The 71664-nt window shown below is 49.1% G+C and overlaps 1 protein-coding gene across 1 annotated transcript; it reads right to left on the bottom strand.

Moving 5' to 3' along the window:
* Positions 1 to 23132: 23132 nt before the first annotated feature.
* LOC134429525 (olfactory receptor 14J1-like) lies at positions 23133 to 50975 on the bottom strand (the record flags this gene model as incomplete). Its single annotated transcript, XM_063176724.1, has 4 exons — positions 50902 to 50975; positions 50083 to 50146; positions 23619 to 23765; positions 23133 to 23510 (listed from the first exon to the last, which is right to left on the bottom strand). Coding segments are annotated over exons 1-4 (663 nt in total), but the record flags the coding sequence as incomplete, so codon positions are not given.
* Between the last annotated feature and the right edge of the window lie 20689 nt (positions 50976 to 71664).

Below are 71664 nucleotides of genomic sequence, written 5' to 3'. Positions count from 1 at the left end.
TTATGGAAAAGAACCGGCCTTCATGTCCAGGGAACATGGCCAAAATTAGAATTTGGCTTCCCAAATTCTGTATATTCAAGGATTGCTCCCAGACAAAAGTAGCCAGGACAGAATGGTCAGGCTGGCCCTGTCCTCTGGTGATTATCTTAGAATATGAGATGAATGTTTTCAAATGAAACCACTTTGGAGAGGGCCCAGAGGTCTCCCAATGTGGTGTTTTGAGGCCTCAGGCACATGACCACTACATATGGACAAAGGATTTCTGTGCTCTGTGCTGTTGTGGAAGTGATGTTCTAAGAGAAGCTGCTAGCAGTTTCCTCCATTTCTGACAATAAACACAACAAGTAATTAGCTTTGAGAATTGACAATCTGTTAAAACACTAAGGAAACTGTACACACCTCTCTGAAGATATATGTTAAAGATGAGAAAGCCTGGGAGGGTCTCTTTCCCTTCTGGCTGGCAAAGAGGTTAACAAGGCTGACCCAGCCCCCATCTCAGCCAGGCTGGGCCAGGCGGCTCCTGCTGTGAGCCCGGGCCCCTTCCCAGGGACCCTGCCAGGCCCCATCGGCTGCCGGGCAAGGCAGGGGGAGGAGAAGCCATTGGCCCCTGACCGTGCTGCTGCTGTGTTCTGGCTGAGATCCTGGCCCTGCCCCAGCGCGGCCCATCCTGACACAGCTCCAGTGCAGCTGCTGCAGAAACCTCCATTGTAAAACAGCTCCGACTGCAAGCGCCGAGCCCGGCCGGGGTCACGGAACCATCTGCAGGCCCCGGGTGAGATATGAACTCTTTCAGTGCTTCCATCCTCCATGGAGTGAGAGAAAAGGACAAAGTGCAGGCACACAGAGGAGCAACAGGAAGACACTGAGGTGAAGAGGAAGTTGAGTCCCTGATGGGGGAGATGAGAAGATGCCTTGATCTTGGGGCTGAAATCCTCTTGTAAAGCTATGGAGAAGGATAGAATTGATAGATCAGACTCTCTTTTTCCTATAATGCAATGGAAAGTATGTGGAGATGACTTGTTCAGCAAAGGCCTCCATGCTAAAGTAAGCAAATATTGAAGTAGCTGTGATCCCATGAGAGGTTTGAATATTGAAAGAGAGTGATGAGACCCTGTGCCCTCAGGGAAAGAAGAAGAAGATTGCTGTTCCCAATGCTGAAGATGATTTCAGAAATAGGTGAAGAGCACATTTGCTCTTAAACAGCTCACCTTTAAACAACATGGCCCATAAACACAGCTGTGGGAAAAGCTGTGACCAAATGGGAAGGACTTCACAATTGCAGATTTTTCCAGGCGGCTGCTATTCATAGAAATTGAGAGCCATGAGAGAACTCTTTTCTTATGGAGAAATCTCCATATCATGGAAGAGAGACTTCTCTCCCTGAATGAACTGAAAAAAGACTATTCTAGAGGTGGTAAAATGACTGAAATTTTAGGTTTTCTCTCTTTATATTGTCAGTAAGACAGAAAAGGTTATAGAGAGAGGAGAAGTGTTCTGAAAGTTTTGTTCTGATTCTTATTACTCTTTCTTCTAGTTACTATTAATAAACTTTTCTTTATATCCTCTAAAAGTTTTGAGCCTATGTTGCCTTACTCCTAATCCTACCTCATGGCAGGAAATGAGTAAGTATATTCTAGTGAGTGCAGTGGTAATTAGCCAACACTGAACCCACCACAGTATTTGATGCATTGGCCGAGAAATCTCAAAGTGATGAACCAAAAGCACTACAGAAAACTTCCTGATAAAATGCATTAGACCAGATCAAAATCAAGGCAGAGCCATGGTTTGTCAGGACTTTCTTGATCCTCATGAACTCCGTGGTGCATTTGGAGCTGAGCCCTGGAACCTCAGGGAGTGAGAGGAGATGGCACAAACCGTTCCAGGAGTCAAAGTCAGAGGAAACACCCAAAGTGTCTCAAAGCATGAATGGGTCTCACTGAGGTCCATCCCCAACACAGACTCCTCAAGGGCTACTTGGAGGAGAGAATTGGAGGCCATAATTGGACAAAAAACTTCTAAGAGATTCAGAGTAGAAAGGAACATCAAAAGTACCTTGAAAATCTTGAGTAACTCAAAGTAATAATGAGCCCCACTGAGTGTCAGTACAAAGATCTGAAGGGACTCGTTAAAGCAGATAATTGGTGCCATGATTGAACAAACCACTCACAGAGTCTGTATCAAAAAGGAAACACCAAGTACCTTAAAAAAATGGAAGTACCTCGAAGCATTAATGAGCCCCACTGAGCTTTGTTAATGACAAAGCCTCTCCAGGGACTAATTACAGCAGATAATTGGAGGCGATGATTGCACAAACCTCTCAGAGACTCGAAGGCAAAAGCTAAACCAAAAGTCCTTTGAAAAACCTGCAGTCCCTGGGAGCAGGAAGGAGCCCCCAGGGCCATACCCAACCAAGGCTCCCCAGGGACTCCTTCCAGCAGATCCTTGAGGCCACTGGGATGTGGACTGGGGGGGATGCTGAGGGCAGGACAATGGGGTGACAGTGCCCAGCCTGGCTGGGGCTTTGCCAGGAGACCCCAGTGCCTCAGGACAAGGTGTCTCCTCCCAGCCCTTGGTGGCACAGACCCTGCTGTGACCCAGGGCACCAAGACTTGGCTTCTCTTTGTCCTCATCTGTATCACTGCCTGCAGTTCTCTGCTCTGCCTGGGGCCTGGGGACACTTTCTCAGTCGTGTCCCTCAGTGGGACCCATTAAAAGTCCAAGAAAGTTTGGAGTTGGATTCTGACTTGGAGTTCTGGAGAGGTTTCTTCTGCTCCCTCTCAGGGACTGATGTTCAGGGCCTGAGCACAAAGCCCCAGAGGCTCATTAAAGTCCTTGTGCTGTGTCTGTGCTGCTGAGCTGGGCTGGGCTCCTGGCAACCAAGCAAAGCTTCAAAAGCACATTTCTCTTGATGAGCAGCTCTTCTGCCAGCCCAGCAGGGCTGAGGCACTGCCTGCAGCCACCCCGGGCACAGCACAGAGGCACAGAGAGCTTCAATCAGTCAGGGCTGGGAAGGTGCTGAGAAGTGCCTGGGGCAGAATCACTGCCAGCCCTTGGCACAGGAACCTCTGGCTGCAGGACAATGCAGCTGCAGCTCCTGGAGCCTTCTCCTAAAGCTGGAACATCCCAATGCCTTCAGACTCTCTGAGTACATTGTCTGATTTTCTCTTGTGCAGAGCAGCCAGGGGTTCCCAGGGCTGTCCTGTAGAGCAGGGTCCTGCAGCCCAGGGTGCTGTGCAGGGGCAGGGACTCTGCTGCCTGCCAGGGACAGCTCTCAGACATCCCTGGCAGCTGCTCCCAGCACTGTGGGACAAGATCTGGGTGGAAGAAGACAGCTGGTAAGGCTTGGAAGTGTTCTCCTTGTGTGGGGAGGATGCTGCATTGTTCAGGACTGCTCCCAGCATGGCATTTAACTGCAGAACATTTCAAAGTATACTATACAGGGAGCACAGCAAGGCAGGGGCTGCATGAAAGGGAAAATCCTGCTTTTTCAATCTACTGATCTGGGCTGCCAGGATGGGAAATTGCACATCAATATCTATCTCTCAGTTCAGGTTGGGAAAATTCAAAACATTTTCTCTCAGATTTTAATAAACCAGGCAGTAACAAAATCAGCACAGGGCCCCTTAGAGGCATCATCAGTGTCACTTTTCAAGCCTCCTCAGGGTTCCTCTGACATCGCCATCAGAGCCTGCAGAGCCAGAGCTGCCCCTGGGCAGTGCCTGATCTGGGAGCGGTCTGCAGGTCAGAACTGGGCCCCCAGGGCTGGGCTGGGCTCTGGCAGCACTGGCAGGGCCCAGCCCTGGGCACAGAGAAGCAGCTACTGGCAGGGACAGCTCCAGGCAGCAGAGCCCTGGGCAGGCAGTGGGGGGAATGTGCCCCCACGCTATGCTGGGATATTAAAAGTCCTCTCCAAGTACAACTATTCAATGATTACTTTTTTTACAGATCCCCATGCCAAGACACCGCAAATGTCCAACAGCAGCTCCATCACAGGCACTTCCTCCTGCGGTCATTGGCAGACACGCGGCAGCTGCAGCTCCTGCACTTCTGCCTCTTGCTGGGCATCTCCCTGGCTGTCCTCCTGGACAATGGCCTCATCATCAGTGCCGTAACCTGAAGCCACCACCTGCACACGCCCATGTTCTTCTTCCTGCTCAACCTGGCCCTCAGCGACCTGGGCTCCATCTGCACCACTGTCCCCAAAGCCATGCACAATTCCCTCTGGGACACCAGGAACATCTCCTACTCAGGATGTGCAACACAGCTCTTTTTTTTTGCCTTTTTCATGTCACCAGAGCTTTCCCTCCTGACCATCATGTGCTACCACTGCTACGTGTCCATCTGCAAACCCCTGCACTACGGGACCCTCCTGGGCAGCAGAGCTTGTGCCCATATGGCAGCAGCTGCCTGGGCCAGTGCCTTTCTCTATTCACTGCTGCACTCAGCCAATACGTTTTCTCTGCTCCTGTGCCACGGCAATGTCCTGGGCCAGTTCTTCTGTGAAATCCCACACATCCTCAAGCTCTCCTGCTACAAATCCTATTGCAGGGAATTTGGGCTCATTGCAGTTACTTTTTTGGTTTTGACTGTTTTGTGTTCATTGTTTTCTCCTATGTGCAGATCTTCAGGGCTGTGCTGAGGATCCCCTCTGAGCAGGGACGCCACAAAGCCTTCTCCACGTGCCTCCCTCACCTGGCCGTCATCTCTCTGTTCATCAGCATCTCATTTTTTACCTACCTGAAGCCCCCCTCCATGTCCTCCGCATCCCTGGATCTCGCCCTGTCAGTTTTGTACTCGGTGTTGCCTCCAGCCCTGAACCCCCTCATCTACAGCCTGAGGAACCAGGAGCTCAAGGCTGCAGTGTGGACACTGATGACTGGATTGTTTCAAAAACATTAAACAGCTGGCCAATTTTTGCAAATCACTTGTAATAAAAGTAATCTTTGACACTTCTTTTTGGTTTCATTTTGGAGGTTCTTTCTCTTTTTTATTTTATTTTTTTCACCTTGTCCACTAATAAATATGATTGTTTGCACCATTTCTAATTTTCTTTCTCTTCACCCTCCCTTGGGCCACAGACTGTGTCAATGAGGGACTGCACTCTTGGTTGCTTTAAAGGAACTAAAGGATCTCCCAGCAGAGTTTTCTGCCGAGATGCCCTTTTGTTGCCTTCTCTGGAGCTGCAGCGGCAATGTCGGTGTGCAGAGCTGGGGACAGATCCATGCTAGCCCATCAGCTGTGCCCAGCAGCAGTAGCACTTGGTGTTGCCAGTGCTGCTGCCGTGGCCCTGCCCCACTGCCCTGGTGGCCCTGGTGTTGCTGTAGGGCCTGAGTGCGCTCGGGGCCGGGCACAGCCCTGGGGGTGGCAGTGCTAGGACTGCAGCAGGGACAGGCCATGGGCACCGGGGGGAGCGCTGAGGCCTCAGGCCAGGGCCTGGGGACTCCAGGCTCCTTGCCCAGGCTCTCTCAAGAACATGGCCAGGTCAATGCTCAGCACAGAAAACCCCCGTAAGCAGCCCCAGGGTGCTCATGCACGTGTTCACCCACTCTGCCCCCAGCCTGTAGTGCTGCAAGGTTTGTTGTGGCCAAAATACAGGACCTGGCACTTGGGCTTGTTAAACCTCACCTGGTTGGATTTGGGCCCTGGATCCAGCCTGTCCAGAGCCGTGTGCAGAGCCCTCCTACCCTCCAGCAGATCAACACTCACACCCAGCTTGGTGTCACCATGGTTCCATCAGGCCCCAGAGTGTCACAATGGTCTCCATGATTCCATGAGGCCTCCCAGTGTCACAATGTCCCCTTGGTTCCATGGGACCCCTTGGCGTCACAGAGTCACATGGATCCTTGGGCCCTGGAGTGTCGCAATGGCCCCATCATGACACCAGGTCCTGCTCTTTCACAATGCTCTGCATGGTTCCACTAGGCCCCGCAGTGTCACAGTGGCCTCTGTGGTTCCAGCAGGACCCAGATAGACTCCTTGCTTCCATCCAGCCCCACAGTGTCACAATCGCCCCTTGGCTCTGTGCTGCCATGTCAAACACACTGTCACCATGGTCCTCTTGGTGCCACCAGGCCCCACAGTTTATCAATGGCCCCTTGCTTCTGTAGGTGGGTCACTAGGGAGGTCACTCTGCCCCGGACCCCTCACAGTTCCCCCCAGAGCAGTCCAACCCTGCTCGTGCACTGCTGGGTCCCCCGTACCCCTGGGTCCCCCTGCCCCTGGCGCCGCAGCCTCCCCCAGAGGATGTTCCATGAGATCGACCCCAGAGCCTGACACAGGGCCGGGGGGCCGGGGCTCTGGGGGTGGCACAGGGGGACAGGGACCCCCCGGCAGTGTCCCTGTGTCCCTCAGAGCCAGAGCCTGGGCCAGGGCTCCTTCACCCTGTTATAAACGAGGCCTTGAGAGTGCTGAAAAGATCCCCAGCAAGAGATCAGCAAAAACCAGATTTAATATTAAGGGACAGCAGCACAAAGTTCCTTGGCAAGAGTCACTCTGCTCCTGACTGGACACTTCAGGCACACCAAGGAAACAAAGCAAAAACAAAATCAAAACAAATCCAGGCAATCAAACCAGAAATGAACTGAGAACTGTCCCTGTGTGTGTGTGACACAAGGCAGTGAGGACAAGGATAAAAGAAATAAAGAGGTAAAAGCTGAACAGAGCACAAACTTAACAGGACTTAACTGATACCTTAAATTCACAATTTAGTCAAAACCAGCAGCTAACAGTATTTCATCTAACTTATAACCTATGACTTGGCAATTTAACAGAGGAATAACAGTATTTAACTTAGCCTAATAACTTACATTAAAATAACAACAAAAGAACAACTCTCAGAAGCATTTAACTTAGCTCATACCTCATTACTGAACATTTCTTACAGGCCTGACTGACTCAGCTATCCAAGGCACTCAAGCCCCTCAGAGAGCAGCATTTCTGCCACATTTCCCCAGGACAGGCACACAGACACCAAGAGTCAGTGCAAGGCACCTGGGAGAAATTCCCCTGAGGGCAGGCAATGCTCCCTGTGGATCCTTTAGCATTCCCCCAGCACGTGAAGGGTTGAGCCTGGAGGAGTGGGGGAATCAGCCCAGGCTCCGTTGTTGTTCAGGATCCCCGAGTGCAGCAAACGGGAGACTTCCCGGCTGGGAGAGGCCCCACTCAGAGGGAGTCGATGGCCACGGAGAGCTCCAAGGGCTCCTTTTGGAGCTCTGTTTGCAGGGCCCCAAGAGAGGGGCTTCAGTCCCAGCAATGGTGCATCCTGGCTGCACTTGGCACCAACAGCTTTCTTTGGCAGGGTGAGACCAGGGATGTTGTGCCACAGAGGGAACAAAAACAATTCCCAGGGCTGCTCCTACAGAAACCAGGAGCTGGTTGGGCAGCAGCAGTACCTGGAGCAGACAGTGTTTGTGATGACCTGCAGAGGAGCTGAGCCCAGGGGCTGTTGGCCAAGGGTGGGCCCAAGGAGCATTTCTCAGCTGGCCGGGTGGCCTGAGAAGGGGAGGGGGAATGCAGCAGCACAGAGCCATGGAACCAAGGGATCATTGTGACACTGTGGGGCCTCATGGAATCATGGAGACCACTGTGACATTGCTGAGACTTATGGAACCAAGGGGACTGTACTGACTGTGTGGCTCCATGTATTACAGCATAATGAGTGGGTCGCTGGGGGTGAGAGTAAAGAGAGAAGTTGCAGAGGCTTGCTAGCTAAGCTAAGAATAGAAAGAAAGACTCTATAACAAAGTTATGTCCAGGGACTCTGTCCCCAGCTTGCTCCTGTGATTGGCCCTTAATTATAAACATGGGAACATGAACCAATCACAGGTGCATCCTATTGCATTCCACAGCAGCTGATAACAATTGTTTACATTCTTCTTCTGGGGGCCCTTGCTTCCCAGAAGCTACAGAAATCTGAAAGAAAGGATTTCTGTGAAAAATGTCTGCGACACTCCATGGAATGTAAGGATCCTTGTGACACTGAGAGGCCCCCTCAAACCAAGGGTCCATTGTGACACCGTGGGGCCTCGTGGAACTGTGGAGACCATTATGACACTTTGCGGTGTCATGGAACCAAGGGGCCATTGTCACACTGCGAGACTCCATGGAGCCAAAGGTCCATTGTGACATTGCAAGGCCTCATGGAACCATGGAGGGACCCTTAGAACACTTCACAGCCTCATGGAACCAAGGCACCCTTGTCACACTGAGGAGACTCATAGGATCATGGAGAACATTGTGACACTGTGAGGCCCCATGGAATAGGCAAAGCATTGTGACACTGTGAGGCCTTATGGAACCAGTGAGACCACTGTTACCCTGGAGGTCCCCACAGAACCAAGAGGACCATTGTGATCCTGTGGGGCCTCGTGAAACCAAGAGGCCTTTGTGACACTGCAGGGCTGCATGGAATCAAAGGGCCATTGCGACATTGCAGGGCCTCGTATCATCAATGCTCCATTGTGACACTGTGGAGCCAAAGGAGACCATTGTGACACTGCAAACCTCCAGGGTCCAAAGGTGCATTGTGACATTGCAGGGCTCATGAAACAGAGGAGTCCTGTGACATAGTGAGGCCTGGGGAACCACGGAGACCACTGTGACCCTGCAAGGCCTCATGGAATCATTAGTACCACTTTTACACTTGGGGCCTTTTGGAACCTTGGGGGCCACTGTGACATTTTGGGACCCCATTGAACCAAGTGTCCATTGTGACACTATGGGACCCCATGGAAACAAGTGATCATTATGGCACTGTGGGGCCCCGTGGATCCAAGGCACCATTGTGACACTATGGGGCTCCACAAAACTAAGGGAACGTGAAACAGGTCTGGCTGGTTTGGCCTCCCAGGGGCTGCCTGACAAATCACCTTGGCATGTTGAGAGTCTCTTCTCATCTCCTATTCAAACAATGGGGCTCCATGCTTTCCTTCCCAATTGAGAAGACCTTTCCTTCTCCTCCAGGAACCCATGGACAGAACTGGGATTTGAAGCAAAGTGAAAATTTTCCAGGATAGAAATCCATTTTAATTTAGGTGAAATGTACATTTTTGAGTTGAGTCTGTGGTCAGAAACCATAGGTTTTTAGCCAGATTGCAAGGCCTAAGCTCAGTGAACTTACTTCAGCGAAGGACAGAGATAAAGAGGGGGAGACAGAAGATGATAGAGACAGGGACTGCTGCAAGGGCAAATCAGCCTGACCTCGGAATTCTTTCTGATAAAAAGGAACTAGTGGTAAAAGTCACAGGAAACCCATAAAAATGAATATGTATGAATGTATTGTGAAACTGTATACATATGTATTTGAGAGAGAGATAAAAAGAGACATGAAGTTCTCAGAGGTATGCATGCCTTTTTTGAGGAGACCACTCTCCTCATGCGTCCAGCGCTGTAATAAACATACGAGCTTTACAACTTTTACAAAGTTGTGAGGTTTCTTCTTTTCTCTGCAAACCAGATTTCACCTCCAAATTTCCTTATATCCAGGGATTGCTCCTATAGGAATATTGCCAGGACAAGGCTGGCTGGCAATGGCTTCATGCAGTTCATCTCCCATCTATCCCCAAAACACTGGGGAAGGCTCCATGCTTTCCTTCCCATGGGGAAGAACTGTCCTGCTTCTCCAGGTGCCCATGGCTGAGATTGTGTTTCCACCTCCAAAATTCCCTATATCCAAAGACTGCTCCCAGAAAAAATCTGCCATTCCTGACAAGTCTGGCTGGCCTTGGCACAGTGAGGCTCTCACCTGCATTCTAAACACAGGGGCTCTGGGTTTCCCTTCTTATGGAAAAGATATTTCCTTCTCATCCAGATGCCCATGGCCTGACTTGGGATTTCCACTCCAACATTGCCATACTCTGAGAGACTGGAGGAGATTCTTGGCCTGAAACATTTCACGTTGCGGGGAGGAAGGGGCAGGTCCAGCCCAGCTCTGCCCTGTAAGCCCAGCCCTGCCCTGCCCTGGAACCCCAATCCCCCCTGAGCCTCTATCCCAGCCCAGCAGTGGCTGCCAGTCCCTGGCACAGCACAGGCAATGCTCCACAGCCTCCTCTGCAGCCCCCAGCCCAGCTCCTGAGGGACCAAATGACCCCAAGTCCCACCTGGGGAAGGGTGTGGGAGACCCTGGGGGAGGGCCCAGGGAGACCAAGGATTATTGAAGGCTGACCACAAGGCAAGCACACATCTTGGCCCTATTCTGCTTGGAATTTCTATCTGTTCGGTGCTGGAATCCAGGAGTTGGTATCTGTGTTTGCGCTTCTCTGGATCTTTTTTTTTCTCTCTCCTTCTGCGTCTTCTTCTTCTGTTTCTGTACACCTGCAATTTTTGATTAACATTACATTGAACAGGCTTAGAGTGTGTGAAGCTGAATGGGCCAAGTCAATGCTTTGAGAAGTGGTTTTTGTTGATTGAATGTCTGTTGTAGTTTGACATGAGAAGAATTTAAAAAAGTAATATAAAACTTTTTGTGTAACTGAGAATCTGTTAAACCACTAAGATACTGAACAGGCCTCTGTGAAACACATATGTTAAAGACTATGTTAAAGCATATGTAAAGACATATGTTAAAGCATTGTGAGTCAGAGAGGAGCAGAGGGTGGAGCTTCCTGAGTTGCTGCTGAGTGACTGATTATAGGAGGTGTCTGGGGAGCGCGGCGACCCGGAGCATGGCGGACAGGGGTGTGGTGAGTCTCTGGGGAGTATACAAGGCAGTTCGTGCAGGCAGGCCAAGCAGGCAGGGTTGCCAGCTTTCTTGCTAGTAAGGAGTGCTCTGTGTTGTTTGAGGTCTTTCTGCTGCCTGGTTATTTTTGAGGTGTTTGTCAGTAATGGTTTCTACACGGTCAAAAGCTGTGGCTGGAATAAGTGACCAAGCCGGGCCCTCCAAAAAGGATGTGCCTGTACAGACCCATCCATGTCCAGAGTGTTTGAGCTTATTGGTGGCTTCAGGGAGTGTTGTGGAGGAGACCTGCCTGCGGTGTGAACAAGTGAATGACCTTCTTTCACTGGTGACTGAGCTTAGGGAGGAAGTCGAAAGGTTAAGGAGTATCAGGGAAAGTGAAAGGGAAATAGACTGGTGGAGTTCAGCCCTACCATCTTTAAGAGAGGCTTCTGACCAAGAGACTGAGGACTTATATGCCTCCCGCTCTCAGGCAACAGAAGGGCACCTGGTAGATGAAGAGGAGTGGAAACGGGTCCCCATTTGGGGAGGTAATAATAAAAAGTCCTCCCCCTCCCCATCATCCAGCGAAGTACCACTTCAGAATAAGTATGAGTTCCTGGATAGAGAGACCCAACTAGATGATTTAGGAGAGAATTTCCTGCCCAGTGAACCCCCCAGTTATGATTCATCTGCAAGACGGATCACTACCTCTAGCATCAAGAAGAAAAGAAGGGTAATTGTAGTAGGTGATTCCCTCCTGAAGGGAACTGAGGGCCCCATATGTTGACCAGACCCATCCCACAGGGAAGTCTGTTGCCTCCCTGGGGCCCGGGTACAAAATATCACTGAGAGACTTCCTGGGCTGATTCAGCCCTCTGATTATTACCCACTGCTGATACTCCAGGCTTGCAGTGATGAGATTGAGAAGAGGAGTGTCAAGGCAATTAGAAAGGATTTCAGGGTACTGGGTCAGGTAGTTGGTAGGGCAGGAGCACAGGTAGTGTTCTGCTCAGTCCCTTTGGTGGCGGAGGAAAATGATGAAAGAAACAGAAGAATCCGCATCATCAACAAGTGGCTTAAGGGTTGGTGTCATCGGGAAAATTTTGGATTCTTTGATCATGGGGAAACTTTTACAGCATCTTCTCTGCTCGAACCAGATGGGGTACACCTCTCTGTTAAGGGCAAAAGGTTTTTAGCTCATCAACTAGCAGACCTCATTGAGAGAGCTTTAAACTAGGTTTGAAGGGGGAAGGGGAACCAGCTGAGCTATCTGGAAACAGGCCCAGGAACTGCAAGTCTGAGTTAGGGGTGAAGTCAGTAGCCCAGATGAGGTGCATGTATACCAATGCACGCAGCTTGGGCAACAAACAAGAAGAGCTGGAGGCCATGGTGCAACTGCAGAGCTATGATGTAGTTGCCATCATGGAAACATGGTGGCACGACTCACACAACTGGAGTACTGCACTGGATGGATACAAGCTCTTCAGGAGAGACAGGAAAGGAAGAAGAGGAGGAGGGGTGGTCCTTTATGTTAAGCAAACTTTTGATGCCATCGAATTTGAAACTAAGGAAGATGGAGTTTAATGTCTATGGGTAAGAATAAAGGGGAAGGCCAACAAGGCTGACACCATACTGGGAGTCTGTTATCGTCCACCCAACCAGGAAGAAGAGGTAGATCACTTATTCTGTAAGCAGCTAAGTAATGTTTCAAGATCATCAGCCCTTGTTCTTGTGGGTGACTTCAACCTACCAGACATCTGCTGGGAACTTAATACAGCAATAAAGAGGCACTCCAGGAAATTCTTAGAATGTATGGAGGACAACTTTTTGTTGCAGCTGGTGGGTGAACCCACCAGGGGAGGGACTATGTTAGATCTGCTGTTTGCAAGTAGAGATGGGCTGGTGGGAGATGTGGTGGTTGGAGGTCGCTTGGGGCAGAGTGATCACGAAATCATAGAGTTCTCAACATTTGGTGAAGTCAGGAAGAGCACCAGTAAAACTCTTGCACTGGACTTCTGGAAGGCAGACTTTGGCCTGTTTAGGAGACTTATTCAGAGCGTCCTTTGGAAAGCAGTCCTAAAAAACAAAGGAGTTCAGGAAGGGTGGGCATACCTCAAAACAGAGATCTTGAGGGCACAGGAACAGACCATCCCTGTGTGCCGAAAGATCAGTCAAGGGGGTAAACGTCCAGCCTGGCTGGGCAAGGAGGTTTTGGAGGAACTTAAGAATAAAAAGAGGATGTATCAGGGATGACAGGGAGCAGAATGGTCCCCCCATTATCCAAGAGGAGGCAGTCATAGAACTACTGAAATGCTTGGATATTCATAAATCTATGGGACCAGACAGGATCCACCCCAGGGTAATGAGAGAGCTGGCAAATGAGTTTTCAAAGCCACTCTCCATCATTTACCAACAGTCATGACTCACTGGTGAGGTTCCGGATAACTGGAAGCTGGCCAATGTGATACCCATTCACAAAAAAGGTGCAAAGGAAGATGCTGGTAATTATAGACCAGTCAGCCTGACCTCAGTACCTGGCAAAATAATGGAACAGTTTATATTAAGTGCCATCACGCAAAATTTACAAGATGGTCAGGGTATCAGACCCAGTCAACATGGATTTAGGAGGGGTAGGTCATGTTTGACCAACCTGGTCACCTTTTATGACCAGGTAACCCGCCTTGTGGATGCAGGGATGGCTGTAGATGTTGTTTACTTGGATTTCAGCAAGGCCTTTGACACTGTCTCCCACAGCATTCTCCTAGACAAACTGGCAGGCTGTGGCTTAGACAGGAGCACTCTTTGCTGGGTTCAGAACTGGCTGCATGTGGTGGTGGTGATGCTGCATCCAGCTGGTGGGCAGTCACCAGTGGTGTCCCTCAGGGGTCTGTGCTGGGGCCAGTTCTGTTTAATATTTTTATTGATGACATGGATGAGGGTTTAGAGTCCTTTATTAGCAAATTTGCAGATGACACTAAGTTGGGAATGTGTGTTGATCTGTTAGAGGGACAGAGGGCTTTGCAGAGGGACTTGGAACAGTTGGATGGATGGGCAGAATCTAGTGGGATGAAGTTCAATAAGTCCAAGTGCCAAGTCCTGGACTTTGGCCACAATAACGCCCTGCAACGATATAAGCTAGGAACGGTGCGGCTGGACAGTGTTCAGGTGGAAAGGGACCTGGGGGTGCTGGTTGACAGTCGGCTGAACATGAGCCAGCAGTGTGCCCAGATGGCCAAGAAGGCCAATGGCATCCTGGCCAGTATCAGGAACGGTGTGGCCAGCAGGAGCAAAGAGGTCATTCTTCCCCTGTACTCAGCACTGGTGAGGCCTCACCTGGAGTATTGCGTCCAGTTCTGGGCCCCTCACTTTAAGAGGGACGTTGAGATGCTTGAGCGTGTCCAAAGGAGAGCAACGAGGCTGGTGAGGGGCTTGGAGCACAAGCAGTATGAAGAACGACTGAGGGAGCTGGGGTTGTTCAGCCTGGAGAAAAGGAGACTTAGGGGTGACCTTATCACTCTCTTCAATTTCCTGAAGGGTGGCTGTGATGAGCTGGGGGTCAATCTCTTTCTCCGGGCAACAACAGACAGAACAAGAGGACACAGTCTCAAGCTGCGCCAAGGGAGATGCAAGCTAGAATTAAGGAGGAAGTATTTTACAGAAAGAGTGGTCAAATACTGGAATCATCTACCCAGGGACGTGGTAGAGTCACCATCCCTCGAAGAGTTTAAAAAAAGACTGGATGTGGCACTTGGTGCCATGATCTAGTTGAGGTGTTAGAACATGGGTTGGACTCGATGATCTTAAAGGTCTCTTCCAACCTAGAATTTCTGTAATTCTGTGATTCTGTGACTAAAAAAACCCAGGAACCTCCTCTTTCTTTTCCAATCAATAAAGAAGTAGCAGGCCCTAGCCCAGGCCCCCATCTCAACCAAACCAAACCAAACCAAACCAAACCAAACCAAACCAAACCAAACCAAACCAAACCAAACCAAACCAAACCAAACCAAGCAACCCTGCTGTGGCCTGAGCCCCTTCCCCCCTCCCCAGGCTGCCCCTCCCCCGCCCCATTGGCCCCATTCTAACCAAACTAAACCCCAACAACTACCAAAAAGGAAAACAAAAGAGGATCCAAAACGCTAACCAGAACAAAGCTAGCCACAGCTATTAAAATCTTACCATCATGTCCCCTTCCCCCAAGACAATTAAGATCAAAAACCCCCAGAACCTACAACCCACACAAAATAACCCTACAAGTAAAATTAAAAACAAAACCCCACAAAAACCAACCATAACCATAAAACAAACCCAATCACAACCCAACCACAACTTCAATCACAAGCTACTGACAGGTCAGGTGTTAATCCCTTTAATACTTTAATCCTACCTTGAGTAAAAGAAAAACAAACTACAAGCATATAAAAAACAATTTAAAACCATCAAAGTCAGTAAAGAAGAAATTAAATCCGAAATAATAAAAAAAAGAAAAAATACTTTATCATTAAAACTAAAATCCTCTTATAAACTATAAGGAAAAACTCTTTTTCATTAAAACAAATAAAACTATTAAAAAATCAAATTCATATCAAAGAAAAACTCCATGCTAAAATAAAACAACTGTTTAAAACCCAGTAATTTCATAAAAATTTAAACAGGGGGGGAAAAATGTAATCCAGTACCCCCAAGAGAAGATCTCTATTCCCAGAGATAAAAATATGTTTGAAAAGTATACAATAAAAACATTTATCTTTAAACAACTCATCTTTAAAACTATACCTCATAAGTCAACATGGCCCATTAACAAGTTGTAAAAAAGCTTATAGCAAAAAAGCAACTTCACCGTAGCAAAGTTCCCCAGAAAACTGTTATCCATGACAAAATTAGGAAACACAAAAAAAAAAAAAAATTCATCATGTAAAAAAACTCCATTAGCCTAACAAGAAAAACTTCTCTCCCTAAAACTAAAAAAAGACAAATCTAGAAATAAAAAAATAACCAGAAATTTTAAGTTTAATTTCTTTACATTTCCAGGTATAAAAAAAAATGTTGTAAAGAAAAAAATGTGTTCTAAAGAATTAATTTTAATTCTTACCACCATTTTTCTTTTATTTTCTTTTAATAAAATTTTCTTTATACCCTTTTAAAATTTTAAGCTTACTTTACTTTTCTCACAATCCTATCTCACAACAAAAAAAAAAAATAAATACATCATGACCCGATACTAAAACCCACCACACTCATCAATACAATAATTAAGAAATCTCAAGATTAGAAAAATCTTAAATAAAAAAACCACAACCCCTACAATGTCATAATAAACATTTTGCCAAAGTTCCTCTGATTTTCTGAAGATGCCAGTAAAGGCTATTTAGTTCTTTTGAGCTCCTGAGAATCTCTTGTTGGTATTTCTCCAGGGAGTCCAACTCAGTGGATACAAACAATTGTAATTCCTTTTAAATGTCTCCTTGAGAGTTGTTTGGGGGATGGGAGTCAGGGCTTGTCTGTCCTACTTGGCACAGCCCAGGCAGGGCTTTCCCAGCCACATTCCACACTCCATTTCCCAGCTGGAGCCCCTGGTGCCTCTGAGTTGTGCTGCCCCAGCCCCAGGGACACTCTCCTTGTCTGCCCATTCCCCCATGGTCTCTGGGCAGGGATGGCCTCAGTGGGGGCTGCTGACATCCTCAGCACCTTGGAGGCTGCTGCTGAATTTTCCTGCCCCAGAGGCTTGTTCAGCCTTCAGCTCTTCAGTGCAGGAATTCAGTGTCCCAGGGCTCATTAACATTCAGAACACCTTAACAAGCCAAGCCTCTGGGGATAATTTGATTTCCCTTTCCAAATCTTGTGTGATTAATAAAAGAGATTCAGAAGTGCATTAAACTGAATATGTTCTATTTTAAAAGACAGTGAGAAAACATTTTTAGGTCCTGTTTAGGGTTCATCTATTTATTTTATTAACAGGGGAATGTTAATAGCAATCTCCAATTGACATGAAGTTTGAATGGATATGAAAATCAAGACCCTTCATGGCTTACAATCAATCAGACTCTGTCCCTACCCCCACCCCACCATTTCCCCCATCCAAGCCCTGGCACTCAGAGCAGCCTTGTGCAAATCTGAGCTCCCTCCAGCTCAGGCTGCGCCTGCAGCTTTCAGCTCCTTGGCTCCAACTCCCACCTGCTTTCCTTGGAGAAGGGGCTGCCCAAGACCCAGAGGGATGTTCATTTCTTGTCAGCCAAAAAAGACAAAGGAAGGCAGGGCTCCATCAAATGCAAAAGTCATTCCTCTGCTGGATCTTAAATCCACTTTGCACAGCAGACAGCCTCAGAGCAATAGAAAACACCTTCTGTGCCCAGGACTGGTCCCAAGGTCTCCGGAAACCCTCCCTGCCCTGATTCTGCCCAGATTTGCTCTTTGCACACGCGAATCACACGCTGAAGTCAGAAGCTCCCTCCATGCCCAGTAGGAAGAAAACAGGGAAAGGGGCTGAAGAGCTCTTTTGTGCAGAGCCAAGGCCCAAGTGCCTCTGACATGGGAACCACAACTCCTCAGGTTTGTGTCCTTTGGGCTCAGGGACTGGTGATAATCAGAGGCACAGAAAGGTTTCTTGCCAACAAGCACAAGTTGTACATGATACAGTTTAATAACCATCACAGCTCTTTCCTCAGCTCTCTTTGATGTCCCAGCAGCATCTGACATGTCCGACATCCTAGAGGAATTTCTAGACAGGAACAGTTTTAAGCAAAGACATACGATTGTCAATTCTGTGATAAACACAATAAAGATGTTGACTAATGTTGTGTTAATTTGAACATCAGAAAGATTGCGACACTCCCTGCAGCTCAAAGGATGAAAACAGTCAGTTGAGAGGCACTTGAATGACCAGAGATATTCTAGAGGAAAAACTCTGAGAGCAATGGGAAAGACACAGATCCCTCTGGTCTAGAGAAGAGATGTCCTTAGACATGGGCATTTCAACAGGAGAGAAGGAAACACATGAAGGAAGAGGGAGAGGAAAAAATAGATTGAATATTGGTGACACAAAGAGAGAGGAAGATCAGTATTTCTTCTCGGTTTGCTATCAGTAAACTTCCAGTGAATTCTTATTCCTGGTGAGAAAACTTTGCCATTTCTTAAAAGTACTCAAATGACCCAGATAATAAAAACTTCTACATTATGAAATGTACAAGTATTGTAAACATATCTACCTGTGCTCCTTTCTAGGCAGACATCAGTTTTGTGCCCATGAGCAGGCAGTGCCACTTGTGTCCTGAGGTGCCCAGCTGGGATTGGATCTCTCCAGGAGCACCTGAGGGAGAGCAGAGCACATTGCAAGCTGCAGGTCGCTGACAGCCCTGCAGGGCTCCTGTCCCATCAACATCTGCTCTGCTCCAGTCTGAAACAGGGCCCAGCATGGTGCCAGGATCATCAGAGAGCTGAGGTGTGTGCTGGAATTCAATGCCCTCCCCATCCCACAGCAGCCCTGCATTTCCCTCCTGCAGCCTTGGTCTCCAGCACAGCCATGGAGGCTCTTTCGGCTCTGGACTGTTGCTGCAGCCCCCAAGGTCAGCTGAGCTCTGCCTTTGGCACAGTCAGGCCTGGCCAGCGCAGGCCATGCTCAGCAATTGCTTGTGTGTGCCTGGCCTTGCTGTCAGCCCCGGCAGCGGCTGCGTGGCCCCTTTGTGGCCCTGTGCTGGCCCAGCCATGGTGCCCCAGCCCCTGTGCAGGCACAGGCCAGGCCAGGAGCATTGCGGCTGGGAACGGCCCCTGTGCCGTGGTGCCCACAGCAGCCTTGGGGCTCTGTGCCCCATGGCGTCCCTGCTGGGCAGCCTCTGCCAGCTCCTGCAGAGCCCGTGGCACCTGTGGGGCTGCACAGACAGCCCTGCCCCGGGCTCTGCCGGTCTCTGGGCCGGCAGAGATGCTGACCAGGGCTGGCCATGGCTGGGAACAGGCCCTGAGGCCCGCAGGAGGATGGAGCCGGGCCACAGCCAAACTCAGCCCAGGCCAAAGCTGGGCTCAGCATCCAGGGCTGCCAACACATGGGCACAGAGGCTGGTGCTGACAAATGTCCTGGGCCCCGTCCCTGTTCTGTCCATGCCTCCAAGGGCACAGAGCAGCCTCCTCTCTGGGCCACTTGCCTGTTTGCAATGCCTTGCACAGGCGCTGGCCCTGCCCCACAAGGCCTGGCCTGAGTCCTGCCCCTGCATGCCCAGCCAGGCTGAGATGGACACTGATGGTTTCTGGGCCAGGCTCTCTGAGCTCAGCCCAGCTCCCTGCAAGCTCTGCCAGCTGCCCTGTGCTCTGGGCAGCACCAAGAGCGTCTACCCAGCCCAGCCCAGCCGGCTCTGGCTCCACAGCTCTGCACAGGCCAGGCTGATCTGGTCACTGGTCCCACAGCCTCAGCCCCTGGCAAGGGCACAGCAGCAGCTGCAGCTGCCACAGGACTCAGCCCCAACATGGGGGAAGGTGCTTGGCCAAGGCCAAAGGAGGCTCCCTGGCTCCCCTGCTTCCCTCTGCCTGAGGTGCTGAGAGCTCTGCAGCCCCTGCTGCCATCCCATCTGCCCAGGGCAGCACAAGAGCCCCGGCCTTGGGGTCCTCAAGAGCTGCTCCTGCTCCAGGCCCAGGGCCCCTCCCAGAGCTGGGGCAGCCACAAAGCTGTGCCCATTTCTGTTCATTGCTGCTCTGATGGGGATGGATCCTCAGCCACTTGGAGGCTGCTGATGAATTTTACTCCTCCAGAGGCCTCTTCTTTCTTGAGGTCTTCAGTTCAGGAATTCACTGAAAAAGGCTGGTACACATTTGTTCAAATCACCCGAACAAGACAAGCCCCTGGGAATAATCTAAGTTTTCAATTCTTCTGTGATTAATTACAAACACTTGAGAAATGTATTCAAAGTGAATATAATGTATTGGAAAAAATGCAGAGAGAACTGTTTTGTCCTGTGTTCTTTTCCTGTATATAGATTGATATCAGCAATGCAATGTCCAGTTGATATTGATCCCCATCCTAAAGCAGCATGAATACATACCAAAATCAAGACCCTTCATGGCTGACAATCAATTACACTTTGTCCCTACCCCCTCCCCACCATTTCCCTCATCCAACCCCTGGCACTCCTATGGATCAGGAACAGTGTGCCCAGCAGGAACAGGGCAGTTATTCTTCTGCTGTGCTCAGTACTGGTTGGGCAGCACACTGTTAGGTCACAGGAACTGGCTGCCCAGGGCGGTGGGTGAGTCACTGTCCCTGGAAGTGTTTATGGAAAGACAGGATGTGGCACTCATTGCGATGGCCTGGGTGACAAGGTGTTGTTGTGTCCCAGGTTGGACTTGATGCTCTCCAAGGTCCTTTGCAGCCTGGCTGATTCTCTGATGATTGTGACACTGCAGGGCCCCGGGGAAGGAAGGGGCCATTGTGACACTGTGGGGCCATTGTGGCACTAAGAGGACCATGATGACAGTGTGTACGACATGGCAGCGCAGAGCCAAGGGGCCATTGTGACACTGTGGGGCTGAATGGAAGCAAGGAGTCCATTGTGACAGTATGGGTCCTGGTGGAATCACAGAGGCCACTGTGACACTGCGAGGCCTTGTGGAACCAAGGGGCCATCGTGCCACTGAAGAACCAAGGAGACCCTGGGGAGAGTGTGGGGATGAGGAAATCAAGGGGCCATGGCTCCGTTGCAAAGACTCTGGGAATTGAGTGAACAATTCTGACTCTGTGTTGCCCCATGGAACCAAGGGTCCCTGGTGACACTGCAGGATCTTGTATCACCAGGGCTCCATTGTGACACTGCAGCACCAAGGAATTCATTGTGGCCCTCTGAGGCCTCATGGAACCAAGAGGCCACTGTGACCCTGCAGGGCCTTGTGGAACCATGCAGAGCGTTGTGACAGAGCAGGACCTGGCGTCATGATGGCGCCATTGTGACACTGCAGGGCCGCATGGAACCAAGGGGCCAGTGCTGATCCTCAGGGACTCACGGAATGAAGGAAACATGTTTGACACCGTGGCGGCCCTTGGGACCAAGAGGCCATTGTGACACTACGGAACAAAGGAGAGCACTGCTCCACTGCCAGACCTCATGGAACCAAGCATACAATGTCACACTGCAGGGCCTTGGAGAATCAAGGATCCACTGTGACACTGTGGGGCCCAAGGATCCAAAGGACTTTGTCACACCAAGGGGGCCCCTGGAACCAAATGGACGTTGTGACACAGGGAGGCCTCTAGGAATCATGGAGACCACTGGGACACTCTGGGGCCTCATGGAACCATGGTGACACCAAGTTGTCTGGGAGTGTTGATCTACTGGAGGGTAGGAGGGCTCTGCACAGGGCCCTGGACAGGCTGGATCCAGGGCCCAAATCCAACAAGGTGAGGTTTAACAAGTCCAAGTGCCGGGTCCTGCACTTTGGCCACAACAACCCCTGCAGCACTACAGGCTGGGGACAGAGGGGCTGGACAGCAGCCAGGCAGAAAGGGACCTGCAGGGACTGATGGACAGCAGCCTGGACATGAGCCAGCAGTGTGCCCAGGTGGCCAAGAAGGCCAATGGCTCCTGGCCTGGATCAGTAATGGTGTGGCCAGCAGGAGCAGGGCAGGGATTTATCCCCTGTGCTCAGCACTGGTGGGGCAGCACCTCAAGACCTGTTTCCAGTTCTGGGCCCCAAATTTATGAAGGCCATGGAGGGGCTGAAGCATGTTCAGAGAAGGACAACAAGGCTAGTGAGGGGTCTGGAGGACAAGTCCTGAGAGGAGAGACTGAGGGAGCTGGGGTTGTTTATCCTGCATAGGAAGAGGCCCAGGGAGACAAGGTGGTTTCAGGGCACAGGTTGGACTTCACGATCTCCAAGGTCTTTTCTGACCTTGCTGATTCTAGGATTCTCTGAAACCACCCTTGGAGCAGTTGCACGATGAGCCCTGGGCCTCCTCTTCAGCAGCTCCAGCAGCCCAGGTCCCTCAGCTTCTCCTGCCAGCCCCAAAGCCCATCCTGTCAGTCCTGCAGAGCCTCTGCAGCTTCTCCTCATTGCCTAGAACAGGGAGCCCCAGAGCCAGACACAGCAGCCCAGATGTGCCCCCCTGGCCTGGGGTGCCTCTGGCAAGGGAGCAGCACCAGGCATTGCAGGAGCCTGCAGACAATTCCTGCAGCACTTGTAGGATGATCCTGCTCTCCAAGGGACATTCCCATCAGGGGCCAAATCAGGAACTGCAATGGGCTGTGGGGCCAGAGAGGAAAGGGCAAACAGGGATGGGCTGTTTGCAGGGGAGGAAACAGGGATGGGCAATAGGAAGAAATTTGCAGCAGGAAGAGTAAAGAAAGCAAAGGTGAAGCCAAGGAAATGCTGAGGGCAGTTTAGGGGTGGCTGCCAGGCAGTTCTGGCTCTGAGCAACAGCATCTGGAAGGGGACAGGAAACTCCCAGCTGATGGGAACAAATTTCTGGCTGACTGCAGAGGCCACGACAAAGCTGAGTGCTTTCCCTGGTGTCCCCCAGCCCTTGCTGGCCCCAGGGGCTGATGGCATTTGTGCTCCCTCAGGTTCATGTCCCCACAGCAACAGCATGGGGGTGCTCCTGCCTGCTGTGTGCAATGCAAACAGGGGCTGCTGAGCCAGTGCTGCCGTGTCTGTGCCTGCAAGGATGGGGCACCTGTGTGAGCTGGGGGCTACAGAGGGCGGATGTTGTTGACAGCTCCATCAGGACGCTCTGGAATGCTGCCCTGGGCTGTGCAGCGCACTGGGCATGGATCAGCCCCTGCTCTGCTGCTCCTTCCCGTCTGCCCCAGGGCCCTTGCAAAGCACCAGCCATGCTGTTTACCCCCAGCCTGCCCATGGCCAGCCTGGGCCTGCTTATGGGGGTTTTCTGTGCTGAGCATTGGCCTGGGCGTGTTCTTGAGAGAGCCTGGGCAAGGAGCCTGGAGCCCCCAGGTCCTGGGTTGAGGCGTCAGTGCTGCCCCAGCAGTGCCCATGGCCTGTCCATGCTGCAGCCCCGGCATTGCCACCCCCAGGACTGTGCCCAGCCCTGAGAGCACTCAGGCCCCACAGCAACACCAAGGCCACCAGGGCAGCGGGGCAGGGCCACGGCAGCAGCACTGGCAACACCAAGCACTGCTGCTGCTGGGCACAGCTGCTGGGCCAGCACTGATCTGTCCCCAGCTCTGCACACAGACTTTGCTGCTGCAGCTCCAGAGAAGGCAACAAAAAGGCATCTCTGCAGAAAACTTTGCTGGGAGATTCTTTAGTTTGTTATAAGCCATTGACAGAACAGTTCTTTGTTTGACACCATCTGGAGAAACAGTAGAGGCGGAAAGAAACAAAATGAGTAATGGTACAAACAATGACATCTTTTTGTAGACAGTGTTAAAAATGGAAGTCATAGGAAAAAGTACCGCAGTCACACCGAAGAAACCCATCAAAGATGACTTTTCCTCCAAGTGATTTGCAGAAATTGGTCAGTTTAATGTCCCTGAAAACATCCAGTCATCAGTCTCCACACTGCAGCCTTGAGTTCCTGGTTCCTTAGGCTATACATGAGGGGGTTCAGGGCTGGAGTCACCACCGAGTACAGAACTGACAGGGCGAGATCCAGGGATGGGGAGGACATGGAGGGGGGCTTCAGGTAGGCAAACGTGCCGGTGCTAAGGAACAAAGAGATCACAACAAGGTGAGGGAGGCAAGTCGAAAAGGCTTTTTGTCGTCCCTGCTCAGAGGGGATCCTCAGTACAACCCTGAAGATCTGCACATAGGAGAAAACAATGAACACAAAACAAACAAATACCAAACAGGCACCAAGAGCAAGAAGCCAAACTTCTCTGAGATTGGAGTGTGAGCAGGAGAGCTTGAGGATCTGGGGGATTTCACAGAAGAACTGGCCCAGGACATTGCCATGGCACAGGGGCAGGGAAAGTGTATTGGCTGTGTGCAGCAGTGAATAGAAAAAGGCACTGGCCCAGGCAGCTGCTGCCATGTGGGCACAAGCTCTGCTGCCCAGGAGGGTCCCGTAGTGCAGGGGTTTGCAGATGGACACGTAGCGGTCGTAGCACATGATGGTCAGCAGGGCAAGCTCTGCTCCCATGAAGAGAAAAAAGAAAAAGAGCTGTGTTGCACATCCTGAGTAGGAGATGTTCCTGGTGTCCCAGAGGGAATTGTGCATGGCTTTGGGGACAGTGGTGAAGATAGAGCCCAGGTCGCTGAGGGCCAGGTTGAGCAGGAAGAAGAACATGGGCCTATGCAGGTGGTTGCCACAGGCTACGGCGCTGATGATGAGGCCGTTGCCCAGGAGGGCAGCCAGGGAGATGCCCAGCAAGAGGCAGAAGTGCAGGAGCTGCAGCTGCCGCGTGTCTGCCAATGCCAGCAGGAGGAAGTGCCTGATGGAGCTGTTGTTGGACATTTCCTGTGGTGCCTTGGCACAGGGATCTGTAAAAACATTAATCATGGAATAGTTGGGTTCGGAGAGGACTTTAAATATCCCAGCACAGCCTGGGGGCACATTCCCCCCACTGCCTGCCCAGGGCTCTGCTGCCTGGAGCTGTCCCTGCCAGCAGCTGCTTCCCTGTGCCCAGGGCTGGGCCCTGCCAGTGCTGCCAGAGCCCAGCCCAGCCCTGGGGGCTCAGCTCTGCCCTGAAGACTGCTCCCAGCTCAGGCACTGCCCAGGGGCAGCTCTGGCTCTGCAGGCTCTGATGGCGATGTCAGAGCAACACTGAGGAGGCTGGAAAAGTGACACTGATTCTTCCTGGGAGGGGCCTTGTGCTGAGTTCTGTCACTGCCTGGTCTCATAAGATTTTAAGAAAAAAAAAATTCTCGCCCTGAACTGAGAGATAGATATTGATGTGCAATTTCCCATCCTGGCAGCCCAGAGCAGTAGCTTGAAAAATCAGGATTTTCCCTTTCATGCAGCCCCTGCCTTGCTGTGCTCCCTGTATAATCTACTTTGAAAAGTTCTGCAGTTAAATGCCATGCTGGGAGCAGTCCTGAACAATGCAGCATTCTCACCACACAAGGAGAACTCTTCCAAGCCTTACCAGCTGTCTTCTTCCACCCAGATCTTGTCCCACAGCGCTGGGAGCAGCTGCCAGGGATGTCTGAGAGCTGTCCCTGGCAGGCAGAAGAATCCCTGCCCCTGCACAGCACCCTGGGCTGCAGGACCCTGCTCTGCAGGACAGCCCTGGGAACCCCTTGCTGCTCTGCACAAGAGACAATCAGAGAATGTACTCACAGAGTCTGAAGGCATTGGGATGTTCCAGCTTTAGGAGAAGGCTCCAGGAGCTGCAGCTGCATTGTCCTGCAGCCAGAGGTTCCTGTGCCAAGGGCTGGCAGTGATTCTGCCCCAGGCACTTCTCAGCACCTTCCCAGCACTGACTGACTGAAACTCTCTGAGCCTCTGTGCTGTGCCTGGGGTGGCTGCAGGCAGTGCCTCAGCCCTGCTGGGCTGGCAGAAGAGCTGCTCATCAAGAGAAATGTGCTTTTGAAGCTTTGCTTGGTTACCAGGAGCTGCCTCTGTGCCAGGAGCCCAGCCCAGCTCAGCAGCACAGACACAGCACAAGGACTTTAATGAGCCTCTGGGCCTTTGTGCTCAGGCCCTGAACATCAGTCCCTGAGAGGGAGCTGAAGAAACCTCTCCAGAACTCCAAGTCAGAATCCAACTCCAAACTTTCTTGGACTTTTAATGGGTCCCACTGAGGGACACGACTGAGAAAGTGTCCCCAGGCCTCAGGCAGAGCAGAGAACTGAAGGCAGTGATGACAGGTGGGGACAAAGAGAAGCCAAGTCTTGGTGCCCTGGGTCACAGCAGGGTCTGTGCCACCAAGGGCTGGGAGGAGACACCTTGTCCTGAGGCACTGACGCCTCCTGGCACAGCCCCAGCCAGGCTGGGCACTGTCAGCCCCTTGTCCTGCCCTCAGCATCCCACCCTAGCCCACATCCCAGTGGCCTCAAGGATCTGCTGGAAGGAGTCCCTGGGGAGCCTTGGTCAGGTATGGCCCTGGGGGCTCCTTAATGCTCCCTGCAGAGACTGCAGGTTTTTCAAAGGAATTTGGGTTTGGCTTTTGCCTTGGAGTCTCTGAGAGGTTTCTGCAATCATAGCCTCCAATTATCTGCTTTAATTAGTCCCTGGAGATTCTTTGTCAGTAGCAACATTTAGTGGGCTCATTAATGCTTCAAGCTTCTTCAGTAATTTTAAGGTATTTGGTGTTTCCCTTTTGGTACAGGCTCTGTGAGAGGTTTGTGCAATCATGGCCCCAAGTATCTGCTTTAATGAGTCCCTTAAGAGCTTTGTACTGACACTCAGTGGGGCTCATTAATACTTTGAGATACTCTAGTTTTTCAAGGTACTTTGGATTTTTCTTTCCACACTGAGTATTTTTTGCCAACCTGGTCTCAAATTCTCTCCTCCAAGTAGCCCATGAGGAGCCTGTGTTTGGGATGGACCTCAGTGTGACCCATTTATGCCTTGAGACACGTTGCGGCTTTTCTTCTGACTTTGACTCCTGGAAAGGTTTGTGCAATCTCCTCTCAGGCCCTGAGGTTCCAGGGCTCAGCTCCAAATGCACAGTGAGGCTCATTAGGATCAGGCAACTCCTGATAAACCATGGCTCTACCTTCATTTCCCTCTGCTCTACTGCTCTTGTCTAGGAAGCTTTCCATTTACAGTTGTGGAGAAATCTTTCAATGAGCATTGAAGAAATAAGTAATCCTGTTTTAAAGAGTGTACTTTATTACTGTTCTCTTTAGAGAAGAGGTGATTGCAGCATTCTGTGATTGATATTGATGTTGTACCACTCCCAAGGAAGTCTGGCTAGGTCAGAGAAGTTTCACCTTGAGAGCTGACCCGCTGTGGACAACCTTGCCCCACATTCCCCAACCTAATGTGAGAAACAATTTTCTCTTTCAAATATTTAAATTGTTTTTTAAGATCTTTTCAAAATACAACAGAAGACTGAATAAAGAAAAGGATACAGTATCGGGAGCAATGGATTCTGTCACTGCATGCTCATCTACAAAATGGATGTTCTGTCTTTTATACCTCTAGCCCCTCCCAAAGTCTTGTCAATCGACTCCTTCTTCACTGTCCAGTGGTGGAGATCACTGTCTTACAGCTTGATTGGAGGTCAGGTGCTGCCAGAGTAACAAGCCAATCCCCCCATAGTCCCTGACTACTGAGGCCATCCTGCGATAACAATGCAAGGGAGAGGGGAAGGATAACTACACATCCACAAAACTTCTCCTAACATATATTTAATATTCACACCTTAATTGAGATAGTCAGCCATAGGACTACTCATCTATAACAAGCCCCCCTTTTCTTTTTCTATAAGTCTTTTTTCTGAATTAAGTAAAAAATTTTCTCTCACTCTTGAATGAGTCATACCAGTATCTGTTGATGTGGGTAAGGACAGTGGGAACAGAACAAAATAATCTGCGTTTTTCCTTAGACACACTCATTTTGAATGCACGAAAGGGCATCGCAAATGTCCTGTATGGCTTTGACTCCCATCTACCGTGCCTATGTAGTTGCTACCCATAGTCAGTGTATCTTAGGAGTGAGTGCAGAGGTCAACTTGTTCCTGTCCTCCCGTCCCTGTTTAATTAAAAGACAACTGAGGAATGATAGAGGTATGGTAAAGGTATAGGTCTGGTAAAGTCCATAAAGGTATGGCCTTTTGTCCCTACCTTACCATGCCTATGGGGTTGTTACCCGCAGCAGCGCTATGGAGCCTTCTTGGTAGCAAACAAAGGGGGCAACCTGGTCTTGCCCTCCTCCTTTTTCTTATTTTCTTAAAGAAGCTGTCCCACTACCTCTTTCATTTCCTTGTGTACTTCTCCTCAACAGATGCTGGTAATTCTCACCCATGAAAACAGGAAGACAGTTCTCGAGCTGGATGGTGGAAGCTTGACTCTACTTTTTGAGTGTCTTGGTGTTTTTCTGCTTGTCTTTCAGTCTCTGCTTGAGAGTCAGTCTTGTTTCACCCAGCCTGGATATTATAGTCCACTCTTTGGGTTCTTCTACTGGGCCTTTGTCTCTGTTGGAATGAGTCCATTCCCACTCTGCAGTTCGCACAGCCGATTTGGTGGTGAGCAGTACCTGAAAGGGACCTTCCCACTGAGGAGTTAGAGGCTGATCTCTCCATGACTTAATTATCATCGAATTCTTGGGAATAGTACTATGGATTCTGAAATCCAGGGTGGTAGTTTGAGGAATTGTCCCTTTATGTCTTAGCCCTTCTAAGGTTTCTGCTATAAACATAACTTATTTCTTGGCATCAGCTTCCCCTTCCTCATAGGTGGCAACCTTCTGGGGTGAGGTCAGGAAGGGTAACCCAAACATCATTTCATAAGGTGACACCCCCAGATCTGACTGGGGTTTGGTTTAATTCTTAATAAGGCCAAAGGGACACATTTTATCCATGACATTTGGGTTTCAGTCATTAGCTTAACTAGAGCTCTTTTAAGAGTTTAATTCATTCTCTCAACCTGAAAGAACTCTGTGGATGCCATGGAGTGTGTAATTCCCATTTCCCTCCCAGGGCCTGAACAACTTTCTGCAATATCTTTGATGTGAAATGGGTTCCCCAGTCTGAATCAATCCTGTTTGCCATCCCATATCAGGGAATGATTGATTTTAGAAGTGTTTTACTCACAACATTGGCATTGGCTTTTACAGTGGGTACCACCTCTACCCAACGAATCACGTGATCTACTATCACTGGCAAAAACTTCCACCATTGTACCTGGGGAAGCTCGGTAAAGCCTACTTGGATGTTTTGGAAGGGCCCTAATGCTAGTGGTCACCCTCCTCTGGGTGTTTTCCTGATTTTCTTATTCACTTGTTAACCTATCACACACCATTCAGTTATTTGCTTAGCTATTTTGAAAATTCCTATGCAACCCCAATCCCTCAGAAATTGATCACTTAGCACTTGTGTACCCCAATGTTTTGTTCCATGTATGCCTTCCAGCATTTTCTTGGCAAGGGGCTTGCCTCAACATTTGCCTCCCATCTGCTAATATCCATTTCCCTTTGTTGTCTTTCTTGGCTCCTATTTTAAGGAGTTCTTCCTCTTCTGTCCCGCTGAACACGGGGATTTTTTGCATTTCACTCATAGGTGTTAATACCATCATTAGTTTTCTGTCTCTGATTCAGTTGTATTTTTAGCTTCTAAATCACTAAATTTTTCCCTTGCGCCTCCTGAGTTGCCCCTTTTTGATGTCCTTTAACATACACCACTGCTTCCTACTCTGGTAATTGTAAGGTTTCTAACTCTTCTAAGACAATTTTTTTGTGAATCAGTCCCTTTCCCTTTGAATTTAATAGCACCCTCTCTTCCCTAATTTTTCCAAAGGTATGCACTATTCCAAAAGTGTATTTTGAGTCCTGTATATATTGTTCCCCTTTTCCATGCTAATCTTTCCAGACCTCTTTTTAGGGCATACAACTCACACCTTGGGCTGACTAGTTGGAAGGTAACTTTCCCTTTTCTACGGCTACCAACCCTTCATGCACTACAGCGTACCCCATACCCTGCAGTCCTTTATTACCCGTGAAGATCCATCAATGTACAATTGCTTTCCACCTTGGAGTCATTGATCTGTTAGGCCTTCTCTTCCTTTAGTTTCATAGTTTATAACCTCTAGGCAATTATATATTAGTTCCTCATCTGGTTCTCCATCCAAAAACTGGGCAGGGTTGAGTTGGTTACTCACAATCAGCCCTAAACCATTATCTCTTAACATGGCTTCATACTTTAGCATTCAGGAATCAGTGAGCTATTTCTCAGCCTTTTGGCTCAGGATACTCCTTACTGAGTTTGGGATATATATCTTCAGGATTCCCCCAAAAGGTTAATGTTTTGCTTTCTGCTATGAGTAAGGCAATCACTGCCAGAGCCTGAATGCAGGTTGGCCACCCTCGGCTGACAGGGTCTAGCAGTTTTGATAAACAGGCCACTGGTTTCCCGGATCCTCCCCAGTCCTGGGCTAACACTCCATGTGCTACCCCTCTTTCTACATCTACAAACAGATAGAAGGGTTTGACTAAGGCAGGAAGACTCCGTTCCAGTGCACTGACTAATTTTTCCTTTAAATCTTCAAACTTTTGTTCATTGTCTTTTACTCACCTAACCTCTTCCTCAACTAACTTTTCATACAAGAATGGGATGACCTTCGTGTATCCTTCAATCCATAGCCTACAAGATCCCAACAGGCCTAAAAACCTTCTGACTTCCCTCTTAGTTTTTGGTGGTGGGAGTGAGACTATCCCCGTAATTCTCTCAGGGTTCAGCCTCCAGCTCCCTTGACAAATCACATGTCACAGGAATTTTACTTCCCACTCTACAAATTTGAGTTTCCCTTTTGATACCTGAAGTCCTTGGCCCCCCAGAAAATTTAACAACACTATGGTAGATTCCCAAACTTCTTTTCCTTCCCGTCCTGAGAGAAGTAAATAATTTACACATTGGATGAGCTTTGTCTCAGGTTTAATGGAGAAGACCTGTATTACTTCTCCTCCTAGGGTTTGACCAAAGAGGTTTGGGGGTTCAGAAAACCCTTAGGATAACCCGGTCCACCAAAGTTGTTACTTCCTCCCAGAATCAGGGTCTTCCCATTCAAAGGTAAATATATCCCTACTTTCCTCTGGCAGTGGGCACACCCAAAAAGCATCTTTTAGTTCTGTCATGCTAAACTACTGGTGTGCTGGGGGGATATTACTCAATAGTGTAGAGGGGTTAGGTACTACAGGGTACGGATTCACTGTTCTTTTGTTCACTTCTCTTAATCTTGGACAAGCCTGTAAATCCCATCTGACTTCTTTATTGGTAATATGGGTGTATTGTGGGGGAACATACATGGTTCTAAGGTCCCCTCCTCAAGTAGGTCCTGGATCAGTGGCTGCAGTCCTCATCTCCCCTCCAGGGAGAGTGGATACTGTCGTACCCGAACTGGATAGTTCTCATTTACTATTTTCATTACTATAGGTTTCATGTGTAATTTATCTCACTTTTTCGTTTTTGCCCACATCATCTCATGAATTTTCTCCCCATTTTCTTCCCTTACTTGGAGAAGCTTAACTACCATTTTCCCTTTCTCTGGGAGCACTCCAATGTCAAACTGCACCTGTAAATCCTGTCCTAATAAATTTCACCCTGCTTCTGGAACTAATAGAACATCTCCAATTCCTATTTTATTTGTTACTTCAAACGTTATTTACATTATAACTGAGGCTTTGAAACCTTCCCCTTGTCAAGGTTTTAAAAGACAAGTGTCAGCTAATGAAGGCAGGAGCTGTCCCTGAAATGGAAAATATTAAACCCCCTCCCTCCGGATTGTTATCATTTTGAAATTAAGGGGCCTCTCAGGCACAGATGTGGGAGCAGGAATAACAGTTCTTTATTGAAGAAGAAAAAATAAATAAACAATGCAGTAATACAAAATAATGCTGACAGAGTTGAAAAACAACCTGAAACCCTGGGGGTCTGGGTGTTGCATGCAGTGCCATGAAAATAGTGGCTGCATTCTTCCTGCAGTCTTCCTGCAGACAAGTGTGGTTCTGTTGGAGCAGTGGTCCTGTAGAAGGGTGTAGGTCTCCTCTGAATATCCAGGGGTGGTGTAGATAGGCCTGGTCTACCTCTGATAATCCAGTGGAAAAGGCTGCTGCTCCTATGGGAATCCAGTGGAAAAGGCAGCTGCTCCTGTAGGAATCCAGTAGAAAAGGCTGCTGCTCCTCTGGAATCCAGTGGAAGGGGCAGCTGTTCCCCTGGGAATCTTGTGGAAAGGCTGTTCTGGCATCCCAAAATCTCAGAATATATCCAGTTAGGAATGCTTGGTTCCTCCCTCTGGGGCAGAGCATCTCACAGTGGGATGATGTATATCAGTCTTGCAATGATATTTAATAGCCCATTAACAGCAGATGTCTCCCTGGAGGGAGGACTGGTTTGTGGAAGAGATAAAGAAAAACTGCCCAATTAACAGAAGATAACTGCCACACCTCTAACAGAAAGGAATAGAACACACATATTACCTTGCAGTCTAGGACATTATCCACGCCTTATTCTATTTCCATCTGCATCACAATGAAACCTTACTCACAGTTCTCACTTAAGACTAGGTTTCCCTGTGGTACACAATGGCTTTCTCCATCTTTCTGCATTACCCACCACGTGTAACCAGGTCCTTGAGCAAAAACGATCCCACGGATGGGTATGTCTTTGCCTGTGGTGGGAATAATCCAAACAGTCTTTCCTAAAATACCTTTCATGTGTACTACAGGGACTTTGTCTCCATCCACTGTGTGCAGGGGTTCAGACTGGACAGGACCAGCTTGATTGATTGACCCTTGGGTGTTGACCATCCAGGTGGCTTATGCTAAGTTCACTTCCCAATTTCTAAAAGTTCCCTCGCCAAGTGCCTTCGGGGCAGTCCTGAGTAGTCCATTGCATTGTTCAACTTTCCCAACAGCTGGTGCATGATGGGGGATATGGTACACCCACTCAATGCCATGTTCCCTGGCCCAGGTGTTGATAAGGCTGTTCTTGAAATGGGCCCTGTTGTCTGACTCAATCCTCTCAGGGGTGCCATGTCTCCACAGAACTTGCTTTTCCAGGCCCAGGATGGTGTTCTGGGCAGTGGCATGAGGCACAGGGTAGGTCTCCAACCATCCAGTGGTGGCTTCCAGTATGGTCAGCATGTAGCACTTGCCCTGGCATGTCTGGGGCAGTGTGATAGTCAATCTGCCAGGCCTCCCCATACTTGTACTTGGACCATCGCCCACCATACCACAGGGGCTTCTCTCGCTTGGCCTGTTTGATGGCAGCACATGTTTCACAGTCATGATGACCTGAGAAATACTGTCCATGATTAGATCCACCCCTCGGTCTCGTGCCCACTTATAGGTGGCATCCCTGCCCTGATGGCCTGAGGCATCAAGGGCCCATTGAGCTAGGAATAACTCTCCCTTCTGTTCCCAATCTAGATCTATCTTGGACACCCCTATCTTTACAGTCTGGTCTACCTGTTTGTTGTTTCAGTGTTCCTCATTAGCCCAACTCTTGGGGACATGATCATCCACATGGCGGACTTTCACAGGTAGCTTCTCCAACTGAATGGCAATGTCTTCCATTCATCAGCAGCCCAGACTGGCTTTCCTCTACACTGCCAGTTTGTCTTTTTCCACATTTCCAGCCAGCCCCACAGAGCATTGGCTACCATCCACAAATCAGTATAAAAGTAGAGCTTTGACCACTTCTCTCTCTCAGCAATGTCCAGGGTCAGCTGAACAGCTTTGAGTTCAGCAAATTGACTTGATCCACCTTCTCCTTTGGTAGCTTGTGCAACCTGTTGTGTGGGGCTCCATACGGCTGCTTTCCACTTCCGGTTCATCCCTACAATGTGACAGGAACCATCAGTGAAAAAAGAAGTGCAGCGTGTTTCTTCTGCTGGTAGATGGTTTTAAGGAGGTGCTTCTTCAGCCTGTGCTCTTGTTCCTCTTCATCAGTGAGACCAAAGTTTTCCCCTTCTGGCCAGTTTGTAATTATCTCTAAAATCCCAAGGTGATTCAGGTTTCCAATACAGGCAAGCTGTGTGATCAGAGCAATCCACTTGCTCCATGTAGCATTGGTGGTGTGGTGGGTAGTGGGAAGCTTTCCTTTAAAAATCCACCCCAGCACTGGTAAGTCGGTGTGCCAAAAGGAGTTGTGCTTCAGTGCCTATTACCTCTAAAGCGGCTTTAACTCCTTCATAGGCAGCCAAGATTTCCTTCTCTGTGGGAGTGTAGTTGGCTTCAGACGCTCTGTAGCTTCAACTATGAAATCCTAGTGGTCGGCCTCGAGTCTCCCCAGGCAGCTTCTGCCAAAGGCTCCAGGACAAGCCATGGTTCCTGGCTGCAGAGTAGAGCACATTCTTCACCTCTGGTCCTGTCCTGACAGGGCCAAGGGCAACCGCATGAGCGATCTCCTGCTTAGTCTTGGTGAAGGCTTGTTGCTGCTTAGGGCACCAGTGGAAAGTGTTCTTTTTGTGGGTGACCAGGTAAAGATGGCTCACAATCTGTCTGTACTTGGAGATGTTCATTCTCCAAAAGCCTATGGCGCCTTGGAAAGCTTGTGTCTCCTTCTTGCTGGATGGTGGAAACATAGCTGTGATTTTGTTGATGACCTCAGGGGGAATCTGACGCCGTCCATCTTGCCACTTTGCTCTCAGGAACTGGATCTCTTGGGCAGGTCCCTTGACTTTGCCCTTCTTGATGGCACAACCGGCTTCTAGCAGAATCTGAATAATCCTCTCTCCTTTCTCAAACACTTCCATTGCATGTTCCCCCACACAATGATGTCATCGATGTACAGCAGGTTTTCTGGAGCCTCATCCTTCTCCCGTGCACTCTGGATCAGTCCATGGCAGATGGTGGGGCTGTGCTTCCACCCCTGGGGCAGTCAGTTCCAGGTGTACTGCATGCTGCTCCAGGTGGAAGCAAACTGAGGCCTGCATTCTGCTGCCAGAGGAATGGAGAAAGATGTGTTAGCAATGTCAACAGTGGTGTACCACTTTGCTACCTTGGACTCCAGCTCGTATTGGAGTTGCAGCATGTCCGGCCCAGCGGCGCTCAGCGGTGGAGTCACTTCATTCAATGCACAATAGTCCACTGTCAATCTCCATTCTCTGTCAGACTTGCGCACAGGCCACATGGGACTGTTGAAGGGTGAGTAGGTTTTGCTGACCACCCCTTGGCTCTCCAGCTCATGGATCATTTTGTGGATGGGGATCACAGTATCTTGATTCATCCGATACTGCCAGCAGTGCACTGTCGAGGTGGCAATCGGCACTTGTTGCTCTTCCATCTTCAGGAGACCTACTGCATATGGGCTTTCTGATAGTCCAGGCAAAGTGTTCAACTGCTTGATGTTTTCTGCCTCCACAGCAGCTATGCCAAAAGCCTATCTGAGTCCCTTTGTATTCTTGTAATAGCCATTCCAGAGGAAATCTATGCCCAGATACACGGGGCCTCTGGGCCCGTCACAATAGGATGTTTCTTCCACTCTTTTCCAGTCAGGCTCACCTTGACTTCCAACAGGGTCAATTACTGTGATCCCCCTGTCACCCTGGCAATGGAAACAGGTTCGGCCCCCACATGTCCCGATGGCATTAGGGTACATTGTGCACCAGTATCAACTAAAGCATTGTACTTTTGTTGTTCTGACATGCCAGGCCATCTGATCAACACTGTCCAGAAAATCCAGTTTTCCCGTGCCTCTCCCTGGCTAGAAGCACGGCCCTTCTAACCCTGGGCATACATGGTAGAGGTACCTTCCAGTGCATCTGACAGATCATACTCAGCAGCTTGGTCATGGGAGGATGAGGCTACCTTCACTTTACTGGAGTTCCCTTGGAGTTCCTTGGTTAATGTTTCTCGCCTTGAGTTGACACACCCATGCTGCCAGGACAGAAGTGGGTTTTCCATCCCACCTTCCCATGTCTTCCCCACAGTCACGCAGAAAAAACCACAGGTCAGCTCGTGGGGTGTACCCTCTCTCTGTAGCTGGGGAACGTTGGGCTCTGACTCTGGGGCCTGTGACTCGCACTGGTGCAATGATGGTACTGTTCCTCCTCACCTCCTCCCTCATCTCCCTCATCTCCTCTCTGAGTTCTTGGACCACGGCACAAAGACATGAGCCTGCATGGGGCCATTGATCACACTCTCATAATTCCTAAGCTCGTTGGCCACAGAACCCAATGTCTCTCAGTTGGTGTCGGCATTAATCATTGCAATAAAAGTGGTGTATTGAGATGGCCCCAGATTTGCCAGGCTCCACAACATTTGCCCTGTGCAACTGACTTTTTCAGGGTCATTATCATGCTGTCCATCCCTCCCAAAGAGTCCTTCCAATACTGCCACTTCTCTCAGCTGTTGGATCCCTTCCTCAAGAGTCTTCCAGCACATTCTATGGTGGTGGTCCTCCATTCTTTCCCTGTGAACAAACCTCTCCCTGACACTTATTAAAAGCCACTCCCAGAGGGAAAGGGACCCTGGCTCCCTTACAAAAATCTGATTGATACCTGAGTCCTGGGTCAAGGGTCCCAGATTCCTTGCCTTACCACCATCCAACTGGACGCCTGTACCCATGAGGTCCCAGACCCGGAGTAACCAGGTTGTATAAGCCTCACATCCCAATCGTACAATGTCTTTGTGCAGATTACAGAGACTTTTGTACATCAGGGACTCGGTGATGATCTCAACCTCGGGTTCCTCTGTGGGTTTTGAGGGCCCTCCCCTAGCTGTTTTCATTTTAAATCTCCTTGTTTCCACAGGGGCAACTGCTGCTGGTTGTGTCTGCCTTTGCAATTCAGCTGGAACCTGGACAGTTGTAAAATCTGTGGGTTCTACTGCTGCACTATTAGACTCTCCCTCTTCAAGGCGGAGGGAGGGCTTCTCACCAGCTGGGGAAGTGTATTCCTTCAGCATCTGGCCCATCTCATGTATCTCATTCACCGAACCCCTCACCCAATCTGGGTGGTTTGTATCTGAGGTGGGCTGTGGGGCAGGGTCAGGCTCTGGGGCAGCAGCATCCCTAGACTCTGGTGGTGTGTTAGGTTCTGGGGTAGGTGTCAGGGTAGTTATCCAGGTTAATCTTTCCTTCTCTCTAAATGCTAAATAGAACAGGCCTATCAGCAACACTGGCCACTGTTTGATATCTTTAGTATTTACAGTGGATCTGAACCCTTCAAAAACTGGTGGGGCGGACCCAAAGAGATGGTTAAAGGGTTGGGAGAAGATTTTCCTGGTGTCATTTCTTTACAGCAGGTGCCATTATTAAAGTAACCCTAAAAACATACAGTTAGTGTGTGATAGCTGTGAATCCATGTGCCTGCTTTCCAGAGGAAGTTAAAAATCCATGAATCCCTCACCTTATTCACCCATAAAACAAGCCAGATAACAGACACAGTAGCCTTGGTTATAGGACCCATGTTTAGATAAGGGCCTATATATGGGAGAAATACAGCCACGATCACGTGCCACCCAAACCAGGGCAAGCTGGACCACATGGTGTTGCTTAATGAGGTTTCTATAGCAGCACACAAACAAAAAATTAGATTACTCAAGAACTGTTATTCCCTTTTGGTTTCTGTGCCCTCGAGGCCCACATTGGGCGCCAAAATCTGTCTTGGTTTGGAAAGCCAGGAGTCTGCTAAGGAAGGCAGGAGCCTTCCCTGAAATGGAGAATGTAAACCCACCCCACGTCCCTGAATTGCGATAAATTTTAAATTAAGGGGGCTCTCAGGAAAAAATAAGGAAGCAGGAAATAACAGTTCTTTAATAGGGATAAGAAAAAAACAAACTATAGAATAAACAATGCAGTACACTGGAACAACACTGACAGAGTCAGAATCCAACCTGACACCCTGTGGGGTGTTGGTAGCAGTCCAATTGGAAATGTGGCTGTAGCCCTCCTGAAGTATCAGGTGTGGTTCTCTTGGAGCGAGGGGAATCTGTAGAGAAGGATGCATTCTTCCTCTGAAGATACAGTAGAAGAAGGGACAGCTGCTGTTCCTCTGGGGAATCCAGTGGAGAAAGCCGTGCTGGTGTCTCAAAATCTTCTGGATTATATCTGGGTAGCAATGCTTGGCTCCTCCCTCTGGGTGGAGCATCTCATAATGGGATGTTATAGTTCTTATTAGTCATGCAGTGACATTCAATAGCTGTTATCAGCAATGCCCCTCCTGAGGGAGGTGTGAATGTGGTCACTCAAAGAGAGAGATAAAGCAAACTGCCCACTTGACCAAAGGTAATCTGCCGTACAGATAGTAATGGAAAACAACTTGCATTGCAATCTTCAACAGCAATGCCGTGCCTCTTAGTGACAAACCTGCCCTCCCCAAATGCCCCAACCACCAAGGCCATTACAAGGGGAGAGGAAAGAGGACTATGGGAGACAGATGACAATAACATCACTACACATCTTAACATACACATAATATCTATCTCCTCATTGTGAGACCCAACTATGACATTACTCATCTGTAACACTGTGCAATAGTGGAGCCTTGTTCCTACTAGACCTGGCAATGTCCCACTGGCACCTGTGTCCCATGAGGCCCCACTTGGTCACAGCAGAGCCTTGGCTTAACAACTGACCCTTGTTTCCTTGAGATTCCATTTGTGAAAAAAACTTTCACTCTCCTGTGAAAATGTACAAAGTTTAATAAAAGCTTAATTGGAGACCAGGACCATGAAGCAAAGGTTATTATGGCCAGGTGCATCTTGGCACTCAGCCATGAGCACCCTGTTACCTTCGGGGATCCCCCTGAGATACCTTTCCCCTTACATCAACCTGTTGCATATTCATAGACCCTCATGCATATTCATAAACTACTTTACATATTCCAGGAAAGATTTTACATGGCCCCTCCTTGGGCCTGCCTTTTCAGAGCATGTGTGTTTCTTGGCTGTGGCTTTGGCTCCTTCTCTTTATCACCTCCAGTTTTTGGGTCTTGGTCCACTCTGCCTTCAGACGGTGAGTACTGATAGTTGGCCGATCTGTACAGGTGTCCCCATCCTGTGTGCATTGGATGTTATCCCATCCAAGCAGGCACTTTAACACAAGCAGCTATTCCACTAAGCTTAATTGACAACAGAAATAAGAATGATATCTTTACAACAAAGTTACTTTAACATCACACATATAAAATCCATTTTAATATTTGCGAAAAGCCAATATTATGATATTTATCTATAACAGGGTGAAGGAGCCCTGGCCCAGGCTCTGGCCCTGGGGGACACGGGGACGCTGCCGGGAGGTCCCTGTCCCCCTCTGCCTCCCCCAGGGCCCTGGCCCCCCATCCCTGTGTCAGGCTCTGCGGTCGATCTCGTGGAACATCCTCTGGGGGAGGCTGCGGGGCCGGGGTTGGGGGGACCTGGGGGGACAGGGGACCCCACTGTGCATGAGCAGGGTTGGACTGCTCTGGGGGGAACTGTGAGGGGGGCTGGGGCAGAGTGACCTCCCCAGTGACGTCACACCACCCCTGTGATGTCACACAGATCCTGTGATGTCACACAGCCCTGTGATGTCACACAGTACCTGTGATGTCACACAGCTCCTGTATTGTCACACTGCCCCTGTGATGTCACACAGCTGCTCTGTGATGTCACACTTCCATCTGCAATGTCACACAGCCACCTGTGATGTCATGCAGCCCCTGTGGTATCACACAGCCTCCTGTGATGTCACAAAGTCCCTGTGATGTCATACTGTCCCTGTGATGTCAAAATGCCCCTATGGTGTCACACAAACCCCTATGGTGTCACACTGCCCCTGTGATGTCACAAAGTCATCTGTGATGTCACACAGCTCCTCTGATGTCACACAGCCCCTGTGTTGTGACACAACCACTCTGGTACGTAACGCCGCCTCCATATGATGTCATTCAGCTGCTGTGTGATGTCACAGTCACCCTATGAAGTCACAGCCTTCTCTGTGACATCACACAGATGCTTTGTGATATCATACTCTACATCACAACCCACATTGTTATATCACAGAGCCACCATCTATGATGTCACAGCTAGCTCTGTGATGTCACACCCCACTCCGGGCTCTCACACTGCCCACTCAGTTCTGTCACACAGCCCCTTGCTGACATCCCACCTGCTCTGTGGCTCTGTTACACAGCCCCAGAGGTGCTGCTGTGACACAGCCCCCTCTGGGACATGCCACAGCCCCTGCCAGTGCTGAGCCCCTGTGAGCTCTGTCTGTGCCCTGCTGGTGTCCCTGAGGGGCCCTGGCAGTGCCCCAGCCCTGCTGGGCTGTGCACAGGAGCTGCTCCTGGCCAGAGCTGTCTCTCTGCAGCGCTGCCCTTGCCAGGAGCTGTCTCTGGGCCAGGAGCCCAGCCCAGCTCAGCAGCACCGACACAGCACAGGGACTTCAATGAGCCTCTGGGGCTTTGGTGCTCTTTGCATCAGACTCAGTCCCTCAGAGAGGGCTAAAAAAACTTCTCAAGAACTCAAAGTGAGATTGAAATACTGAAGTTTCTTTAAAGAGATCCCTGTGAGGGACAGGACTGACAAAGTGTTCTCATTTTTTTCCGAATTCCTCTTGTGTGGGTTCTCTAATGTGCTGGGTGACCTCACAAGGCTTCTGGCCAGAATGTCATCTAAGGGCAGCCAGGCTGCTGCAGCAATTCAGAGGCATCTCCCTAATAATTTTAATAACTAGATGATAACAACCCACTGAAACTTGATCAGAACTTGTTCATCTTTAAGCAGTTTAAGCAATCATTTTAGGAAAAAAATGTATAGACTAGTACATTTAGAAAATGTCACATTTCTTCAGTGCAAATAAAAAGCACAATCAGTAGAGCATATATTGTTCATCCACTCAGCTGGGCACACCACTGAACTGCTGCACCAGAAGACGGGCACTATGCTGTCCTGTATTTCCCTTTGGCATTCTCTCTCAGAGTGCAGATGAGACAAAACCAAAAATTTCAACTTTAGTCAATCTTTACGTTCAAAGGAAATTCAAGAATCTTCTGCAGTGGCCAATGCTCTGCACGATGATGAACTCTTTGCAGAGGCCAATGCTCTGCGGGTGTAGGAATTCTCCGTGCAGACCAACGGTCTGTGAACAATTTCCTTTGTGAATCGCCCGGTGCAGCCGCCTGCAGGAGCCCAGGCTGCGCACACCCAGCCAGGGTCGCGTTCTCTGGCAGCTGAGGCCACGCCTCTGTCACAGATGCCGCCGCCGTGTTTGCGGTTCCCAGGAACCTGCGGCCCCGGCAGCCGCCGCCGTTTCCCGGATCCTGCCCCTCCTGGCCCCAGATGCTCTCCCAAGATGCTGCTGGGGCTCGGGGGCTTCGTCTGCACGGGCTGGGGCTCGGCCTCCCCTGCAGGACAAGGTGGGGGGGGGTTCCCAAGGGTCGTGTCCCCCCTGGAAGCATGTGTGAGTCCCCCATGTCCCCCCCAAGCCGGGGTAACCCCCTTTTCTCTGCCCAGAGCTCCTGAGACAGCTCCTGCTGCCCCCTGGGAGGGGCTTTGTGGAGCCCACCGGGACCCCCTTGAATGCCCATTCCTGGGCACTGGGACCCCCCGCATCTCTTTCCCCAGCTGCAGGATCCCCTCCACCCCCTTATCCTTCCCTGACACCCCCTGCACCCCCTTTCCTGGGTATTCTCCTCTCCTAGCCCCTGGATCCCCCCTTTCCATGATCCCAGGGACCCCCGGACCCCATTCCCGGCCAACCCGGGGCACCTCATCCCCAGGCCTCCCTTTGCCCAGTGACTGGTGACGCCACTGCAGACTCGGGCCGCCATTGGCGGGCAGCAAAGAGCGACGCCAATGGCGGGGCCGGAGGCGGCTCAGGGGGTGCCGCGCCTGGGGCGGTGAAGGGCCTTGAGCTGTGAGGGGCCGTGAAGGGCTGTGAGGGACCGTGAGGGTCTGTGAGAGGCCATGAGGGGCGGTGAGGGACTGTGAGGGGTTGTGAGGGGTCGTGATGGTCTTTGAGGGTCCATGAGGGGCCATGATCTGTGAGAGGCTGTGAGGGGCCATGAGGGGCTGTGAGGTGTCACTCTTGCACCGAGAATGACACAGGTTCTGGCAGGAGGCAGTATTGCAGAAAGACTAAAAGAAGGTTTTATTCAAGAGAACCATGCGGTTTTTATAGAATGATACAATATATTCTATTTGATTGGCTGGTTAACAGAACCACATTCTTTATACACTGTCCTTGAGAAGAAGAGAAAGATGAAGTAGAACACCACTTGCAGATTGTTTATACATAAGTTCTCACATTCTTTCAACTTGCTAATAATTCTCACAAGCCGCTGTGAGAAACGCTTGCTGTTTCTCCATCTCTGTCCCATGGCATCCACAGTGAGGGGGTGTGAGGGGTCTTGGGGACTGTAAGGGAGCCATGAGGGGTCATGAAGGGCTGTGAGGGGCCATGTGGGGTCATAAGGGTCTGTGAGGATCCATGAAGTGCTGTCAGGGGCTGTGAGGGGTTTTGGGGAACTGTGAGGGGCCATGAGGGGCCTGTGAGTGACCATGAGATGCTGTAAGGGGCCATGAGCTGTGAGGGGCCGTGAGGGGCCATGAGGGGCCATGGGAAACTGTGAGGGAGCCATGAGGGGCTGTGAGGGAACCATGAGGGGCCGTGAGGAGCCATGAGCTGTGAGAGGCTGTGAGGGGCCATGAGGGGCCATAAGGGGCAATGGGAAAGTATGAGGGAGCTTTGAGGGGCCGTGAGGGGCCATGAGGGGCTGTGAGGGGCCATGAGGGGCCTGTGAGGGACCATGAGGGGCCGTGAGGAGCCATGAGCTGTGAGAGGCTGTGAGGGGCCATGAGGGGCCATAAGGGTGTGTAAGGGGCTGTGGGAGGCCAGGCTCCTCATGGAATCAAGGGTCCATTGTGACACTGTGGAACCAAGGAGATCATTGTTGACAGTGCAGAACTCCATGGAACAAAGGAGCTATTGTGGCACAGCAAGGCCTTGTGGAACCAAAGGGACCATGGTGACACTATGGAACCTCATGATACCACAGGTTCGTTGTTACACAGCAGCCACAGCAGAGCCTCAGAACCAAGGAGATCACACTACACAACTTAATGGAATCAAGGCATCCATGTTACACCAATGAACCTCATGGAGCAAAGGGTCCATTGTGACACTGGAACCAAGAAGACTTCTGTTGGCAGCCTTACAAATTTATTGGTTTAGTTAGGGTGAGTTTAGAGTTATCTTTTTTAGTGGAATTGGAGAATACTACAGCAAATAGCAGTGTTGACCTCATTGTCAAATGTACATGGCAAAGCATTAAGGGACACCTATTATCATAGAAATTTGTGCTAAGTAAAATAATTTACTTGTTTCTAGAAAAGGGAGGAATTAAACAGGGGATTGGAAATTTAACTCAGGGTAAAAAGCAATTTTGGATTTTTTTGTTTAGTCTTTTAACTTGTGTGCTTAGCAAAAAGCCTGCAGAGAGAGAACAAAGGAGACTCAAGGCTACTCAGAAAATATTGTATTTGATTTGCAGAGTGCCCAGACGAAGGAAGGAACAATGAATCTGCCTCCATGTTCTCAGAAGGCTAATTTATCAATTTGTTACTATATTAAGAATACTATACTAAACTATAGTAAAGAATACAGAAAGGATACAGACAGAAGGCTAAAAAGATAATAATGAAAACTTGTGACTCTTTCCAGAGCCCCGACACAGCTTTACCCTGATTGGCCAATAAGTCAAAACAATTCACATTAAACCAATGAAACAATCTCCAAACACATTCCAAAGCAGCAAAACATCGGAGAAGCAAATCAGATAATGATTGTTTTCTTTTTTCTCTGACGCTTCTCAGCTTCTCAGGAGAAAAATTCTGGGTGAAGGGATTTTTCAGAAAATAGGAATGTGACAAGAAAGAAAAGCTGAAGAGAGATGAGAAGAGGCTCCCTGCTGACTTTGAGATGGAAGCAAACAGAAAAACTGAATCTGCGTTATAAACACTACATTACAACTATGTGACTGAAAAACTGTACAGGCTCATAAAATTGATACATTTAATACATATGCATGATTTTATGCAAATGCAACATTATACAAATGCAACATTAGGGGATAAAGTAGACTCAGGAATTTTGGGGGTGCTCATGTCCTTGGGCAGCATGTCCAGCAATGAAATAAATAATTCCAGCTTTACAACTTTTATAAGTTGTGGAGTTTTTTTTTCACAAATCACCCCCACTCTGGTCTGCTACATCGCTTAGACCAATTCAGGCAGTGAGACAATTGAACCAGTTTAACTAGATAAACCAATTAAACTTGTTCATTTAGATGAACCAATTAAACCAGTTGAACCAGTTATAAACTCATTGTGGAACCACTTAAGTAATTTAAAACATTTAAACCAGCTGAGTTAGATAGACTGGATTAAATTACATAAATTAGAGAAATCAATTAGACAATTCAGCCAGTTAAACCAGTTACCCCAGATAAAGGTGCCAGGCCCTGGGGGACTTTGCCCCGGATTCACCACCAGGAAGTTGGTTCTATTTAACCACCAGGAAGTTGTAATTTAGGATTTTTCCAGACAGAGGAGGGATTTGCCTGCCCCAGGACATTCCCAGCACCAATGGAGACCCAGAAAATGCTCAAAGGGGGAGACCACAGGGAAATTTGGGGGCTGGGGTGGAGATGCTGGATCCAGGGTCTACCTGGATCCAAGAAGACCAAGGTGGAGATTCTGGATCCAAGGAGTGCTGAGGAAAGCCCGGCACTGAGGAAACCCCAGAGCTGAGGAGAAGATTTCAGTGCGGAGGAGACCCTGGATCCAAAGAGACACCAAATTTGAGAGGATTCCAGATCCAATAAATTTCCAGAGACAGGAACAAGATTCCAGAGCTGAGAAGATTCTGAATCCAAGGAGGCCCCAGATCAGAGGAGAAGTTTTCAGTGCTGAGGAGACCCTGGATCCAAAGAGACACCCAATCTGAGAGGATTCCAGATCCAAAGATGTCCCGTTCTTGGCTGTTTTTAATGGCCTGGAAAGGCTTGGGATGGCCTTGGGGCAGCCTGCGCTCCAAAGGACGAAAGGAGTCTTCAGGTTTTTCGGTCTTCAGTGTTGTTTATGAATTCTTATCTACAATATTTTCTTCTGGCACGACGGAGGTCCGCACAGCATGTCAGCCATGAGCACACTGACTGCCCTCGGGGCGGTCACTTATCTTTATACCAAAAACTACACGTAAGATATTTACCTTTTCTCCCCAATACCTTTCACCCTTATTGACAAGTGCACATTCAGTAAGAACCAATCTCAAAGTGCCACCACCACCACAGAAGATGGACAACAAGAAGAAGAAGAAGGAGGACAGGACACACCCTAATTCCTCCATCTTGTCTCTCTAGAACCCCCCTGTACCGAGATTCTAAGACCTGTGTTTCACACTATAATTAATCTATCTCTTCACCATTTATCCCCGTGTGATCCTCCCATCCTCATACAGGTGTTTTTCCCGTGCAGGATCAAAGTCCAACCACCAAACACTTCTGGCAATGTTCCAGGACCTCCAAGCCCCCCAAGGGTGGTCTCGGTGACTCTGCACATCAGGAATGTTGTGCTGAGTTCCCACATCTCCCCCTTCTGTTTGCACTAAAAACACTTCTTTTGCTACCTGACTCATGACAGATCTTAGACATACAAAGATACATGGAATAACAAGTATGAAGACTAAGAGAATTATTAAGACATAGAATGCTATCTTTAAAATTCCTCTCCATATGGGAGAGATAACAAAAAGTTCTACCAGATCATCGATCCACGATCCTGTGATCTCGCCAAGTTTATTTATGCTGTCTTTCATTTTCTGAATACTTTCATGAATTGACCTTGAATGGTCTGAGAGATTCATGCAGCACATCCCTTCAGATTCTTCGCACCCATGTCCATGAGCAAGCAATAGATAATCAATCCCCGCTCTGTTTTGAAGTGTCGCCTGTCTTACACCACTGATGTCTTTTAACATGTCACTCAATGCAACAGACACAGACTGAACATGTTTGCTCAACCAACAACCTATGGGGTCGATTTGAGTCAAGGCCATCCCCGATGCTGCTTGAGGTGAGAAGATTGCTGTAGCAACTCTCGCTGCCTTGTCCCAAGAAAATATTTCGTCATTGCAATCTGCCGCATAATGTTGTATTGATCTTTTTTCTTTGTGCTTTTGCTCTCTTAGCGATTTCAAATCTGGTGACAACATTGAAATTTTCCCAATGCTGCATTGACCTCCTGTGGCATTAGCAGGAATGCCATGCCAAATTCTGTCCCCGCAAATTAGAAACAAACCCTTTGGCAATTGCACTGGGACTTGGATTGATCCTCTGGCAGTTTTCTCTGTGTATTTGCACCATGCTGATGCATTTTTATAGAATTCATGATTGGGAGTCAAATCGATAGTTTTTGCCTTTGTGACATTTGAAGTTTTGAACTGCATGCAGAGTTCCATTGTCATGGACTCAAAAATCTCCTATTCCTGAGGTTCTGTAGAAGCCACAGGAAGTAGATATGTCCAAGCACACCACTCCTTCACAGGATCTTTAATGACCTGCGAAATGTTAACTGCGGAGTGCCCTGGAATTGGCCATTCGTCCACTGGCAATCCAACCATGCATGCTGAAAATGGTCTCCCTGGCCTCGAATGTGTCAGACAAATACTATCTAAATTCGCTGCTTGAGCTAAAGCCTCCCATACATTTTGTTTCAGTTGATTAATAGGTAAATTTGCCCCATTGCTTATTGCAATGAATGAAAGAATGATGCATATGAGCATCGTGAAGCTCATGACTTCATTTTCGTGTGAAATCATTGTTATGTTTTTCACTCAAGACCCCAAAGGAAAAATCTCCAAAGTCCTTAGTTCTTTTTATTTCTCTTCTGAGTCGTCTTTTGCAGTCTGAGTCTCGACTTCTGTCTGAGTACTCGTCTCTTTGTTTCTCGGATCAGCGTTTTCCTGTTCTCGAGTTCGAAATGGCTTCACGGGTCGTGCTGACACCCACTTCAGACCTCGATCTGTGGAAACACAAGCGAAACCCTTGCCCCAAGTGATTAGTTTGAAAGGACCCTCTATTTGTCCTGTCTCTGGGTTTCTGATCAAAACTAAAGGATTTTCCCTTAGCTTTGCCTGTGTGCTGTTTAGAAAATGTCTCAAGATTGGTGGATTAGGTTCTGAGGATGAACTATTTAGGAAATTCAACACATACAACGCCTTATTTAATTTCATGTGAGGTGTTGCCTCTGGCTCGCCCCTTCTTTGTCTGTCCAGAAGGGATTTCAGGGTGTGATGTGTTCTTTCAATGATTGCCTGACCTGTGGGCGAATGTGGAATACCAAACGTATGTTTAACATCCCATCTTTTCAGGAATCTGTCAAGCACCCTGCCTGTATATGTTGGACCATTGTCTGTTTTTATCTTCTGAGGCACACCTAATGATGGGAATGCTTGCAGAAAATGTCGACAAGCATGGTATGCTGTTTCCCCTGCATGTGCTGAAGCAAAGATTGCACCTGAGAAGGTATCTACTGAAACATGAACATTTTTGAGCCTCCCAAAGGATGGATACTTCATGACATCAGCTTGCCACAATTGAAGACTCTGCAGTACCCACAGATTGACTGCTCCTGTAGAAGAAGGTGGCTACACAAGCTGACAGTCTGGACAAGCACTAATGATCTCCCTCGCCTGACTCTTTTTGAGACGAAAGGACTCCATCAGCGCCTATGCATTCTGATGAAAGAACGCATGACTTAATCTTGCCTGCTCAAAAATGTCCAGCAGTGTTTGCAAAATGGGCATTGTCAACCTGTCTGCCCGAGCATTCCCTTCCACTAAAAACCCCGGAAGTGTTGTGTGCTCTCTAATGTGCATGATAAAATATTCTCTTTCCCTGCTCTCTAGCAATGTTTTCAAGCTCGCCAAATATGAGTAAAAAACCTCATTACTGACTTCTTTCAAGAGCAAACCCTCCAATCGTTTGACCACACCCGCAACATATGCGGAATCTGTGACCAGATTGAGAGGTTGTTTGAACAACTGAAATGCTCGGACAACGGCTGCCAACTCCACAATTTGTGGAGAGCCCTGAACCATCTTTACATCTGATTCCCAATCCCCTGTCGTTGAGTTTCTCCATGTGATCACTGACTTGTGCGTCTTTCCTGAGCCATCAGTGAACACTATGATCCCGTCCAAAGGTTCTTCACTTATTCTTGGTTTCGCTCTGTAACATATTTGTGATTGCAGTATTCTATGCTGTGGAAAATGGATTGTGCAAATTCCCGGAAAACCTGACAACGTGATTAATAAGTCTTTCAACTGTTGCATTGCCCAATCGAAATAGTCTTGCTTCAGAGGTAATCTGATGACTGAGAATTCCCGTCCTGCCATTGTCAGCAACCTCGTTCTCGCCTTTATGATGATTTGTGCAGCCATCTCTAAATCTGTGAGAATTGTCTTTGAAGGCCTGTATGGTAGAAAAACCCACTCTATGATTATCAAAGAGTCTTTTTGTGATTCATTCCATTGGAAGATCAAACCATGGAACTCTGTTTTCTTCCCCAGCACTGCCAACTGAAAAGGCAACATTGGAACAAATCGATGTTCCTGCCTTTTCTGTATCGTGTCTGTGACTTTCTCCAACTCTTTCTTTGCTTCTGGGATGAGTGTCCTGGGAGATCGAATGTCTGTGTCTCCTCTCAAAAGATCGAGCAACGCTGGGATGTCGCTGTTCGTGATTCCCAAAACTGGCTTCATCCAGTTGATCTCTCCCAAAAGCTGTTGTAAATCATGCAAATTGCTGATCTTTGTGCTGATCTCCATTTTCTGAGGTTTTATTGTTCTCTCTGAAATCTTCTACCCTAGATATTTCCAATGCACAACCTCTTGAATCTTTGAAATGCTGATTTCCAGACCTGCCTTTTGCACTTCTGCGATCACACAGTCACGAGCTTCTTGCAGCTCCTGTTGTGTTGACGCTGCAATGAGCAAATCATCCATGTAATGAATGATCTTTACCTTTGGAAATTTCTTCCGCGCTGGTGCCAAAGCTCGTGCCACGTACCATTGACAGATCGTCGGAGAATTTTTCCATCTTTGTGGAAGGACCACCTATTGGTACCGCTGCAGAGGCGTTTCCTTGTTGATACTCGGAACTGAAAAGGCAAATCTTGGAGCATCATCTGGATGGAGCGGAATACTGAAGAAACAATCCTTGAGGTCAATGACCACAAGCAGCCAGTCTCTGGGAATCATTGAGACAGATGGAAGTCCCAGCTGAAGTGGTCCCATGTCTTCTATGACTTCATTGATCTTCCTGAGATCATGTAACAACCTCCATTTGCCTGATAGCTTTTTTTTGATGACAAACACTGGAGAGTTCCAAGGGCTGTCTGTTGGCTTGATGTGTTCCCTTCTGCAATTGTTCTTGGATCAGGTTTTTCAAAGCACTCAACTTTTCTCCGCTCAAGGGGCCACTGATCCACCCAAACTGGATCGTCTGTTCTCCATGTCAACTTCAATGTGGCGAGTGCTGCAGTGACCCCTATTAAAAATACACTTCGATCTTCGCACCCCATTGTGCCAAAAGGTGTTGACCCCAGACTGTGATCGGCTACTGGACGACAAAAGGACGAATGATCACCGTCTTGTCTCCTGGTCCCGTGACAACGACGGAATTCTCACTCTGCAGACACAGAGAAGCTCCCCCTATGCCTGAGAGAGAACCCAAGGGCGTGACCAAGCTCCAATTGCGTGGCCAAAAAATGTACGATATTACTGTGACATCCGCCCCTGTGTCGAGCATACCTCTGATTGCTATCGTCCTGTCTCCATATGTCAATGGGCACGTGAGTGTGGTTCGATCTCGACCTATGTGCTTCACCCATGTTTTATGTACTTCAACATGTCCTTTCATAGGGAATCCTTCTTCGTTGAAGATTGACATGACTTCTCCAACTGCGTGTGGCGGCAAGGCGAAAGCTCTCGCAACCACAGTATTTTCCGGCCCAGTCAATGGTGGATGAAGCGCTCTTGCCAGAACCGTCAATTCTGTATTCTTGTCTGCAGAAATAACTGTAGGATAAACAATGAGTCCAAGGATACTGCATTTGTCTTGTCCAACTATCAGGAAATCTTGGTTTTTGTATGAATGTCTGTGGATACCCGTTGGTATCTCTGCATGATTTTCATCTAGAAAGCATACTAGTTTTGAAGCTGCCAATGCACACTGTGCCCCTTGTGGGAGGAGGTCTTGGTCGCTATGGAATCAACTGAGGGTTTTGCTGAGGGTGTCTGCTTGTCACTCACTGATGATTACCCTGTCTGCTCTTGTGTCACCGCCAGTACTTGTGTCTGAGCGGGCTGGTGATTTACGGCCGCGCTCCTTTTTTCGTTTCCCTGACATGGTAACGGATTTCCTTCCATATCTGTCTGAGAATACCATTCTTTGACAGAGTGTCTTCCTCTTCTGCACCGCGCACAAATTGGCCTTTCCGGTTTTTGTGCTGGCGCTGGTGTATGTGTTTGTGGACAATTCTTTCTCATGTGTCCAAACTCCCCACATTTGTAACACTGTCCTCCTGGGGGATTGTTCTTCTTCTGCATTGTTGCAAGAACTTTGTTGGTGTTCTCGTTCTGTTGATGAAGTATTTTTTCCAGCATCTTTTCCAATGCCTTGTCTTCTGATTGTCTCTCTGAGTGTCCCTTTATTTGTTCTTCCCATTCCTCTTTTAATTCGTTCTTCACAATCGATGCGACATGCTGAGGTGTCCCCACCTTGCTGCATGCCTCCACCATCTCTGCCAAGGATGGCTGTCCTGGCATGGCACTAATGACCCGTTGACAATCCGGGTTGGCATTGCCAAAAGCTAAGCTCTCCAAGAGAGGCCTCTTCGCCTCCTCAATCGTCACCTGTCGATCCACGGCTTGCGTGAGTCGATCAATGAACGACATGAACGGTTCTGCAGGACCTTGCCTGATGCAAGAGAACGGAACATCCGGAGCACCTGTTGGCGTAATCTGCATGATTGCCATTCGTGCTGCTTCTTTGATGTCACTTAATACTCTTTGTAGAAGCCTCACTGCTTGTTCTCCTGGGTTGTCATCCGGAGGATCTCCCGCTAACTGCGCTTCTGTGATATTCGCGTTTGGCCCACCTTGATATCTATTTCACAACTCTGAACTATACTTTCTCCATCTTTTTTCCCAGACAAGACTCTGTGTGTCAGTGAGAATCATTGCCACAATGCTTCGAATATCATATGGCGTAAGGTCATACGTGGTGAATGTCCCTCTTAATAGTTGTTTGAAATATTTTGAATCCAGCCCAAAAGTTTGAGCCACCTTCCCTAAGTCTTTGAGTGTTTCATGACCCATCCTTTCCCATCTTGGATTCTGTCCCTGGGCATCATATGTCACCGGCATTGTCAAATCTCCTGAATCCGGAAATAAATGCTTGTCTTTTGCCAATGCTTTTCTGATGCGCTTCCAATCCATCGTCTTCACCAGCTGTTGAAATTCCTCCTCTAGAGATTGCATTGGGATTTGCATGAACAACAGGGTTGTGGAGGTCATCAGTGATTCATCGTACCTCATTCTTTGCCTTGAGGTTTTTGGCCTCGCTCCTAAATCTGAAAAGGAAACTTGAGGATCCTGTTGATATCTCTTTTTTGCTGTATCAAAAGAATACAAGAAGCTTTTTGCTGCTTCCGCTGCTGACAGCATCCATGCCGGAACACCTTCCGATGCTGTAATCCGTATGATGTCTTCTCCTTATTGCTGTGCTTCATCTGAATTTTCTTCATCTTCGTGAAATCCCAAAGTTGAAGGATAATCCATTTGTTGCATTGTCATTGTTTACTTAGATGTACTCTTTTTATATGTTGTTGGAAAAAATCACTGCATTGTTGCAGTCTCGCCACAAGATGGCGGTGTGGCTCCACTGAAAAGATCAGGCATGTCGTGCACTTCTTTCATCCCCCCACGAGGTGGTGCTGTCACCACACTGGGTAGCTCGGATGACGGCATGAACGAGACTGCCCCTTGTTCGGCCAACTGCTGTGCTTGCGATCTTGTTTGAGACCAAGGCTGCCTGGCTTTTAATTCACCTGACAATGGAGCTCAAATACAAGAACGTCTCCCTTTAAGAGAAGAGGCTTGGACCACAAGGGTTTGGATTGAAGGCACCGGGACTGGAGAGGGGGTGGAGCCTCGGGATGTGGAACCCCGAGCACGGCCCCTCCTCTCCCGAGACATCACAGGGGATCAGGCCCGCCTCCGCCCGCGCTCTGCTCTCTGCGCATGCGTGCTTTTGGAACCAACCCCCGTCTCTCCCGAGCTGACGTCACTCCCTCCCTCCCATTCCACCTCTGAAATCTCTTCCCTTTGATCTGTCCCTGACTCTCTCTCCTCCTCCTCTGAGGCTGTATCCACTCCTCCCACCGTTGTGCGCAGCCCGCCCCCCGCTGGCACCCGGGCCTGCTCCACGATTCGAGCCGATCTCCGCGTCCCTACTTCTGGGTCTGATGTCACAACCGCGCATCTCCTGTGTCTCTCTACGGTGGCCTTTTGGGGCCGTGCAGCCTCTCCCAACTCACTGCCCGTGTCTGACGCTCCCGCACTGGTTTGAGACCTCCCCCTGTGAGTTCCGCGAGCCTTGCCCTTCGCGTGCATCTTTGCCACCGTGCTGGCTGGAGCAGCCACTGCTCCCGGTTGTGCTTACGAAAGCCGCACCAGAACCTGTGTCTCCCATTACCTCCTTACTCACGCCCCCCCCCCCCCCCCCCCCCAGCCTGCACCGTCACAGCTGCGCCAGCCTTCTCTGAGCCCGCCGTGCCACCGTGCTCGCTGCGAGAAAGCACTTCCCCCAACCCTTCTTCTCCCCTCGGGCCCCCTCCTCCGACCCCGCTGCTTCTGAGTCAGAGCCTGAAGTCCCTGTACTCCCTGGGGTTTCGGGACGTTTTAGGGATTTCTTAGGCTTTCTGGGTGGTGGGATTGGAGGCAATGACATTATTCCCTGCTCCCGTTCCTCAAGCGCTTTTTCCCCCTGACTAACTGGGGCCAGAGCCAATCTCTGCCTAGAGCCTTGCTCTCCTCCCCCTGCTCCTGAGGGACCTGCAACTGCTTGTTGCCTATCCAGTCATTTTGACTGCACTGATATGCCTTCTAGCATTATTCTTGCCGGAGACAGCAATTTTAAGGCTGTCTTGTCTTTTTTCGTGGCTAGGAGATAGAGGTGCCTATTAATTTCTTGCCAAAACCCTACTTCGAACAACAGATGCGTCTCTGAAAACGGGTAATTGAGTCTCACCCACAATAAAAGCTCTTTAAGCTCCTTCTTTGGAATCCCGACTGTGTATGTCTGTGCCATGCCTTGTAAGGCGGACAAAATTCCCAGCTGTTCCTGGGAGAGTGTGCCCCCCATGTTCTTGATTTTGACCTTCTCACCGAATCTCTGTCATCAGAGCAGTCCGAAGGCCCCCGATCTCCATCCAGCAGGTCACAGGAGATGGATCCAGAGGCGCCTTTCTGGTTCCGATCCGGGCTGTTCTGCTACAAACTTTCTTCGGCAGAAGCTGAGAGATGTAATTCTCAGTGACTGCTGTTTTTTTTCCTCAGACTGTCTCGGCCGTTTTTTTCTTCTGCCTTCTCTCCCAAGGAGTTATCAGTGCTCTCCTGGGAATTCGTCCAAGTCCGGAGCTGCCCTCTCGCTCTTCAGTTTCGGCTCTTCAGGGCTGATACCCCTCCTTGGTGGGAGTAGCCCACGCAGCGGACGCCAGTTGTCCCATTATCGGCTGTTTTTAATGGCCTGGAAAGGCTTGGGATGGCCTTGGGGCAGCCTGCGCTCCAAAGGATGAAAGGAGTCTTCAGGTTTTTCGGTCTTCAGTGTTGTTTATGAATTCTTATCTACAATATTTTCTTCTGGCACGACGGAGGTCCGCACAGCATGTCAGCCATGAGCACACTGACTGCCCTCGGGGCGGTCACTTATCTTTATACCAAAAACTACACGTAAGATATTTACCTTTTCTCCCCAATACCTTTCACCCTTATTGACAAGTGCACATTCAGTAAGAACCAATCTCAAAGTGCCACCACCACCACAGAAGATGGACAACAAGAAGAAGAAGAAGGAGGACAGGACACACCCTAATTCCTCCATCTTGTCTCTCTAGAACCCCCCTGTACCGAGATTCTAAGACCTGTGTTTCACACTATAATTAATCTATCTCTTCACCATTTATCCCCGTGTGATCCTCCCATCCTCATACAGGTGTCGTTTCCCATGCAGGATCAAAGTCCAACCACCAAACACTTCTGGCAATGTTCCAGGACTTCCGAGTGCCCCAAGAGTGGTCTCGGTGACTCTGCACATCAGGAATGTTGTGCTGAGTTCCCACACAAAGAGATTGTGGATCCAAGAAATTTCCAGAGACAGGAACAAGATTCCAGAGCTGACAAGATTCAGGAGACCCCAGAGCTGAGGAAAAGATCCTGGATTGAAGAAGATTCTGGAACAAAGAGACTCTGGAGCTGAGGAGGAGACCTGGGAGTTAGAAGATCATGGATTCAAGGAGACTCCAGAGCTGAGAAAATTCTGTCTCCAAAGCCAAGATCCCAGAGCTGAGGAAACCCCAGACGGGAGGAGTAGATTCTGTCCCCCTGGAGCAGCCAATCATGTGCCAAGATGTGGAATTTCCTGGAGAGGACCCTGGAGATCCAGATATCCAACAGCACCCAGAATGTCACCCTGGAGAACCCCAGGTGAGGGGAAGGTGCAGGAGGACCCCTGGGGTGTGTGGTGGTCTTAGTTTGAAATTGGGTGGAAACGCCAATTTTGTGTTGTGGTTTAGGGTTGGTAATTTAAGATTTTTTTAATTTGAATTTTTTTTCCTTATATACTAAAGAATGTGGTAGGTTTGGTGTTGGCTGATTACTGATACACTTGCTTTTTGTTGTGAGATAGGATTAGGAGAAAGGTGAAGCAGGTTTAAAACTTCAAGAGGGTATAAAGACAATTATATTAAAAGTAATTGGAAGGAAAAAAGTAGTTAAAAACTAAAACAAACATTTTAGAACACTTTTCTTCTTCTCACAACTTTTCTTCCTCACTGGTAATGTAAAGAAATTACACTTAAGATTTTTAGTTAGTTTATAATTTTTAAAATAGTTTTTCTTTAGTTTATTGAGGGAGAAAAGTCCTTTTTTTAAGGTTATGGAGACTTTTTTATTAGAGACAAAGGAAACAGTTGTTTTGTTGTTCTTAATTTGTTACAAACAGCAGTTGTTTGGGGAATTTTGCTATGATGAAGTTTTTCTTATTGTTATAAGCATTTTTATAGCTTGTTGATGGGTTATGTTGATTTAAGGGGTATTGTTATAAAGATGTGTTGTTTAAATGTGAAAATTATCTTTATTGTCTCTTTTTAAAATTATTTTTATCTTTAGGAATAGAGATTTTCTTTTTTTTTGGAAGCATAGGACCACGTTTTTTTCTGTTTAACTTTTTCTAGGATTACAGTTATTTTAGCATTGGTTTATTTTAGTATGGAGGCTTTTGTTTGCTATCAACTTGGTACGCTCTTATCTCTTTATATCTTTATGTGCTATAAGGAAAAAGAGTCTTTTCTCTATAGCTTATAAGAGGATTTTAGCTCTAAAAAGCAAATAATTTATTTTTCTTTCTTATTTGGGACTTCTACACCAACTTTGATGTCTTTATGCTGTTCTTTTACATGTTTGTATATCGGGGTTTTTTCTCATTTGAGAGAGGATTGAGGCACTGGAAGGGTTAACATTACATTGAATTTGACTCCATGTCCTCAGAACGCTGATATTTTATTTTATTTTATTTTATTTTATTTTATTTTATTTTATTTTATTTTATTTTATTTTATTTTATTTTATTTTATTTTATTTTATTTTATGATATGATATGATATGATATGATATGATATGATATGATATGATATGATATTGTATTATATTATCTCAGAATCTCTGCTGATCACAGTGACCCCAAGTGTCAGAATGTCTCTTTTCCCAGCCCGGCAGTAGAAGGAGTCAGAACTCTTCTATTCTTGTTCTTAAGGTTGTTTATTGATTTTTTATCTATAATTTTTTTTTTACTCACCAAGGTCTGTCTGGCAGGTTGGGTTGAGGCACATTGCCCGTACTTGGGGTGGTGTTATTTTTTATACTAAAAACTACATGTACAATATTTACAATAACTTCTAAATGCTTATCACCTATGTTAGACAGTGAGTTTTTACTCTAAACTAATTTAAAAATGCCAATATCACTTAAAAGATGGAGGGAGATAGGGAAGGGGAGGGGAGGGGAGGGGAGGGGAGGGGAGGGGAGGGGAGGGGAGGGGAGGGGAGGGGAGGGGAGGGAGGGAGGGAGGGAGGGAGGGAGGGAGGGAGGGAGGGAGGGAGGGAGGGAGGGAGGAAGGAAGGAAGGAAGGAAGGAAGGAAGGAAGGAAGGAAGGAAGGAAGGAAGGAAGGAAGGAAGGAAGGAAGGAAGGAAGGAAGGAAGGAAGGAAGGAAGGAAGGAAGGAAGGAAGGAAGGAAGGAAGGAAGGAAGGAAGGAAGGAAGGAAGGAAGGAAGGAAGGAAGGAAGGAAGGAAGGAAGGAAGGAAGGAAGGAAGGAAGGAAGGAAGGAAGGAAGGAAGGAAGGAAGGAAGGAAGGAAGGAAGGAAGGAAGGAAGGAAGGAAGGAAGGAAGGGAGGGAGGGAGGGAGGGAGGGAGGGAGGGAGGGAGGGAGGGAGGGAGGGAGGAAGGAAGGACAAGGCACTTAAATTCTTCTATCTTGGGACTTCAAGCCCCCATTCTAAAAATCTCAAAAATCTATTTTTTGCCCCATGACAAACTAACTATTATTCTACTTAAACTCTCTTGACTTGTAATCCTTCCTATAAAGGCTGGTAATTGTTTTTTCCAAGGGCTAAATCAAAGGCACAGGGGTCTTGGGCTCTGTGCCAAGGTCTCTGAGCCCTCCAGGCAGGGGCTGGAGCCCTCCAAGGCAGCCAGAGGAATTTCCTGGATTCCCTCAATATTATATTAAAAGAAATTATGTACTAAAACTACACTAAAGAAAGAGAAAGGATATATCAGAAGGCTGGAAATGAATGAATAATAAAAACCCGTGACTGACCAGAGTCTCAACACAGCTGGACTGGGATTGGTCATTAATTACAAACAAGTCGCATTCTGGGTAAACAATTCTCAAGATCACATTCCAAAGCAGCAAAACAGAGAGAAGCTGAGGCTTCCCAGCTTCCAAGGAGAGGAAATCCTGGCAAAGGGATTTTCCATAAAATATCACAGTGAAGCTGTTTGGCTTGGTTTGGCTGAGTTGGGGGTTGAGGTTGGGGTTTGCTGCTTTTTTGTTGATTGGAAAGGAAAGAGAGAATTTTGAGGGTTTTTGGTTTTTAACATGTGTGCTTCATAGAGTTGTGCCCAGCTTCTCAGTGGTTCAGCAGCCCATCAGTTACACAAAAAGCTTTGCATCACTCCCCTGAATTTTCCTCCCATTCCAAACCAGGACAGGGTGGTGTCGCAGACATATTTTATGAAAAATCTTTTCATTAAGATTTTTCTCTTGAGAAGTTGAGAGACTTCAAAAACTAAATATAAACAACAATTATTTGCTGCTGTAGAATGCAGCAAGTGCATCTTTGATTGGTTTCATGTAGTTGTTTTTAATTAATAGCTAATCACTTTCCAGCTGTCTCAGACTCTCTAGTCAGTCACAAGATTTTATTATCATTCTATCCTTTTCTAGTCTTTGCTAGCTTTCTGATGAAATCTTTTCTTCTATTCTTTTAGTAAGTTTTAATATATCATTTTCTTTGGATATAATATATATAATAAAATAATAAATTTGCTGCTGTAGGATGCAACAAGTGCATCTTTGATTGGTCTCATGTAGTTGTTTTTAATTAATTGCTAATCACAGTCCCACTGTCTCAGACAAGATTTTATTATCATTCTATTCTTTTCTATTCTCTGGCAACTTTCTGATGAAATCTTTTCTTCTATTCTTTTAGTAAGTTTTAATATATCATTTTCTTTTAATATATATCATAAAATAATAAATCAGCCTTCTGAAACATAAAGTCAACATTCTCATCTCTTCCCTCGTCCTGAGACCCCTGTAAACACCACCACAGGGTGGGGTCATCATCCCACGATGCGAGCATCTCCTAGGGCTTGGTCCATCTCCTACTTGTCTCCCAGTGCTCCCAGCACCTCCCAGTGCTCCCATTACCTCCCAGTGCTCCCAGCACCTCCCAGCAGTGCCCCCCAGCACCTCCCAGTGCTCCCAGCACCTCCCAGCAGTGCTCCCATCACCTCCCAATGCCCCCATCACCTCCCAGTGGTGGTGAGACTGTCTCGTGCTGGTTCCACCACCTGCCACTTGCTCCACGATGATCTGCTGGTGTGTGACCGTGTTCACAGGGGTCCGAGAATGAGGGAAGAGATGAGGATCTGACTCCATGTTTCAGAAGGCAAATATACTAAAAGAATAGAAGAAAGGATTTCATGAGAAGACTAGCTAAGAATAGAAAAAGAAAGAATGAACAACAAAAGGTTCTGTCTCAGAAAGAGAGTCTGAACCAGCTGACTATGATTGGCCATTAATTAGAAACAACCACATGAGACCAATCACAGATGCACCTGTTGCATCCCACAGCAGCAGATAGCCATTGTTTACATTTTGTTCCTGAGGCCTCTCAGGTTCTCAAGAGGAAAAATCCTAAAGAAAGGGTTTTCCATTAAAAAATGTCTGTGGCACTGGTGGTCTCACTATGCTCCCCTGATGGCACAGCCCCGTTTCTCCTCCCCAGGACCTACTTCTACAGTGGGCACAGCTCCGTCCCCCCCAGCCCTTCCATGCCCCCAGGCTCCTCTGACTCCTGCCAGTTCTCCAGCCCCCTGTTCCACGACTGTTGTGGAGTCCTGGTCTATGAGGCCACCACCTTCACTGTGGCCATCTTCTTCTCCAACCACGTGGACTACAACCGCTTTGCCATGGAGCTGGGCCTGGAATTGTCCCTGCTCAAAGCTCACCTGGGCAGCTTGGAGGACACCTACAGCCGCATGTCCCAGATGAGGACATCCTTCACCACCAACGGGAGCGCTGCATGCTGCCACATCACCCTGGACACCTGCCAGGAGCCCGTCCAGGTGAGTGTTGGCCACGCCAAGGTGACAGCCACCATGTCCAACACACGGAGGTCCATTATCAGGGTGGTTCTGCAGGAGCAGGAGTGCTCAGGGAAGGAAGCTGGAAAGAGGCTTCCATGCTATGTGACAGCAAAGGAATTAATTTAGTTTTTACTGGGCTTGTGAACAGAGAAACCAAGCACACAAAAACTGCTTTTCCCAGCAAGAACAGTTGGAAGGGAAGAAGAAAACATCCGGCTCAGGAATGTAGGAATAGACAAAACAAACAAAACAAGGCCTGAATCTGGGCTTTATGGTAATGGATAAGTTGTAATATGTAAATTGCTTATTTTAAAATCGTGTGTACACAAATGGTTAGGAGTTTCCTTTGTGTGATCTTAGGCCTGAATAAATTATGCCTTTTTAAACCAAATCAGTGTTAAGGAGGCTTGTTCCAACAATATGGAGTTTTTGTGGCAGCCAGAAGATCAGCCTAGAGCTTCAATGAATCTACAGATCTCCAGCCAGCACTGAGGAATTTTCAGGGAGAACCTCAACTTTAGACCTTCAGGGACTCGAGGCAACATCCCTGGTGTAAGTGAAGGCATCATTTAAATTATTTTCCTTTGGGTTATTGACAAGGGATGCAAATCCCCACACAGAGTTACCAGTAAGTGTCAGAACCCAGGAAATTCCTCTGGCTGTCTTAGATGGCTCCAGCCCCTGCCCAGGGGCTCAGAGACCTTGGCACAGAGTCCAAGACCCCTGTGACTTTGATTTTGATCCATGGAAAAAAACTTTCCAACCTTAAATGAGGATCTGCAAGCCATAAAATTCTAAGTAGAATAATCGTTTGTCATGGGGTGAAAAATAGATTTTTGGGGTTTTTAGAATGGGGGTTTGGGAGGCAAGATGGAGGAATCTGGGTGTGTCCAGTCTTTCTCCTTCTTCTTCTTGGCCTCCATCTTCTGCTGTGATGCTGGCACTTTTGGATTGGTTTAGAGTAGAAGCTCACTGTCTAACATAGGTGATAGGTATCGGGAAGTTATGGTAAATAATGTACATGTAGTTTTTAGTATAAAAAGATAACACCACCCCAAGGGTGGCCAGAGTGCCTCTGTCTGACCTGCTGAACAGACCTCAGCAGGCCAAGAGAAAGAATTTTATAGATAAAAAAAATACTGCCCTTCTCTTCTCTAGGTTCTGCTGTCAAGATGATGGGCTGAACCTCCTCACCTCACTGGCAGAGGGATTCTTCAAGCCCAGCAGAAAGAACTGTAAATGCCCTTTCCCAGGAGCTGTCAGCTGCTGTGCACAGCCAGAGTGTGCAGGAGCTGTGCTGGCTGCATTCAAGCCAGCTCAGACCCTCACTTCTTGTGCCCACAGGATGGAAGCCAATGTGTGCCTGGCACAGGGATGCACTTGATCTCTTCCTCCCCACTTTCCTGTTAAAGTGTTGGAACCCAGGAATTCCTCTGGCTGCCCTGCAGGACTCAAGACCCTGACAGGGGGCTCAGAGACCTTGGCACAGAGTCAAAACCACCTGTGCCTTTGATTTTAGCCCTTGGAAAAAACAATTACCAACCTTATATGAGGATTCACAAGCCATGAAAGTTTAAGTAGAATGATAGTTAGTTTGTTCCAAGATAGAAAAGTAGAATTTTAAGATCCTTAGAATGGGGGTTCAGGAGGAATCTGGGCGTGTCTTGTCCTTCTTCTTTCTTCTTCTTAGCCTCCATATTCTGGGTGATGTTGGCACTTTTAGATTGGTTTAGAGTAGAAACACACTGTCCACATAGGTATTGGGAAATTATTGTAAATAATGTGCACATGGTTTTTGGTATAAGAGATAACACCACCTCTGAAGGTGGTCAGTGTGCCTCAACCTGACCTGCCAGACAGACCTCCATGGGTTGGAGAAAGAATGATGTAGATAAGAGATAATAAACAACCTTGAGAAGTAGAGCCAAGGAATCCTGAGTCATTCTTCAGCTGGGAAAAGAGACTCTCTAACACATTGTGAGGTCATCCTGAGCACAGAGACCTCCGAGATTGAAGGGCAGTCACCCCTTGGAGAAAGTCTTGATCATCTTCTCAGCTCTGCATCCCTCAGGTGAGAAAAGAAAAGCCTGAGGGACTCAGCTTCCTAGGAAATAGGCTAAGCACCTGGCCATTCTAAAGCAGCAGGAGTCAGACAGCAACAGCCCTTCAGCAGAGTGCGACTTCACACTCAATCTCCAGAAATCATTCACCTTTCCCTCAGCAACAAAGAGGTCCTTGCAGCCAGGAGGAAAAGAAAGATGACCACCCACTCTATCACGATATCTTGGTGAGACTTGTGGAAACATGGAGGATTGGTAAGTGACGAAACAGAAGCTGTTGTGGGAAAAGGGACATTATGGAGAAGGGAAGTTTGGAGCAGAATAGGCCCTTAGAGCCAAGCCAGATTCTGTCTGTTGAACCTCTCCATCTCATGGTAATGGCATCTAGGCAGCCTTGGCCTAAAGCTGATGGGCACTGGCTGTGCAGGGAGGGAATCACTCCCCATCAGTGCATGTTTCTGCTTAGGAGCTGGATGCACTGCCTGGCAGAAGAAAATGACAGGGAGACAGTCTGCAGCTGCCCCAGGGACTGCACAGACCCATCCCCTGTGGGCACCCCCTGCTCCACACTCTGTCCATTGCCAAGATCAATAAATGAATGTGTCACCGACATCCTTTCATAAAAATCCTTTCTTTTAGGATTTTTCCCCTTCTGTGTAGCCTTCCGATGTAAGGCGAGACGACCTGGTTCTGAGGACACAGCACGGCAACCCACTGCCCAGGGTCACTCGGGCCAAGAACACACGCAGAAACCAGTATGGTGGATGGTTCAAGACCTTTATTGTCCCGTCTCGTCGGGTTTTATACTGGAAAAGTTTTTTCCCTATGTCAGGGGGTCTTACTTTATTGTAATTGGTTAGTAAGGAGTAGAAAGTTACTAATGTTAGGGGGGACTACATTCTTGGGTGATCCTTTATCACTAGGAGTTAGGGGGAGAGGAATTCTACTGCTTTCCATGACATCGCGAGATTTTCCGAGCGCCTACCCTATCTACTACATCTCCCCCCCCTTTTTCACAAATGAACGAGGTAGTCATATGCATAGGTAGTGAATGAGGCATGAGGTTGTCCCTGGTCGAATTCACAGCATTTGCTGCCAGCCTATGAACAGGATGTTGGCCCGTTCTAGGCGGGTCTGAATGAATGAGACCAGCTTGTTCAGCAGGCATTGTCCGAAGGTGACAGCTAAAAGTAGCATTGCCAATGGACCAATTAGGGTAGAAATTAGGGTGGTCAGCCATGGTGATCGATTGAACCAGGACTCGAACCAACCCTGTTGGGCTTCCCTGTCTTTCTGTCTCTGAGCCAGTCTGCTTCGGACTTCTGCCATGGAATCTCTCACGACTGCCATGTGGTCTGTGTAGAAACAACACTCCTTTTTCAAGGCAGCACGCAGGCCCCCTTGCTGCATGAACAGGAGGTCTAGACCTCGCCTGTTCTGCAAGACCACTTCTGAGAGTGAGGAGACTGACTTCTCTAGAAAGGAGATGGATTTCTCGATCCTCTGCAGGTCCTCGTCAATTGTTGCCTGCAGCTGTGACAGTCCTTGGTGCTGGGTCACCAAGGCTGAGACTCCTGTGGCCGTCCCGGCTGCTCCTAGGCCCAGCAGCATTGCGATAGTTATACCTGTTACTATTTCTCTTTTGTGGAGCTGGTTGGGTTCTTCAAAAAGGTGATACACTTCTTCATCTGCGTGGTACAGGACCCTAGGAACAATCAGAACTTGGACACAAAAGTCGTTAGAGTCATCGAATTTGGCAAGGAACACACAGGGACTCACTCCAGATCGCTGGCAAACCCACATCCCAGATGCGGATGGGACTACCCACCTATTGTTTTTCCCGTCAGGTTTGAAAACATCGGTGCAGACGTTGCCTCTCCGCCTAGCTAGGGTTGCATTGCCAAAGCATCTGCCCTGGCCTGTGACTTGACTCAGGGTGATTCCTTTGCAGGGGGTGTCCCATCTACATTGGTTGGGTGCATCTGCTATGGAGTAACTGAAGGGAGTGTTTAAAGTGACTCCTTCGTAAAAAAGAGGTTCGACATCGTAACAGAGCCAGCAGGATTCGGTTAGGTTAGGGTTAGATTCGTTCAGGGATACAAAGGTAGCTTCTAACATACGAAGGATCGGATCTAAATCCGACCCAGCTAAACGGTCTATCTGAAAGGCTTCTACATGGCCAGTCGGGATATCAGCGACCCTCATGGTCAAGGCTTTGGGATGGGTCGCGTTTCTCCCTTTCGGCACGCTTTTAATCACTTTGTTGGGTCCAACCGCTCGGGGTGCTGACGGTTGGAGCCTGATAATTTGCACATTCACCTTTTCTTTTGACCCTTGAAGGACTACTGTCCACGTTCTGCCTGTTGCCCAGCTAGGGTGATGTGGCTGCAAAATTGTCATGTTGTAGTCTGTGCATTTCCGAAATTCGGGGATTTTGTGGCGGTTTCGATAAAAGTTTCCGTGGAGGAAGAGGGGTGTTTTGCAACCGGTGGGTGCCCAGGTGAACTGTAGGAATTTGTCGGGCTCTTGTGGATCCCACCCAGGCCCCGACGGTCTGGCATCTGTGACAATGGTTTCGCAGCCCCAGTGCCCACAATATCCCCACCCTGGGTGATTGCAGTAGCTTTTCCCAGGGTTTGAAGCTGGGCACCAGTAGGATAGGTACATGTGTGTGGCGTGTGGGGAATGGGGGTCTACCTTTGGTCGTCCTGGAAACAGGTCGGTGATGCGGAGCACGAAGGATGGAGCGTTCGGTGTGGTGATTTCTCTGAGCACCTTGTCACTACTAAGGTGTTGCATGACCCACCTGAATGGCTGATGGGGGTAGTGGCCTGGGCTGGCTTGCCCTCTGGCAACAAGCCCCAACAGCAAAATCACACAGAAACACTGTTGACGCTTGGGTTCCACCCGTGCGGGTCTCTCGGGCGCTGCCTGACGGCTTGGTGGTCTGTTGTCGATCTCTGGAATGGGGATGTACGCATCACGAGGACGCCCCACAAGCATGTCCTGTAAACAGAAACTCACAACTCTCATCAGTCTCATTCTGCTCACTATGGAGGTCTGGCTTAATTGACTTAAGTGGACACCACCTGGTTTTGCCGTCCTTTTTGACAGCTGCATACCCTCGCCCCGTGAGCATCAACCTCCAGCCCTGTTCCCATTCACCTAGCTCATTTCTAATCACAACCTGTGGGCCCTCTTCTAGTGTTCAAGTGGCCCAGTGTTTTTGAATGGGACTGTTTGTTTCATCTCCCCTAGGGAATTGATTCAATGCCAGCAGAGTGGTTGCCAGTATACGTGCCTGGTCTCCTGGGGGAATGGCGTTGGCAAAGCCCTCTGATTTCACCCACACTTCTATCTTGGTTTTCAGGGTCTGATTTGCTCTCTCAACTATGGCCTGCCCGGTACTGTTATATGGGATACCTCGCACTAATGTGATGCCCCATTTTGAAGCGAACTCTTGTACTGGTTTAGAAAAGAAACTGGAACCGTTGTCCGTTTTGATCTGTTTGGGGATACCAAGCCAGGCCATGGCTGTCAGCCAGTGCTGAATTGTGGTTTTGGAGTTAGTTTTGGGGTGCTGTGTGGCTATGATCGTTCCGCTATAAGTGTCTACTGTCACTGCAAGCCATGGTCGAGGCTTCGGCAGTTCACACCAAGTGAAGTCCGACTGCCAGATTTCTGAGGGCTTGAGACCTCTCGGGTTGACCCCGCAGGTCCATAGGGGCGACTTCTGGCAGTAAGGGCAGGTAGCTACCACATGTTTCGCGTCCGCTGTCGAGATTTCACGTCTCTTCGCCAGTGCTTTGGCTCCGATGTGGAGCGACTCGTGCAGTTGGCGGGCTTCCTGCAACGTCCATACGCCTTTTGCTGCGGCGTCCGCTTTGTCGTTGCCAATCTGGAAGTAACCTTTGATTGGGTCATGGCTGATTATGTGGATGACTGACACGGTGCCCTATCGCGAGGAGAGCGCTTCTTCCAGCTTTAGGGCTGCTGCTGATGTTGACACTCCTGGTCCTGCCATGGCTAGGCAGAGCCTTGCCATGAATATAGAGTCTGTTACAATGTTGAGGTGTTCTTCTTGGAAGAGTCCGCACGCCAAGACGACTGCTGCTGCCTCCAGCTGTTGCACTGACAGTGTGGGGTCACACGCTTTGACGCAATGCCACTGTTCTCCTGCCTGCCACACTGCTGCTGCGGTTGAAGTCCTGGAGGAAGCATCTGTGAAGACCGTTGGTCCTGGCTGCGGTCGACCCATGACCTTTGGCGGCGTGTCCATGTCGACTACGGTCAGCAACTTCATCCAGGGTGGCTTGGAGGAGTAGGAGGTTTCTCCTCTGAAGCTGGTGAGAGCAAGGGCTAGGTACTCCGATATTGTGGCTGACTCCGAGGTTGGTTGTTTGCGGAAAGGAAGGTGGATTCTTGTCGGCTCGGTCCCTAGGTGTCTCAAGGCGAGTTTCCTGCCCTTCATAATGAGGTTAGCAATGCATTCAATTCCCGGGCAAAACGCACGAGCAGGTCTTCCGAGCACCACCCATTGAATGGGTCGGGCCTTTTCAGAAGGTCCTCGGGCCAGTGCTCCCACTCCCCCCTTTGGTGTAAAGTGGATGTACAGGTCCAGTGGCACGGCTGGGTTCCACCTGGCAAGTGTGCCGGCGGCCATCTGGCTTTCGATGAAGTCGAGGGAGCTTGCTGCCGGCGGTGTCAGCTTCTTGGGATCCCAGGGGTTCTTTCCTTTCAAGAGGTCATACAGAGGGTCCATGACCTCGGGGGGAACTAGGATGATGTTGCGAAGCCACTGCAGCGATCCCACCAGGCGTTGCACGTCATGGAGTGTTTCGATGTCTCGACAGACCTTCGCCTTGGGGGGTGTCACGTAGGAGCTTGTGATCCTCGCTCCCAGGAAGGTCACGCAGGGTCCTCTCTTGATCTTTGTGCTCGTGATCTCGAAGCCGTTGGCCTGAAGGGTTTCCGTGATTGTGGGCACCAGGTGATCCACTTGGCTTGCTGATGGTGCGGCGACTAAGATGTCGTCCATGTATTGAATGATGGTTGCATCAGGATAGGAGTGTCGGACTGGCATCAGTGCTTTGTCCACGGTGATTTGGCATATGACAGGGCTGTCAACAAGACCTTGTGGAAGTACCCTCCATTGGAAGCGGAGGTTGGGCTGCTCGCCGTTTCGAAATGCCACAGAAAATGCGAATCGTTCTCTGTCTTCAGGTTGCCGGGGTATCAAAAAGAAACAGTCCTTGATGTCCAGCACTGAGCAGGGCTGCCCTTTGGGGATGGCTGAGTTCGTGGGGAGCAGTGTCTGGACTGGACCCATGGGTCAGATCGTCTTGTTCACTTCTCTCAGGTCGTGGATGAGGCGATAGCCTTCTCCAGATCTTTTGGGGATCACAAATACAGGAGTGTTCCACAGGCTGACAGAGGGTTCTATGTGACCTTTTTGCAGTTCGCGGTCGACCAGTTCCAGCAATGCTGCCTTTCGAGGCTCTGTCAGGGGCCACTGCTCGACCCATACGGGGTCTGGTGATTTCCAAGTTAATTTGATTGGCAGCGGGGGGTGCACGGCAGTGGCCCTCAGGATAAATTTGTAATCCGGAATCCTAGCAGGGAAAGAACATCCCTTCCCAACAGTGGCGGAGAATTTTGCAGAATGTAGGGGTAGATTGCTACTGTCCGTTCTGGTCCCTCTTTCGTGTGAAGTGTTATAGCCACCAGCTGGGTGCTTTTCCATGCCCGGGACTGCCCTCCCACCCCATTCACTGGAGGGACTTCTTTGAATTGCCAATGTCCGGGCCAATGTGCTTGGGGAATAATCGTGCAGTCTGATCCCGTGTCCGCCCAGAACTGAAACCCTATGACGTGGGGATCCTGACTGCCATAGAGGCGGCATGTCCCCCACACCATTAGGGGCTCCTTCCCTATTCTCATGGCCAGGGCCACCCAGGGATCCCACGCTGGGGCGCCCCCTTCTGGCCCTGTGGCACCGGTGCAGCTTGTGGCGGTGGGGGGTGCGAAAGCATTACTGGTGGTGGCGTGCAGTTCTGGCATTGTGTTGTAGGCGGGGATGTAAAATTGACTGCTCCCTGTGGGGGCATGGGGTATGAGGGTCCCCTGCCCCACTGGGGGTTGCTGTAGCTGGGCTGCTGCACATTCCAGGTGGGAGGGGGCTGAATGCGGCCTGGCCACCCCCTCCCTCTGCCATTTCCCTGAAGCTTGGATCTGCATTCCTTAGCTAAATGTCCCTTCTTTCCACATGCCCAGCACGGTCCCCTAAGTTCTCCTTGGCGTGGTGGAGCAGCTGCTGATCGGCACCTTGGCTGGGGGCAGTTTACTGCCAAGTGGCCTGCCTGGCCACACGTAAGGCATGTCATCACACTGGTTATTGCAGTGTGGACTGCTGCTTGGATGGGAGCTAGGTGTTCCTCCTTTGCCACGTGTCTGATCATGTCGGCTATGTTAGCCCCAGGTGGCAGTGATCTTAAGATGTCCTTGGTGGCTGAGTTGCATTGCTGGCGTAGGAAGTCTGCCAGCACGGGACCCTTAGCTTCTGAGGGTAATGAGGAGGAATCTAACGCTGCCTGAAGGCGGTCCACAAACTGAGTGAAGCTCTCACTTTCACTCTGTCTTATGGTGGACCACGGGGCAGGGTTAGCCACTACTTTGGAAGCAGAACGAATGGCCTCTCGGGCAGCCCCGGTGGTTGTCATAACTTCATGGGCCCTTAATCCCTCAGCCTGGGCCTGGAGGGTGATCATAGTGGGGTCTCTACCCATCAATCTCTGTATACTGGAGCCGTGCAGTGGATGGTCAGGTCCCGTTATCTGGGCTAGCTCCTTTGCGCATTGATCCTCCCACTCTTGTTTAAAAACAATCATTCCTGCCCCATCAAAAATCATTCTGCACGTCTGTTTGATGTCAAAGGGGAGCATGTCATCCCCGCCAAAAACTCCGTCAATAAGTGTGGTAACCATGGCAGAATTAATTCCCTTGTCTGCAATCGCTTTAATAATTGCCTGTACCTCTTTTGGATTCACTGGAGAGTAGGTCCTTCTTTGGTTTTCGCCTGCCCCCCCCACACGGACAGGGAACACTAGCTTGGTTGAGGGGGTGTACTCGGCGCAGGCTATCTTTATTTTTCGCCAGTCTGTAAGCGGGGTTCGGTCTTTCTCTGATGACCCCTTCACCCATGCAGGAGTACTGCAACTGGAGACCTTATATGCTGCTGCTCTCCCTCTGCTAAAGCTAGTATCGGAATCGGAGCTCCACGACTCCCTCTCGGACTCGTCCCGGCTCGAGTCTGAGTCGGAGTCGGATGTGGAATGGCCGAGTACTTCCGGGCTGCTCTGCCTTTTTCTCGGGCTCCGACTCCGACCCCGCCCCCTCCTGCAGGGGGCGGACCGTTCCCTCTCCCTGGGGTCTCCCCGCCTCCTGCTGGGGGAGGTCCTTGCCTTATACGGGCTTAATTTGAATAGAGCGCTCTGATTGGTCTCACCCTTCACCACAGGGGCCGCCCCCCGTCCCCGCTCTCCTGCGCATGCGATGTTAGGCGCGCTGACTCCATTTCCGCCCTTTGTTCCCTCTTCTCTTCCGCCCTGACCATGTGGCAGGCCGCCATCTTCGAGCCCATACGGCGGTGGAGAGATTTTATCGAACCGGGCGGTTTCTGACCGTCCCGCTGCGTCCTGTGCATCCTCCGCCAGCCCCCCTCAAAAACACCAAAAACACTGCGCCCGTCGCTCTGCCTCTTGCGCTGGGTCCGTGATCAGTGGGGGGGGATAAGTAGAGGAGCCGCGGTTTTGTCGAGGGGCTCCGATGGGGGGCTGGGATCTGGCGAGCGCCGCGGGGGGGTCGGGGGGTCTCCCAGGGGTTCTGGGCTCGGGTTCGGGGGGAGGTGGGACGCGCCTAGACCCCGCACATCCCCTTCTGCAATCTGATCACTTTCCCGGGTGGTCTGGGTCGTAGCTCCCACCCCTAGCTGCGGAATGGCTATTAAGCAGCTTTTGGCAGCTTTCCAGGTTTCTTGCTCTTCTCGAGCTTTTTGCAGAGCCCCTATGACTCTGCCCCACGATTTTAGGGCTTTCCCCCAGCCTGAACACATGGTATCCTTGGCCAGGGTTTTCGTACAATTATCCCACACCTCCGATTGTAAAATATCGACGGGGCTCTCTATAGCCCCCAGCTTAATCAATCTCGGCAATGCGAGAGTCATATCTTTAAGCTTACATTCGATACCCCATTGCGCATGCATTTCACTGACTACCTTTGCAATCGCTTCCATGATTCGAGGGCGTCCCCTCCGCTGCACAAGGCCAGCTGTGCAGCCACCATCCTCTCTCCAGGTGGATTCCCGTTCCCCGGGCACTGGTTCGATCCCGGGTTTTCGGCACCAGTTGTTGCCTTCCGATGTAAGGCGAGGCAACCTGGTTCTGAGGAGACGGCACGGCGATCCACTGCCCAGGGTCACTCGGGCCAAGAACACATGCAGACACCAGTATGGTGGACGGTTCAAGACCTTTATTGTCCCTTTTCGTCGGGTTTTATACCGGGAAAGTTTTTTCCCTACGTCAGGGGGTCTTACTTTACTGTAATTGGTTAGTAAGGAGTAGAAAGTTACTAATGTTAGGGGGGACAACATTCTTGGGTGATCCTTTATCACTAGGAGTTAGGGGGAGAGGAGCTCTACTGCTTTCCGTAACATCGCGAGATTTTCCGAACGCCTGACCCTATCTACTACACTTCTGGGAATCTGAGGCCCCAGAAGAAGAATGTAAACGATTATTATCTGCTGCTGTGGAATGTAACAGGTGCATCTGTGATTGGCCCATGTTCCATCTTTACAATTAAGGGCCAATCAGAGACTGAGCTTTCTCTGGGACAGATTCACAGAAAGCTCTCTTGTTTATTGTCCATTTTGCTATTCTATTCTTAGCTTAGCAAGCTTGTGAACTTTTCTCTCTATTCCTATTAGTACAGTCATAATGTATTATATATCATAATTTAATAAGTCCAGCCTTCTGATCATGAAGCAAGATTCTCGTCTATCTCTCTCACCCTGAGGAACCCTTGCAAAGCCATGCAACATGAATGCCCTGCTTAGCTGGGGCTGTTCATCACATCTGGCAGCACTACTCTCCGCTTTCTCTCATGCTGGGCCAGGAGAGGAGCAGGAGGCTCTCCTGGCACTGGCAGCTGTGTCCCTGCTGACAAAGGCTGGGCTGAAGTTCACCCTCATCCCCAGCATCTCAACTGCCCGGGCACATGCCATGGGGCAGGCCAGGCTCCCCTGCCTCACTGGGGCTCTGGGGGGCCTGTCAGTGTTTCCTGGATGTGCCCCAGTGCCACAGCTCACCTGGGACACTTGGATTCAGGGCAGCACTGAGGACAAAGTTCCCCACTCAGTCACTCTTGCTTGGATGCTGAGGTCCACATGGCAGTGTTCCTGGGCTCCCCCTCAGCATGCTCAAGGGCATCAAGTAGCTCTCCTGCCCCTCTTGGCCTTTCAGGCTCTGCACTGGTACCCCATGCTTGCAGCAGATGATTCAGGTGACAGGACACTTTGGCACAATTGAGCACGTAAACAAAACAACAGGTCTACCCCAGCCATAGGGGACAACAGGTCTACCCGGAATCTGGAGGGGCAACAGGTCTAACCCGGCTCCATAGGGACAACAGGTCGACCCTGGCTCCAGCGGGACACCAGGTCTACCCCGGCTCCAGAGGAACTACAGGTCTACCCGGCTCTGCGGGGACAACAGGTCTACCCTGGCTCCAGTGGGACAACAGGTCTACCCCGGCTCCGGGGCCGCCGGGGGTCAGCTTTGCCCCCAGGTGGCAGGTGCTGGCCAGGGACAACAGGTGTACCTCACTCCGGCGGGACTTGGTGCAATTTCAGTGGGTGCTGGGTAGACCTATTGTCGTGGCCAGCTCCGCAAGTTCACCAAGGGGGCGCGAAAGAGCGGATCTGGAGAGGTGAGAGAGAAGGGAGAAAGAGGATCCAGAGAGGCTGAGAGAGAAGGGCCAAAGAGGATCCTGAGAGGCTGAGAGAGATAGGCCAAAGACCATCCCAGAGCCGCTCGCTGGCTGAGGCCAGCTGCTCACCCAGAAATCTCTTCTGAGACCAGAGCTAAGCTGGGGTGTGCAACCATGGAGCCCCAGGAGGGCCCAGCTGTGCTGCACAGGAGAGCTGCCTCAGCCATGGGTTGTTGCTGATTGCAGTTGGAGATGTTTCTCAGGTTGATGAGGCAAGTGCCTTCTCCTTGCAGGGGCTTCAGTGTCCTTTAGGAACTGTGGAGTGGAATCTTAAAGCTCATTGCAGTTTGTGCCTGTTTAGGACTCATCTGGTTTGTGTTCATTGTTTTCTCCTATGTGCAGGTCTTCAGGGCCATGCTGAGGATCCCCTCTGAGCAGGGACAGCACAAAGCCTTTTCCACCTGCCTCCCTCACCTGCTCTTCCTGTTTCTCAGCATTGTCATGTTTGCTCACCTAAAGGCCTCCTCGATCTCCTCCCCATCCCTGGATCTGACCCTGTCAGTTCTGTACTCAGTGGTGCCTCCAGCCCTGAGGAACCAGGAGCTCAAGGCTGCAGTGTGGACACTGATGACTGGATGGTTTCAGAAACATTAAACAGCTGGTCAATTTCTGCAAATCACTTGTAATCTTTGATACTTTTTGTTAGTTTAATTTTGGAGGTTCTTTTTCTTTGCTTTATTTTTTTCATATTGTTGACATCTTGCATGGCTTGCAAGGGTTCCTCAGGGGTGAGAGAAATAGATGAGAATCTTGACTCATGATCAGAATGCTGGATTTATTAATTATGATATATATGATACATTATGACTATACTAAAGGAATAGAGGAAAAATTTCAGAAGCTGCTAAGCTAAGAATAGAATAGGAATAGAATAAACAAGAGAGCTCTTTCTGATTCTGTCCCAGAGAAAGCTCAGTCTCTGATTGGCCCTTAATTGTAAACATGAAACATGGGCCAATCACAGGTGCACCTATTGCATTCCACAGCAGCAGACAGCAATTGTTTATATTCTCTTTCTGGGGCCTTCCAGTAGGGGAAAAATCCTAAAGAAAGGATTTTCCCCAAAAGATGTCTGTGACATCGACAAGGAAAAGCCACTCCTCGTGCCATTTCTCATTTTGCTTCTCTCCACATTCCTTGTGGCCACAGTCTGTGTCAATGAGGAGCTGCACTCTTGGTGG

The sequence above is a fragment of the Melospiza melodia genome, chromosome 26 (assembly GCF_035770615.1).
Source record: "Melospiza melodia melodia isolate bMelMel2 chromosome 26, bMelMel2.pri, whole genome shotgun sequence".
In the NCBI taxonomy this organism is placed as follows: Eukaryota; Metazoa; Chordata; class Aves; order Passeriformes; family Passerellidae; genus Melospiza; species Melospiza melodia.
This window is presented reverse-complemented; position numbering and strand designations above follow the sequence as displayed.